Raw genomic sequence first — 64,800 nt, forward strand, 5'->3', positions numbered from 1 at the left:
AAAATAAGAGACAAGGATTCCAGCAGGTCTGAAAACCTAGCTGCCTTCACAGAATCTTTAGAACCCACTTTACATTCATAGACTTAGTATTCAGCTCTTAACACTTACCAACAATACATCCCCAGAGCCCAGTGAAGAATCTCATAGCAACTGCAAGGCCCTCTTTTCATTTAAGTAAGTATTTGAACATTATGCAAAGAATCAAAATTATTTTACTGGACTCCACAATATGTAGCTACAGAGTCATAAATAAGAGGCTCTTTGCAACGACAAACTACATTTTGTGATGGTGTGTGTGTGTGCTCAGTTATGGCTGGCTCTCTGCGACCCCATGGCCGGTAGCCCCCCAGACCCCTCTGTCCGTGGGGTTCTCCAGGCAGAACACCAGAGACGGTTGCCATGTCCTCCTCCAGTGGATCTTCCCAACCCAGGGATCGAACCTGCATCTCTTGCATCTCCTGCATTGGCAGGCAGATTCTTTAGCACTGTGGCATCTGGAAAGAACTGTGATAGTACTAGAAACCAAAAATACTCATTGCTTAAGAATTCATGCTGACATCAACCAAAAGACTCCAGCACAAAGAGGTACACACTTTCCTGGAATCGTAGGACAATAACAAGTAAATCTAACTGTGAATCATATTTATTTGTGTGGAATTGACTGAAATAAATAGCAAATAATGATTTTTGAGATCAATATTGCAAAAGTCACCGCAAAACAGTCCTGACTTACGCATTAGGTACTAGGAAACAGTGCTTCAGGCCCACAGTACTTTTAGATATCCATGAAAATGTTTTCTTTTAAAACCAGAAGAAAAAAATGAACATTTATATCAAAAAATGTTTACATACATAATATTAAAATATCAATCTTTATGTCAATACAGCAACTAATACATGTATGTGTATGTGTGCCTGTGTGTGTGTGTGTGTGTGTGTGTATGAAGAAGGGATCCATAAAGGCAAACTGCCTAAGGCCCAGAAAAGCCATAATGTTGTCTTGCCTCAAAAAATATCCTCTTAAATTTCTTTGAATTGATTCTTAGGTATGCCAGATGCCAAGTTTTCTTTGGCAGCCAAGTTCTGAGTTTTCACCTTTTTGCAAGTTCTCATCTTTTTGCAAGAAATTCTTTCACCCAATTCCTGTTAGAAGAGTGATTCTTTAGAAGTCTCGATTGCTTTAAATCAGTATTTACTCGCCGAGGTAATCTCTCCCCCCAAGTTAATTTTTTAAAAAGAAAGGAGGTAGGAAGAGACGTCAGGGTATCCATATGATACCTTGTCAGTTCGCAAGGAAATGGCCCTCTCCCACGCCTGCTCCCAAAGGAAATCAGTCCTGAATATTCATTGGAAGGACTGATGCTGAAGCTGAAACTCCAGTACTTCAGCCACCTGATGCGAAGAGCTGACTCATTTGAAAAGACCCTGATGCTGGGAAAGATTGAAGGCAGGAGGAGAAGGGGACGACAGAGCATGAGATGGCTGGATGGCATCACCGACTCGATGGACATGAGTTTGGGTAGACTCCGGGATTTGGTGCTGGACAGGGAGGCCTGGCGTGCTGCGGTCCATGGGGTCGCAGAGAGTCGGACACGACTGGGGGACTGACGGAGAAGCACGCTCGCGTGGTTCGGACTCTGCTCGGGAGACCGTCCCCTCCTCGGTGCGCGCACGGCCGTCCGGCAGGGGGCGCGCGGCGCCCGGCCCTCCGCGCCCCTCCGGGACCGCAGCCCCGTCCGCCCCAAGGTCACGCTCCCCGGCCCGCTTGCGGGCGCAGGGCCGGGACCCCGCGCGGCGAGCCCCCGGGGCTGGAGGCCGCGGCGCGGGTGGGGCCGATGGGGCGGGGCGGCAGGGCACGGGGGCCGGGGGTGCGCTCACAAAGGCGGGCGCGGGCGGAGAGGCGCCGGGGCCCGAGCGGTCCGCGCCCCGCGGGGGGACACGGCGCGCGCAAACGCTCCGCAGCCCAGTCCGCGCGGGGATCGCGGAGCCTCGCGGCCGCCCCGCGCCCGCGCCGAGGGGAGTCGGGCGGCCGGAGCGGAGCCCCGGAGCCTGGCGCAGCGCCCCGCCGGCAGGGCGCTCTCCCCGCCCCCGGAGCCTCGCCCGCCTCGCCCGCCCAGCCCGCCCCGAGCGCACCTCCGCCCGCGCCCTCCTCCCCGCTCCGCCCGGGGCCGCCCGGGGCCCCCACCCCGGGGCCGCCCCCACGCGCGAAGGTGGCGGGCGCCTATAAGAGCCGGCGACGGCGCGGCCCGCAGACACACGGCGCGGGCGCCTGAGCAGCAGCCTCCGGACCCCGGCGCGACCATGTCCCATCACTGGGGATACGGCCAGCACAACGGTGAGTGCGGGGCCCCCGGGCGCGCCCCCCGGCTCGGCGCGGGGCCCCAGGCCGCTGTCGAGGAAGCCCTGCGCCCCGCGCCGGGCCGGGCAGGGGGGCGCGCATCGCCGCGGGACCCGCGTGCAGCCCCTCTCGGGTCAATCACCACCCTGTCTCGACCCAAGAGGACGCTAGGAAGAGGTGCAGCGAAACACTTTGGTCATTGATCGCAGAGAAATTAGGAGGACCGCCTCCTCGCCTTCATCCCCCCCACCCCAACCTCCCCACTTCATCCTCAGCACCACCTGTGGCTAAGATTCTCCGCACGAACTGTTCCCGGGCGTTTTCTTGGGCTGGTGGTTTGAATCCTTTGCGCTGACGTCTGAGTTTTCCTGATTTCTTGACTTCTGAGGTCAGGAGGTCCCCAGGAACCCGGCATTTTCGGAGCCACAGGTCTGGGTTCCCCCAGGCCAGCGCACGTTCGAGCAAGATGTGTCTGGCGCATCTCTGAGCGTCTTGAGGGGTCTGGGGCTTCTCAGGTGATGGAGATTCTGACCCTTCAAGGCATGAGGGCTGGCTGGGCAGGGAGTCAGTCCTTGCCTCTGGCAGAACTGAGGAAGGAATCTCCATCTGCAGGAGTGTCTTTAGGAAGCTTGCTCATTCAAATCCTAATCACAAACCCAAGGTCAGCTGCTCAGTTTCAGTAAAAGAAACATAAAAATAGCTAATATGTATATGACTCTCACTGCTTGTTCTAAAAGTGTTACATGGATTGATGTTAGTTTTCACACCAACCTCTATAAGCCAGATGCTATTGGTACCCCTAATACAGAGGGAAAAACTAAGGCACAGATTAAATATTTTCCCAAAGGTTGCTTGCTAAATAGCTTCAGTCCTGTCTGACTCTTGCGACCCCATGAACTGTAGCCCATCAGGCTCATCTGTCCATGGGATTCTCCAGGCAAGAATCCTGGAGTGGGTTTCGGTGCCCTTTTCCAGGGGATCTTCCTGACCGAGGGATCGAACTGGCATCCCTTGCATCTCCCTGCATTGGTGTGGCAAGAATTGGAGCCAAGCAGGTCCAAGAATCATTGCCCTTTTCCCAGAGTTGGGGTGTGCCCTTCCCTACATTGTGGGGATTCACACGTCTTTGCTCAACCTCAGGCCCCGAGCACTGGTATAAGGACTTCCCCGTTGCCAATGGAGAGCGCCAGTCGCCGGTTGACATAGACACCAAGGCCGTCGTTCACGATCCTGCTCTGAAGCCTCTGGCCCTTCTGTATGGGCAAGCGACTTCTCGGAGAATGGTCAACAACGGTCACTCTTTCAACGTGGAGTTTGATGACTCCCAGGACAAAGCAGGTCAGTGTTTACAAAATAACTTGTGTGTCAGTAGTAGCTCTTTTCCCAGCTTAACAGGCGCAGGACACCCCCACCCCACCCCCCACCCCCGACCCCGCCTTAATACTACACTCTGATCATCTTCCTTGGATTTCAGCCTCTGGGAAGCAGGCTGATTTCTTTGAAGTGTCAGGGGCTGTTTCTCCCTGACGAATTCCCCCGATTTCTATGTAGGGCATTGAATAACTGTGCTATGCCTGAGAAAAGTGAAAAAAAGGCAAGGCCCCTTGGCGATAGAGATCAGCAATGATGAGACTTGCAAAAACTGAACTTTTTAGGGCTGGTCTTCAAGGTAGCATGGAGAAGAGTGTTGAAAACCTGCTACTTTAAAATCCTGAAATTCTCGGAAACACTGGTTGTGAATATTTTCTCAGCCTCGGGCCAGTGTGATAAAGGTGGCTGTGTATATCGGTATCCACCCAGAAGCTCATTCCATAAATGAGGATGTTTTGGAGTTGGCGGACACAGCTGGACCCTTGCTGACGAAACCAATTAGCGTAATTTATTTGTAGTAGTGCTGTTTACGGAACACTCTTTGACTGCTGCTACTTTATATTTTCTTCTTGGTTAGAAATAGGAGAACAATCCCCTTCAGAAGCAGTAGCAGCCTTCTTTGCCTACTGGTTGATTTCCTGGCCAGTGTCCTAGTTTCCCAAGCGTTTTCCTCTGATGGGCATCGAGTAAATGGTGCTACAAACACGTTATGTGTGGTGGTGGTGTGGGACTGGGGGTGTGTGGAGCATTGTGCAAAGGGAGAAAAGACAGATCCAGCATTCAGTAACGCTGTCAAAATGTTTGAGTAATGGCCTACGGTACTAATATATGAATGTAATTATAATCATTACAATCGAGTTGCCTTGCCTTTTTTGGTAGCCATCTGATGTATTCAGTACAGTTTTGAAAAAATTCTTCTTGCTTCCTCCTCTCCTGGCAATGATAGTCACTTAACTTCTCTAAGTTTTTGTTTTCTTAACTGTAAAATTGGAGTATCTATTACAGCAGAAGGATTAAATGGGACAGATATATAAAGCCCAGTGCCTGGCACCTAAAGATTCCTCCGTAAATGGCCATTGCTCTTGTCAGCTCTTCACACCACTTGACTGCCTTTGTTAGGCAATTGTTGTCGCTATTGCACCTCTGATGAAATTTTTTTTTTTTTTAACGTGGTAGCAAGTGAATAGGATTTATTAAAGAGGAAGAAAGTTTTGAAATTGCTTTAAAATTACTTCTTATCACTTGATGATATTTTAAAATCTTATAACACTTCTGTATTTTTCCAAAATGCCGTTTATTATGTTAAACGATGGACTGATTTTACATATGACATGATTACGTAGTAATACGCTTTACCGTGAATGTCCCGTTCTGATGGATTTCTCCATGAGCAGTAACTGATGGGACCTAGCTACCTTTTCTAACTTCTCCTGGTGAATAACACACACATTCCTAAAGCAACTGGCTGTGTTTGATTGTGGAACAGATGAAAACCACGAGGTTCGGATAGAGGCTCAAATCCATGTCTTTAGAGCAGATGTATTATTCACTGAATTTTATAAAAGGAAAAAAAAAATCGCACCAGCACCACCCTTATGTAAGATAAGCCAGGCATCCGGAGGTCAGGATGGAGTCTGGTCCCTCGCGCGCCTCCCCTGAGCCCATGCTGGGGAGGCCTAAGAGCAATAGATGCTGACAGTCACTTTGGTGGGTGCAACAAGGAGGTGCTCCAAGGAAACATAGAAAGCAGGTTTGGAGTTGGCCCGAGCAAGTCAGAAAAGACTTTTCAGGGTGAATAAAGTTTGAGCTTAAAGGATGAGGCTTGAAGGATGTCAGCGTCTTGGAGGAGACTCCCAGCAGAAGGAAGCAGGAAACGCGAGGACTTGAGAGGGCCGGGCGGGAGGTAGGGTGAAAACAAGAGGAACGAACGCTAGAGAGGCTTGTTCTCCTTGACAGGTGAAAGAAGCCTTTGTAAGTTTGCTCGATACCTCTTCAGCATTTGCAGGTGTTTTGACTAAACAAGGAAGCATTTTTTTCTAGAATATGAATATACTAAATGTTGATGTTAGGGAACACACATCTGCAGGAGAGAAAAAATAAAACAAACCAAGGATAGCATGCAGAGAAACACGCTTTGGACTTTTTCTTTCTAAGATCCTAGACTCTCAAGTTAGAACACACGGTGGAGGCACTCTAGTCAAACCCACTTAAAATAAACATGAAGAAACGCAATGCTCAAGAGCTTAGGTTGCTTGCTAGTTGTCTCCTTCCTAGTTTGTTGGAATGAGACTAAGTGGCAACCACTTAAAAATGGAAATTGAATAAGAATCTTTAAATGACAGTTATAGTTAATGTTTAGTGTGCTCATACCCATGCCACACTTTTAAACGCTGACATACTTTTCTGTTCACTTAAGTCTGAAAATAATTTTTCATTTTGGTCCTTCAGTTTTTTAAAATCTGTAGTTTATCATCTCTTTTTATTAGGAATTATTTTCACTGTGTTAATATTTTAAGATATCCTTTATTTTCTATATTTAAATGCTTCAGTTCATTTACTCCCCTCCCCCGCAACCCAGTGAGATGTCAGTCTTCAAGAGCTTTTCATAGACTCAGATTTTCGGTATATCCTAAATTCTTATACCCCAACTTAAGTACTTGGGTATAAGGAACTGAACTGGTAGAATTTACTGTTATGTTTAAGCTTGCGAGAATTCTTTTTAAATATGGAATTAATAGGCTTTAACTAGGAAATTGGGTTAAAGCTCTCATCAATCTTCTAAATGCCTTTAAAAAGAAACCACCAGAAATTAATGAAAAAATGTTAATCCTGTTAGGTTTTTTAAATTATTAAAAAATAACTCTCCCTTTTGAGATCTTTTATTACATTCTTTATCTGAGAAAAAAAGAGTAGTCAAATTATTAACTCCTGCTAACTTATTAACTTTTACTGATGAGTTTAAAACTCTCTTGCTTTACTGCAAAGTTAGAGGCCAATATTGAAAACCAGTGCTTGAATTATTGGGCCGACCCATGGACAGTTGTTGTGAGCAGAACCCTAAGCTTCTGTAAGATAGACTAAAGCATTCTAGACCCTGTATTTAATTATATTAATGTCAAAGGGTTACTTTTTTAAAAAAAAAAAACAAAAACAAAAGCTGTCAAATAATTGCCATAAACCTGAAACTAAAAACTGCTCTTCCCTTCTGTCTTAATTGTGCTTATGCTAGTGAAAGTGACAGCTAAACATTTCACTACTGAAAAAGAAACGGAATGTGGGCATCTTTCCCTCAGATTTGTCTCTACCAACACTTGCTTTTTTAACCTTAGCAGGTAGCCCTAGAATTGCTGACCACTGCCAAAAAATCAAAAAAGATTAAGATTGAGATTCTTCATAGAAATGATTATTCACCTGCTAGAAATTGGTTTTTTAGTAGACTATTTACTTTATTAATAGGAATCCCTTAAATTTTAGTTTTAAACTAAGGATTATTGGGACTAGTTTATTTATATTTTGAATTTAAGAGGGATTATTGACATTCACTAAGGTCTTCAGTTTATTTGGATGCATCTTATACCATGTGTATGCGTGTTAGTAGCTGAGTCGTGCCTGACTCTTTGTGACCCCGTGGACTGTAGCCCTCCAGGCTCCCCTGTGCATGGGATTCTCTAGGCCAGAATACTGGAGGGGTTGCCATTTCCTCCTCCAGGGGGTCTTCCCAACCCAAGGATTGAAACTGGGTCTCCCACATCACAGGCAGATTCTTTACAGTATGAGCCACCAGAGAAGCCCTCACATCTTACATCAAGTAATATTAAAGTGATGAAGAAGGAAAAACTGTTAATGTCACATTTATAGTTTTTAATTTGCATTAGTAGCTAATTTATTTCAATGTTACTAAAATGAATCTTTCACAAGTAACATAATTTACATAAGTAATATGTATAAGAGGACAGATGATAATATTACATGTAATGCTTATGTTGTGTTTTATATATAGTATGTATAACTGATGGAAGATCATGAAAGTTAAAATCTTCTGATTTTGAGGTTTGGATTTAAATTAAGTTTGGAGGAGTCTGGAACAGGACGTTGAGTCTTGGAGTATAAAACCCCATTCATGTAGCTCCATCTCTTGTGGAACACATTTCTGTGGTACAACAGATGATGGATTCTACACACAAAAATGGCTGGATTTTTCCAGAGGAAAAAAATGCAGTCAGCAATTTCTGCTACTCTTTAAAATTATTTTTTCTTAGAAAAACGAGTTTTTAAACTGGAGTAGTTTAGAAAACGGCATGGAACAATCAAATTAAGTAAAAGAGTAAGTGGACCCAGAATATTGTGTTAAGTTCCGTGTCCTGAATCTTATCTTTCCTCTTTCTCAAGTAAAAAGATGCGCACTACCTTGATGAGGGTGTGCGTGTTGCTCAGTCGTGTCTGACTCTTTGCAACCCCATAGACCGGATGGAGTTGAAAATGGCATTCCTTCCCCTGGAGAAGGAAATAAGAACCCATCCCAGTATTCTTGCCTGGAGAATCCCATCGACAGGGGAGCCTGGTGGGCTACAGTCCGTGGGGTCGCAAAGAGTTGGACATGACTGAGCAACTGAGTGTACACTATCTACAGTGGACTTTTCAGCTACATAGTAACATAGTTTTATTTTAACAGAAGCTCAAACAGGTATCTGGTAATAATAGTAGATTAGTCCTGAAAGTGTTTCATCATTGAACACTGAGACATTTCTTTCTTTTTTTTTTTTTTAGCATTAGAAAGCCTTATTTAATAAAAGTTCATATTACTCTTGCCTAATTCTAAATCTTTATAAATTTTATAAACATTATTTTGTTTTAAGGGTATATATAGTTATGAATTATATTTTCATCTTGGAAAAAGTCTATTTGGGGGGTATAAGGATAATTCTTGAATTCTTTATTATAAGATTAAAAAAAGGCACTTTTACAGTAAGTTTTTTAAAGTTTTAAGAGATGTGATTTTATCTGAATACATCCAAATTATGTTTCTTAATAGATCAGTAATATAACACCATTTTAATTTGCTCTCTTTTTAAAACAAATTCTTTTCTTCTCCTGGCCTATTGTAAGGCAGAGCTGTCAGCCAGAGGTTGTATCAGGAGCCACAGAAAGGCCCAGCCGCCTAGATATATTCCAGCCAGCTTTATCTTTTCTTTGAATAGATGAACATGTACTGCTACCAGTTAAGCATATTTATGTGAAGTTGTCCAAACAAACTTTATCATGAAGACCTTGTCCCTTGGTTTTGCAAAGCTGAAGTTATCTTGGGCTCATTACTCTGCAGAATTATAACCCAAAACTAATAAAATTCACTTATAGCAAAAGGGATTCTATTTCCAGTTCTAGAGAAATAGAATTGAAGTAGTAGAACTACCCTAATTTTAACAGCTTTTAAATGTATCAGTTGGTTGTTGTTCAGTTGCTAAATCGTGTCCGACTCTTTATGACCCCATGGACTACAGCACACCAGGCTCCCCTGTCTTTCACCATCTCCCAGAGTTTGCTCAGATTCATGTCCATTGAGTTGGTGATACCATCCAACCATCTCATCCTCTGTTGTCCTCTACTTTGGTCTTCAGTCTCTCCCAGCATCAAGGTCTTTTCCAATGAGTTGGCTCTTCGAATCAGGTGGCCAGAGTATTGGAGTTTCAGCTTCAGCATCAGTCCTTCCAATGAATATTCCGGGTTGATTTCCTTTCAGTTCAGTTCAGTCACTCAGTCGTGTCCGACTCTTTGCGACCCCATGAATTGCAGCACGCCAGGCCTCTCTGTCCATCACCAACTCCCAGAGTTTACCTAAACCCATGTCCATCGAGTCGGTGATGCCATCCAACCATCTCATCCTCTGTCGTCCCCTTCTCCTCCTGCCCCCAATCCTACCCAGCATTAGGGTCTTTTCCAATGAGTCAACTCTTCGCATCAGGTGCCCAAAGTATTGGAGTTTCAGCTTCAACATCAGTCCTTCCAATGAACAACCAGGACTGATCTCCTTTAGGATGGACTGGTTGGATCTCCTTGCAGTCCAAGGGGCCCTCAAGAGTCTTCTCCAACACCACAGTTCAAAAGCATCAATTCTTCGGCGCCCAGATTTCTTTATAGTCCAACTCTCACATCCATACATGACCACTGGAAAAACCATGGCCTTGACTAGATGGACCTTTGTTGGCATGCTTATTGTTTCACAGATTCTAGTGAGAATGACATTGGAGGTTGGCGAAGCGAGCTGATGGTCGCTCACTGGGCCGAGGCAGAGCAGAGCTCCTGACTTTGCAGGTGTGAGGCGGCCCGGCGCCTCCTCACTGATTCACAGAGGAATTCATCGTGCCTGAAAATCTCCTCTCTCTGAAACCTGAGCCTCGGACTCCAAAACACTGGAAGGAAAGTGTCCTGTGCTCAGAAAACAGATGGAAACCATCCATCCTTTCAGTCAGTACAAGTAAAGGAAAAAAAAACAACAGTTGAAATGATTCTATTCACCTCCGCAAACTAAGCTCGAGGCTAGATCTGACTTTCACAGAGTGAAAATGTTGCTTCAGGCATAAATTTAGTGCTATAAAAGAAGATTGAGGATTGTGATATTCAGAAGTGTGTGGGTTCCATGTGCGTATGGAAGCATTTGTGTGTGTATAAGTGTGTGTGCACCACCAGGCTCCTCTGTCCATGGGATTCTCCAGGCAAAAATACCACATCTCTTATGTCTCCTGCATTGGCAGTTGGGTTCTTTACCACTAGCGTCACCTGGCAAGCCCACGTAAATATTATATATATATATTTTAATTTCAGTGGTGAAAGACGGACCTCTTACTGGCACTTACAGATTGGTTCAGTTTCACTTTCACTGGGGTTCATCTGACGACCAAGGTTCTGAGCATACTGTGGATAGGAAGAAATATGCTGCAGAGGTAAGATACACTTCTTTTTCTTTCAAAAGCTTAATTTGTAAATTCAGCTCAAACCATTTTCTTTACAAAGGATCTTCATATTTGCTTCTTATAACCTTTATTTGTGGTATTACGGTTAATGCTGCAAAGCTTTCTCTAAGACCTCCAAGAACACCACTTGCCTAAAAATGAATTCAACTCAGAGGATCCTGTTTTAATGTAAAATCTAGAAATAAACGTTCCTCAAAGGTATGCAACACTTTGTCTTGGAGTTGTTGAAGGAATCACTTGCTATTATGACAAGTAGTGGACAAGTAGAATTAAAATGCAAGTTGAGATTTATAATTACCCACATTTTCACTTTCTTGCATAAGCTCTGGCTGTGAAGATAACGGTGGAGGCTTTTGTCACGTCTGACTGTTTGTTGTTTGTGGTTGTGTCTCCTGCTTCAGCTGCACTTCGTTCACTGGAACACCAAGTACGGGGACTTTGGGACAGCATCACAACACCCGGATGGACTGGCTGTTGTGGGTGTTTTTTTGAAGGTTAGTTGATGGCCCAATTCTTCCCCCCACCCCCAACCCATTTCCAAAAATGATGAACTGGACAGAACATTCATAACAAATAGTACATTCTACGAAAAGCCTAGGAAATGCCTTTGGCTCTGAAGTATTTTGGGGCTTATTTTCCTGCATATCTGCTAATTGCAGTGGAGATAGAGACAAAAAGACAGTCCCGGAGGTATTTCTTAGGTACTGTTTGGATGTAAATGTGAAGGATGTTTACACATGAAATGAGAAATGAGAAAAAGCAATAGTTGGGATAAATACTAGTACTTTTTTTTTTCATTCAGCCTTAAGCTAGGTAGTACTATTCCATGATAGAGAATGCTAAATTAAGACCAGGTTTTGGAGGAGTGAAGGACAGTGACTCCATGTTACAGAATCTAGGCAGCAAGAGTGGGACATACCGGTTGAGCTGCCCTCTGGATAGTTATAAACCCAGTGGAGAAAGGTCTGGGCTACAGATTCATGGTTCTAGAAATCCTGTGTCAAGGTGACAGCTACACACACAAGTGACAAGTGAAGTGAAAGTGGCTCAGTCGTGTCTGACTCTTTGTGACCCCATGGACTACAGTCCATGAGATTCTCCAGGTCAGAACACTGGAGTGGGCAACCTTTCCCTTCTCCAGGGGATCTTCCCAACCCAGGGATTGAACCCAGGTCTCCTGCATTGCAGGTGCATTCTTTACCAGCTGAGCCACCAGGGAAGCCCAAGATACTGGAGTGGGTAGCCTATCCCTTCTCCAGCGGATCTTCCCGACCCAGGGATGGCACCAGGGTCTCCTGCATTGCAGGCAGATTCTTTACTAGCTGAGCTACTACGAGTGTCTATGAAATCATGCAAGGAAAACCTCACAAAGAGGGATAACACTGGTCAGCAAGCAACCCTGAGAAACTGCAGAGGGGGAGGAAAGACACTGATTAACTGATCAACAGGGAATACAGGAGTCAAGGGAGATTTGGGAAGCTGGAGGGCAGAAGAAGTCAAAAGGGGGGGATTTTGCAAAGGAGGGAAGACAATAGTGCAAAATTCTGTGTGAAGCTTGAAGCAAGCATTTGAACAGTGCTGTTTACTTAGGCAGTTGGAGGTCACTGGTGACATCTGAGAGGGTAATTTCAGGTGAACCACAGGGCCAGAAGCAGGTTGTCAGTGAAAACAGGGAAATCAGACTAAAACTGATGGGTGGCGTGTAGCTAGTGGTGGTTTTTGCTTCACTCTTTGGAGAAATTATACCTTAGAGCTGCCTGAATCAAAAAACGGTGTAGTGCCAAGTGTATATACTGTCTTGTCCTTTGTGTCTTTCTATAGGTTGGTGACGCTAACCCAGCTCTCCAGAAAGTCCTTGATGTGCTGGATTCTATTAAAACAAAGGTACAGTTCAGTTTTTTGACACCCGCATAGGGTACCTATTTTCCATACCCCACTCATTTTTTAAGATTCTTTTGCTCAAGCTGAGTAGTCTCAGTTTGATGGGCTCAGTTTGAGCCCTTAATAAGGGTAAACTGTTGCTCATATGTTTATTTAACTTATCTTTATCCCAAAGTTGTGTAATTTTCGGACTTGTATTTATTTAATCTTGCTTCATTTGAACATCCATATGCAAGAATCAGAGAAAACCATGATTGCAAGGAGGCTGAAAGATCACCTGATCCATTTATTCACTCTTCATACGGCAGATATTTGTTGAGTCCTTACTGTACGCTGGTCACTTTGTTAGTCTGAAAGGGAAAAGTGAAGTCGCTCCGTCGTGTCTGACTCTTTGCGACTCCATGGACTGTTGGCTACCAGGCTCCTCAGGCGGCAGCCCATGGGGTTTTCAGGCAAGAGGACTGGAGTGGGTTGCCATTTCCTTCTCCAGTAGAGAACACGATGAATAAGGTCCTGCTTTGTGACCTCCTTGAATTCATGTTTAAATCTACTGCACAGCACGGCTGTGCTGAGGTCACGGGGCATCTGCTCATAAATATTACTTCCAGCAGCAGCAACCTGGCTTTATCAAACTCATCCTCAAATTAAAGCAGCATGTCTTCTGAAATGCTTACCTGTTACCCTGAGCCTGACTCCCTTGATTCATATAGACTAAACCTGATCCTACAACACTAATTCAGAAGGATATACGCACCCCCCATGTTCAGTGCAGTCGCTCAGTCGTGTCCGACTCTTTGCGACCACATGAATCGCAGCATCCCAGGCCTCCCTGTCCATCCCCAGCTCCTGGGGTTTACTCAAACTCATGTCCATTGAGTTGGTGATGCCATCTAACCATCTCATCCTCTGTCGTCCCCTTCTCCTCCTGCCCTCAATCTTTCCCAGCATCAGGGTCTTTTCAAATGAGTCAGCTCTTCGCATCAGGTGGCCAAAGTATTGGAGTTTCAGCTTCAACATCAGTCCTCCCAATGAATATTCAGGACAGATTTCCTTTAGGATGGACTGGTTGGATCTCCTTGCAGTCCAAGAGACTCTCAAGAGTCTTCTCCAACACCACAGTTCAAAAGCATCAATTCTTCTGTGCTCAGCTTTCTTTATAGTCCAACTCTCACATCCATACATGACTACTGGAAAAACCATAGCCTTGACTAGACGGACCTTTGTTGGCAAAGTAATGTCTCTGCTTTTAAATTAAATGCTGTCTAGGTTGGCCATAACTTTCCTTCGAAGGAGTAAGCGTCTTTTAATTTCATGTCTACAGTCACCATATGCAGTGATTTTGGAGCCCAGAAAAATAAAGCCAGCCACTGTTTCCACTGTTTGCCCATCTATCTGCCATGAAGTGATGGGACTGGATGCCATGATCTTAGTTTTCTGAATGTTGAGCTTTAAGCCAAGTTTTTCTCTCTCCTCTTTCACTTTCATCAAGAGGCTCTTTAGTTCTTCTTCATTTTCTGCCATAGGGTGGTGTCATCTGCATATCTGAGGTTATTGATATTTCTCCTGGCAGTCTTGATTCCAGCTTCTGCTTCCTCCAGCCCAGCGTTTCTCATGATGTACTCTACATATAAGTTAAATAAGCAGGGTGACAATATACAGCCTTGACGTACTCCTTTTCCTATTTGGAACCAGTCTGTTGTTCCATGTCCAGTTCTAACAGTTGCTTCCTGACCTGCATACAGGTTTCTCAAGAGGTAGGTCAGGTGGTCTGGTATTCCCATCTCTTGAAGAATTTCCCACAGTTTATTGTGATCTATACAGTCAAAGGCTTTGGCATAGTCAACAAAGCAGAAATAGATGTTTTTCTGGAATTCTCTTGCTAATGACTTCATGAAAAAGGTAAGGGATTGTTTGAGAGGACAGATGAGCAAATGGACAGGTGAAATTGATAGTCAGGTTCTCTTGCTTATATCTGCTAATCTAAGTTTCCATGTCGAATGCCTCCTGTTAATTTCTTTTATTCTGTTTTCTGATGAATATGGAACTTCTCTTTAAAAAAAAAAAAAGGAAGGTTTTTGACTCTCCAAGTTGAATATTTCTGTTTCCTCTTGTCCTGCGTCCCCCCACCCCCCACTCCAACTCTGATCACGTGATGTTTTTTAACCTGTGTCTTTGCCTTGTGTTCCAGGGTAAGAGCGTCGACTTCCCTAACTTTGATCCTTCCAGTCTCCTTCCTAAGGGCTTGGACTACTGGACCTACCCCGGCTCACTGACCACCCCCCCTCTCCTCGAAAGCGTGACCTGGGTCGTGCTCAAAGAACCTGTCTCCGTTAGCAGTCAGCAGGTCCGTTTGCTTAAGTCGGGGGGAGGACTTAGTCCAGGCGGAAGGAGTGGACCTTTGGAGTCAGGCAGATCTGGGCTGCTTCTGGTGCCAGCAATAGTGCTTAGCAGATCTAATTAGCTCTCAACAAGAACTTGTTGTTCTTAACCTTAAGCTTAGGCAATTGTTTCTTTTTACTCTGAAGTTGGATAACATTGAAGATTACCTAAGAGAGATGTCTGTCACCCAGTACATGCTTTTTTGTACATTAGGAGGAATCTGAAGCCTGGAACAAAGAGACTTTATATTCAAGGGTGCATAGCTATGGGTGATAATTTCCAGCCCACGGCTCACTCACCTAAGAGCTTACTGTCATTTATTTACATCAGAATACATTCTGGCTTCTAACAAAGTTGAGAGTCATCCCTTGGATAAAAGCATCTATTAAAAGTCACTCCAAGTTGCTTTAGCCGCTTAGACCAGACACGCGTTCCTGCAGAGCGTCGTTTGTGCTGCTCGGGGCCCTGCAGTGACAGTGGTTGCATGTGTCACAGTAGCTGACTTGCATGGAAATTGACTTCCTCGGAGGTGACCGAGGGAATTTTATTTGGCAAAGAGATCAGGGTCAAGGCTATTGATTCACGGGCAGCTGCCTTACCTCCCAAACCACCATTCTTCGTTGAGATGAAGTCATGCTCAGTGAAAGGCAAGTGTCACTTTCAGAAACAGCCTCAGAGAAGGAGGAACCTCGTGGAGGGCTGCCTGGGTCACGTCGCTCTGCTGGGAACTCACACGAATTCAAAAGGAAATCAGAATTACCTAGGGATAAGGATTTGAAACCCCAGTTGGGCAGATTTAATCCTGTGTTTCTGTAAATTTAAGCAGAGATGTCAGCCATCATTCCACTCCGGAGCCTACAAACCTGGGGTCACTTTATCTATTTGTACCCATGCTGTTGTTTGTCTTCCCTGGGGCAGAAAACAAAACCTTAATTTGAATCTAGAATTGTTACTTTACATCTCTGAAATATTTTATAGGTTTTTGATGTTTGATTATGTAATTAAAAGAGGAAAAAACAAGCTCATCGAAAATTCCCTTCAGATAACAGCAAGATTTTGTATTTATTTTGTAGAAATTAATTTGCTACATAAAAGTATGTATATGTAATCTATATGTGATTATATATCTGTTGAGAATCAAATTAAATTTTGAACATTGCCATCTGAGACTGTGAATACTGGGAAATATATTTCAAGGTTTAACACAAGCACAATAATTGAATGCTCTAGTGAAACTTGTATTTTTAGTGTTTTCATCTTTAATTTTGTCTTTTAGATGTTGAAATTCCGTGCTCTTAAGTGCAACGCGGAGGGCGAGCCTGAACTCCTGATGCTGAACAACTGGCGTCCGGCTCAGCCACTGAAAAACAGACAAGTCAGAGGTTTCCCCAAATAAGGCGGCCCCGGGGTAGTGTCCGGGGGAGAGTCTTTGGGCCCCCCCTTAGCTTAGCACAGATCCCCCTTGGTGAACTGGGCCCTCGCTGCTTTGCGTCTGGTTTTCTAGACCCTTCATCTCTCACCTGACGTGCTTACTACCAAAATGTGAAAACCTAGACCAATTGTTATGATTGACAGATTTGCTGTGACTGGTGCTTTGCTTATGATAGTAGCCTTTCTGTGACAGAGAATATAAGAACCTTGATTTTGCTCACAGAATGTGGGGTAATGAGCACCCACAATCGTTCACTAAAATGCTATTTTTAAAATATAAGAAGGTAGGATGATTGAGTGCAAATCTATATATGAGGATAAATTAAACTGTGTAATGTAAATCAGGTAAAAGAGTCTTGATCCTATGTAATGTAAATCAGATAAATGTTTGTGATTCCAAGATGGTATAATAAAGAAAAACTTTAAATTCTTATATATTTGTAGCAATGATACCTTAGTTATGCTATGATTTACTGACTTTTGAACTATAGAGATGTAAATGAATTATGTATAAAAATTGTTATAGTTGTGATACAGAGTATATTTCCATTCAAATAATATATCATAACAATAAACATTGTATTTTAGATACATTCTCTAATAAAATCTGGAATTCTATCTTGGATTATTTTATTTTATGCTGGGCAGTAGATAATGGTGAAGGAGCAAATGTATACTTTTTTAATTCATACTAATTCACTGTAAATAATAAGCCATCATAATTGACTTACTCATAATCAAGAGTCTCCACAGAAGGAAACACCCTGAAGATTATCTGTATTTGCCCTGCACTCTTGTGAGCTTTCTGAGCACTGGCTCCTGTGATCTCCATGAGGGTAGATCCTGAAAAGGAGAGGAACTGGTGATGACAACAGCAGGAGCAGGGAGGGGAGACTTCCCGAATCAACACAGGCTCCTGGGAAATACAGAAAATAAAAATAAAATCCATTTTATTCAAAAGAGGAATCCAAGTGGTCCCCAGAAGTGACAGAGGCATCTGAATCTTCGGAAGGTGAATCATACCTGCTCCGGGTGGGAAGCAGGGTGAACAGATGAGATGCCAGTCTCCTGCTCCCATGGCTGTCTTGGATTTAGCTACATGCCCAGACCCTGGGATGTTTGGCTAATGAGTTACTCTGGGAAGCCACGTTTAACACATGACTCAGGTTCCACACTTTGAGGCGGGGGAAAAAAACGACCTCTTTGTTACCAGAGATAGAAAAGTCACTAACTCACTCTCACCTGCTTTGCTAAAGAACTGAGCTGAGTTTTCTGTAAAAGAAAGATCACAAACTTTGGAGTTTGATGGTCTGCTTTGAGTCCCAGCTCTTCTCAACGTCTATGATCCTGGGTGTAAAAAGATGGTAACACCCAGGATATTCATATTATATGAGGTAATGTCTGGTGTGTAAGAGGTGGTCGAAAATAATACATTTTAAGCCCGTGTGTGTGTGTGTCTGTGAATCTGTTAACTTAGTTTCCTGGAACAGTTCAGTCCAGTTCAGTTCAGTCGCTCAGTCATGTCCGACTCTGCGACCCCATGAATCGCAGCACGCCAGGCCTCCCTGTCCATCATCAACTCCCTGAGTCCATCCAAACTCATATCCATCAAGTTGGTGATGCCATCCAGCCATCTCATCCTCTGTCATCCCCTTCTCCTCCTGCCACCAATCCTTCCCAGCATCAGGGTCTTTTCCAGTGAGTCAACTCTTCACATCAGGTGCCCAAAGTATTGGAGTTCTAGCTCCAACATCAGTCTTTCCAATAAACACCCAGGACTGATTTCCTTTAGGAGGACTGGTTGGATCTCCTTGCAGTCCAAGGGACTCTCAAGAGTCTTCTCCAACACCACAGTTCAAAAGCATCAATTCTTCAGTGCTCAGCTTTCTTCACCGTCCAACTCTCACATCCATACATGACCATTGGAAAAACCATAGCCTTGACTAGACGGACCTTTGTTGGCAAAGTAATGTCTCTGCTTTTAAATATGCTATCTAAGTTGGTCATAACGTTCCTTCCAAGGAGTAAGTGTCTTTTAATTTCATGGCTGTAATCACCATCTGCAGTGATTTTGGAGCCCAAAATAATAAAGTCTGACACTGTTTCCACTGTTTCCCCGTCTATTTCCCATGAAGTGATGGGACCAGATGCCATGATCTTAGTTTTCTGAATGTTAAGCTTTAAGCCAACCTTTTCACTCTCCTCTTTCACTTTCATCAAGAGGCTCTTTAGTTCTTCACTTTCTACCATAAGGGTGGTGTCATCTGCATCTCTGAGGTTATTGATATTTCTCCCGGCAATCTTGATTCCAGCTTGTGTTTCTTCCAGCCCAGCGTTTCTCATGATGTACTCTGCATATAAGTTAAATAAGCAGGGTGACAATATACAGCCTTGATGTACTCCTTTTCCTATTTGGAACCAGTCTGTTGTTCCATGTCCAGTTCTAACAGTTGCTTCCTGACCTGCATACAGGTTTCTCAAGAGGCAGGTCAGATGGTCTGGTATTCCCATCTCTTTCAGAATTTTCCACAGTTTATTGTGATCCACACAGTCAAAGGCTTTGGCATAGTCAATAAAGCAGAAAGAGATGTTTTTCTGGAACTCTCTTGCTTTTTCGATGATCCAGCAGATGTTGGCAATTTGATCTCTGGTTCCTCTGCCTTTTCTAAAACCAGCTTGAACATCTGGAAGTTCACAGTTCATGTATTGCTGAAGCCTGGCTTGGAGAATTTTGAGCATTACTTTCCTGGAACAAGGCTTCTCTAATTTATTGTTTATTTCTTTGGGTAGGGGACCCACAGGCCAACCTTAAACAGAATTGCATGTGAACTAAAACTAAATTTACTCCAAGTGAACTGCACAGGGCCTCTTCTAAATATGAAAAATTTAACTTGTGTATATTTTTACATATTGGTTTTCAGTTATATGCTGAAGCAGAACCTTGTCGACACTGAGTTCTATATATAGGTGAGTTATGATATTCTTGGTGCGTAATAAATGATCTCTAAATTTTGTAATAAAAATCTTTTATACCACTCATAACCAGAATTACATGTAATCAAGGGATACTATTTTCTTGATCTTTTTTTCCTGAAGACTTTCACAAATATTCTAATTTATGCCAGTGCTTTGCAGATGTTTCATCAAAATATTCCTTCAAAGCAGAGAAGAAATTCACAGTTCAGAGCAGATCATTATTTCTTTAGAGTTTCATGTTTTACAAAATTTATTCAAAATGTCCATCCTACTCTGTATTATAGCCATGTTCATTTTTAATATAAAATGTTACAACTGGCTTATTGCAGTTAATAAAATTGGCACTGGGGTATTGTTTATCCTGCAGCTTATTGTCACCTCTGGTTATCAGGTGTACTTGCTGGGACCTGGGTAGCCCCAGTTTGAGAAGCACTGATAAAGTAATGTTGAGAGGCAGAAAAGAATAATTTAAAGCTAAATATTGAGGATTTGGATTATATTTATTTCTCCAAGGACAACTGTTAGTTTTAAATGGCTCCTTACTTTAACGGATATCATAATTGGTATTAGAATGTTTACATTTTTAAGCTATATTTGAATCTCTCTTTTGCATCTCACAAATAGGATCCTAACTCAGTTATTCACACTGCATGAGAAGAAGGGAGGTAACACTAATGATACTCGTGCAGGCAGAACAGCGGCCTCCAAACGTGCCTGCATCCTGACGCTGTGAATGGTACCTTACCTGGTAAAAGAGACTACACGTTTAGTTACAGTAAGGGTTGTGAGATGAGGAATTATCCTGAATTATCCTCACGGGCCCATTGCAATCACTGGGCTTCTGATAAGCGGGAGACAAGAAGGTCGGGAGCAGAAGGAGGAGATGGGACAGCGGAAGCAGAGAGGAGGGATGAGACCTCAAGCAGGGGAGTGGGCAGCCTCCAGACTCGGGCAGAGGCAGGGAAGAGGCGCCTCTCGGGAGCCTCGAGAAAGAACCAGCCTGGCTGTCAGCTGGATCTTTGCCCTGTAAGACCACTTTGGACTTGCAGCCTCTGGACAGGTCAAATAATACCCCTGTTGTGTTAAGCCACTAAGTTTGTGGGGTGATTTGTTACAGCAGCAATGAGAATATAATACAGATGCAGGAATTACGTGACCCTTTGTATGAAAATAAACAAGGTCAGCTACTTCCCTTGTCCAGCCTGTGAGCCCAGGGGAAAACCATTCCTCAGGCTGGAATGTTCCTCCTCTCCGGCCCTAACTGTGAACTTGCCTGCTCGTGGGTGCCAGCCTCTCAAATCAGGTCTTGACACTGACGCTCAGTCTCTCACTCAAGAGAGTGTGCGGTTCTGGGGCTTCTGATGCCGAGGACCTCCTCCCCTCCTCCCCTCGGTCGGGACCCTTCCCGCCTCAAAAGCCCCTGGAGGGCAGCTTTCATTCAATGCTGAGCGCTGTGTGCACAGCTGGGGCTTGGCGAAGGTTTGTGGGATGGAGTTAGTTAGGGAGAGCCTTCGCAGGGGAGTGAACTTTGTCCTAGATCTGAAACGCCTGGAGTGGGTGGGTGTTGGGAGAGCCCCTGCTGAGGGACGTGTGTTCTGCCCTTTGTGTGCAAAGAAGATGCAGTTCTTTATTTACTGAGTTCACCTCCCCCTCCCCCAGGCCCACCCTCATCCACAGTCCTCCCCAGCAGCAGTGGCAGGGTGGCTGAAAACTCAAAGTTGCCACTAAAGAGCATCTCAATCTATCCTGGTTGAAGCAGTTTATTTTTGTAGGGTTTCCTATCTCTAGCTCCACAGCAGCCCACTCAGAGGTCATGCCTGGTGACTGGCTCTGTGTCTGCAGGAACCTGTCTCATCTGGTCCTTGGAGGTGTCCACAGCCGACCTTACCCCCCGCCATGACCCGACAGCAAAGTCCTGTTGTCCGCTACAGCCTTGGGGTGCCCAGGTGGATGGCGTTTCCAAAGCGAGCAGAGGGCCTTCCTGGTGCCCCAGGGGGTGGGAATCTACCCGTCCCTGCAGGGGACACGGGTTGGATCCTTGGTCTAGGAGGATCCCACATGCCGCGGGGCAGCTGAGCCGGGAGCTGCCCCTCCTGAAGGCTGTGCGCCTAGAGTGTGTGGCGTGCAAACGAAGACCCCGCAGCCGCAAATAGACAAGCACATGCATAAAAGGCCACAGAATAGAAGGGAACCCCCTTGCGCACGGGAAGAACCACAGGATCGGCTTCTCTCCTCTGACCCAGTGCCTAGGGTCCTTGCTTTCCCCTCCTCACCCAGATTTGATCCTGCAGGAAGGTGGGGGAGATGAAGACATGGGTACCTGACCTCTTTTCTAACTTTCCCTCCCTTTCCCCTCTTTCCACTGGCCAGAGAGATAGGCTGGCCCTTCTTCCTGTACGACAGGATTCTGTCTTATACTCTGTTTGCTTCTGGAACCGACATTTACCAGGACCCTTCCCCAGAGTCATAGTAGCAGATAAAATGCGCATGAAGAAAGTTGGTTTCATAGAGGAAGTTCCATCACAAAGTATTTCCACATTTCTATCCACATTTCCCCTAGCAATATGTTGTTACTGAAGACTTCAAGAGACTCCTTCAGGCCACTTGGTAAAAATCTAAGATATTTAACCTGTGTTTCTCCCCCTTTCCTCTCCATTCTTTCTCAGTTCTGGACCCCTATTTTCATTGTGAGATAAATAGCGCTTAAATATGTCAACAAAGGTGGCAGCGTTACTTCTCATCTAGGATTTCTAACAACCTGTTGATGGCATGAGACGAGAGAATGCTGAAGGCTCTGACACTGGAAGGTTCACGTTCCAAAATAGAGAATCACACAACTTCCTTTACATGTGTGACATCCTGAGGTCTGATGGTCCTTCTGTGGGAGTGTGTGGCGGGGGGAGGTGGGGAGGAAATTGCATCATGAGGATGCCTGATGGAGCCACTTTCTGCAGAGAAACATAGTGGTTTTACTATTGAGGACTTACTTCCCTGGTGGCTCAGCTGGTAAAGAATCTGCCTGCAGTGCAGGAGACCGGTTTTGATCCCTGGGACGGGAAGATCCCCTGGAGAAGGAAATGGCAACCCACTCCAGTATTCTTGCCTGGAGAATCCCGTGGACAGAGGAGCCTGATGGGCTACCATCCATGGGGTCGCCAAGAGTCAGACACGACTGAGCGCATAACATCCAACACACTTACAAGGAGCGACGCCTGAAAGGAGGCTTAGAAGACGTCCCCAGCCCTCAGCCGACAGGGTCCTGCCGCCTCACGTGGAGAGGCTGAGCCCAGCACAGCCTCTGCCCACTGTACACGGGCCCCCATGGGAGCTGCGGCCACCACCCTCTGCCACCCAAGTCGCCAGCCCCAGGATCTGAAGGTCTTGGCCACACACCTTTGGGCTTTGGACATCTCCAAGGTTTTTAGAGACAGTATTGCTTCTGGACCTCCTCTTAGAAGAGTGAGCCTGGCTTGCTTGGCCGAGGCCAGCACGCCCTCCTGCAGCAGGGCTCGCCAACCCTCGGTCACTAGTCTTTCTCTCCATCCGTTCACTCCACCTGAGTTTCTACTTTGCAAAAGTTTTCAAGTCTGCAAAAGCTTTCAACGCTTTGTTGTCTGAAGCCTGTTCTCAAAAAGTTCTGGCAGGAGGAATGATGCCTTCCATCTCTGAGACCTGTGTATAAACATAGAATTTCAAAACAGTTTTTTGTTAAGTACACCCCCCACACCAAATGGTTGGCAAGGTGTATTTCTCGTGTACAAGTTATTTTATTTATGGCTCTATTGGTTAAGCCACCTGGTTCTTTTAGGAACCAATAAAGAAGCCGAGTTTTGCACTATATCTCTTCCCATGTCACTCCTGATGTATGTTGTTCAGTCACTAATTTGTGTCTGACTCTTCGAGACCCCATGGACTGCAGCACGCCAGGCTTCCCTGTCCCCCACCATCCCCCAAAGTCTGCCCAAGTTCATGTCCATTGAGTCGGTGATGCCATCCAACCATCTCATCCTCTGTCACCCCCTTCTCCTCCCACCCTCAATCCTTCCCAGCATCAGGGTCTTTTCAAAAGAGTCAGCTCTTTGCATCAGGCGGCCAAAGTATTGGAGTTTCAGCTTCAACATCAGTCCTTCCAATGAACACCCAGGACTGATCTCCTTTAGGATGGACTGGTTGGATCTCCTTGCAGTCCAAGGGACTCTCAAGAGTCTTCTCCAACACCAGAGTTCAAAAGCATCAATTCTCCTCATGTATACATCTTTGAAAATAGAAAATCCAGCTATTGCAGACCAATGCAAGCTGATTTTACAGAGAGAACAGAAGTGAGGTTTTCGCATCACACAGTGTGTAGGATTTCATGGCCCAGATCCCCGCTGCCCGCCCCTTCCTCCAGGACCCCACACCCCCTGGACTGCAGTCCCCTGTCCCTGCGGCCTCCCTAGGGCCTCACTTCCTCCCCTATTTCTAATAGAGAACAGTTTAGTGCCCATCTGCCCTCCTCCTCCTCATAATACATACACGTGCATGCCCGTATGTGCATGCACACACAATGCATGTGTGAACCTGTGTGCACATCTGCACAGACTCAAATGCCCATCTCTCGATGCTGCACTACACTTAAGCACGCGAAAGGTCTGCAGAGGACAGTTCCTCCAGTTCAAGAGCCACACTCCATAAAAGTGACAGTGAAAGTGAACAAGTCGCTCAGTCACGTCCGACTCTTTGTGACCCCGTGGACTGTAGCTACCAGGCTCTTCCATCCATGGGATTCTCCAGGCAAGAATACTGCAGTGAGTTGCCATTTCCTTCTCCAGGGTATCTTCCCGACGCAGGGACTGAACCTGGATCTCCCACATTGTAGGCAGACACTTTAATGTCTAAAAGTGGCAGAAGAATCGCAAATATTTATTTTTCTTATAACTAATTACTTTCAATTATTTTATGTATATGTATTAATTATTTTACTGTATATGTATTATCTCTCATGCTCTCAGTGCAATCAAGTAAAAAGAATTCCTCTTTTCCAAATGGAGGCTGGGGGGCTCAGGGACTAGAAATATTCAGTACATCCAATTTCCCACAGCAACTGTGGCGAAAAAGAATGTAAATACAAGCTTTGTGTTCATGCCTCCACAGCACTATTTGAAGGATGATATATATGTTCATTCATACCTGTGTGAAGGATGATGGCCTGGGGCTGTTCTGTGATGCCGTCAACCCCTAGCCCCAACCCTGCCTTTTCTCCAAGCTGCTGAGGTTTGGGGACCAAACGCAAGAACAGGACTTGCTGGGGCGGGCTGCCAGCCTCCAGGGCAGGGGAGGTGGTGTAGAATGTGAGAACGTGGTCGTTGCAGAGCCTGGCTCAGAGCAGAGATGCAACCAGAGCTCACATAGATATTGCTGAATAAATGACTGAATAAATGTATTTTAAAGTCAAATGCAATGAAACAAGTTCTAGGGAGAGACGTGGGTGACATTACACAACCGTGTGAATGGGCCTGATACCACTGAACTGTCAACAATGATTAAAATGATACATTTCATGTAGATTTTATCACATCTTTTAAAAAAAAATGTCAGATGTGCACTGCTTTTCCATTTCCCACTGTTGCATTATTCCCCTTTCCCTTCTCAGTTGAGAACAGACACAAGATAGAACAGATACGGATGATCTCACCTGAAAGGTGGTTAGGGCCTTAAACAGGACTGGGTCACCAGCACGAGTGAAATGTAAGGGCCGCAAATGTTGTGGTTAATTGTAATGGGTTCTGGAATTAGACTGTCTCGATTCAGAGCCTGGCTTTTGAACTCTTAGCAGCATGAACTAGGGCAAGTTATTTAATCTCTTTAAATCTCCTTTCCTTCATCTGTAAACTGAGGATTGTAATACTAGCTCTCACATGAGATTTTTGGAAGATAATCTGTGTAAAAGAAATATTATCATGCCTAGAAAACAATAAAAGCTATCAGTAACAACTAGTGAAATGTTACAGACCCCAAAGATGACTAAAAGTGAACTGTTTCCAGAATTAGTCCAGCTCAGACCAGGCTGCGGCTTACCAACAGCCGTGAATGATTCGGTTTATCATCTTCCCTTTCTTTCCCCCAGGGATCAGGACACCATCTGTGCTGCCTTCTTGGACAATCCCCCCAAGAATTGACGTGTGCCGTGATCATTCTGTGAAGTAATACTAGACAAATGAAGAACACGCTTTTTCCCCCTTTGTTTCCAAGTCTAGAGAGCCCTTGCCTGCACGCTAAGTCACTTCAGTTGTGTTCAACTCTTTTCGACCCTGTGGACTGTAGCCTGCCAGGCTCCTCTGTCCATGGGCTTCTCCAGGAAAGAATACTAGAGTGGGTTGCCATGCCCTCCTCCAGGGGATCTTCCTGACCCAGGGATCAAACCTGGGTCTTCTGCTTGGCAGGCGGATTCTTTACTGCTGAGCCACCAGGGAAGCCCATTATCAACCAGAAAAGGAAATAATGAATCCATTTCAGATGGACTTTTTTAGTTGTTTGACTTACCGACCACTCTGGAGCAGATTAACTGCTACCAAGAGCACTTTCTTAGCTTATTTTAGCCTGCTGTGACAGAAAAATAGAAATACCAGCTTTGAGGTAAGAGGTATTTCCTATGCATCACTATGATTCATAGGGTTTTATAGGTACGGTGTCAGAAACAAATGAACAATAAAGAAGTTTAGAGCAGGACGTATAGCCTTTAGAGTCCAACGGAGAGATGGTTTTCAGACTCTGTGACCTTGAACAAGTTGCTCAGTGACTCAAACCTGTTCCTTCAAGTGTAGAATGATGATCATACGTATCAGGGAGTTGCTGTCGGAAGTAAATGGAGTTTGCAGGAAGAGCAGGAGCGTAGCCTGGCGTGTGGGGAGTGCTCAGGAGAGAGCCACTCTTACACATGTGCTCAATATGAGATCTGTTTCCTGGCAGACAAGACGAAGGCCACCCCTTTATTGAGGGTCCCGTCAGCCCCCGTGGCTTGAGGTTAACACAGAGGGGAGAGCACGCGGGCCCGGCTGCTCAAGTTTGAACACAGGCTCCGCCATCGCTCACCAAGAGATGCAAGGGCGGGTACTTAACCCCTCAGAGCTCCAGTCTCCTCATCTGTCCATGCAGAGAGCAAGCCTACCTACTTGTCATTTAGAGAGAATCTGGGTAAAACTCTAATCACCATCCCTTGCTGATGGCAAGTGCTCTACAAATGTTAGCCATTGTTAGTAAAAATTCATTGACTCAACCGCACAGGTATCCATTGGATTTTTTTCCAGGCTTCTGGAAATGCATCACCATAGAGGTGACTATGTACTGCTCCAACAACCACGTTGCGGCTTTTCATTCCAGAACACACGCGGATTGTGCTGTGAGCTCCGTGCAGGGTCTGAGTCTTCTGGTGCTGGTGTGTGAAACACCCACTGCAACATCTCCAGTGATGGTGGCCAGCAGATAAATGGTTCTTTAACTGTGGAATAAAAGAACATACATATTCTATAAAGAAAGCTGAGGGCCAAAGAATTGATGCTTTTGAACTGTGGTATTGGAGAAGACTCTTGAGAGTCCCTTGGACTGCAGGGAGATCCAACCAGTCCATCCTAAAGGAGATCAGTCCTGAGTGTTCATTGGAAGGACTGATGTTGAAGCTGAAACTCCAATACTTTGGCCACCTGATGCAAAGAGCCAACTCATTTGAAAAGACCCTGATGCTGGGAAAGATTGAAGGCGGGAGGAGAAGGGGATGACAGAGGATGAGATGGTTGGATGGCATCACCGACTCAATGGACATGAGTTTGAGTAAACTCCGGGAGTTGGCGATGGACAGGGAGGCCTGGCATGCTGCAGTCCATGGGGTCACAGAGTCTGACACGACTGAGCGACTGAACTGAGCTGAACTGTGGCATGGAATGAGGGTGTGAAGACACAGGATCTGGCACCTCCCTTGGTGCAGACATAGAGCTGACAGGCTCTTCCGTTTATTTTTTCAGCTGATCTTGTGATGTTTAAGAAACAATTCTTCAGGCCACCCTCAAGCATTTTCACAGACTTTTCCACTGTGCCAGTGAGCAAACCTTCAGTGTTTTTTGCCAAGTTTTCATTTACCTGTTATTCACATAAATTTACTGATAGTTGTTATAACCATGAGGTTACAACAGTGTTTTTTAAAACATGCCATTGTCCTTGAAATAATTTTGTATATTATAAAAGATAATAAATTGACTTCAAATGTGTGCCAATAAGATTGATATATCCAGATTTGCATTTAAGTCAGGAAACATTTATAATAATGTTTAAATCTTAGATGCTCCAATCTTACCTGATAGACTTGCAGAAAGTTTGATCTGTGTTGATAGATTCTTTCTTTCCAGATATTTCTTCAGATCATCTGTATTCTTCAGATGCCTACATTGATTCAAAAATTACTCCTTGGGCTTAGCTTGCTGACAGAGCAGAAAATCAGACATTCCTTGTGGGCAAATTCCAAAGGTGACGCACCTCTGAGGTTTCTGCTTCTGCGTCTTTCCATCGCTCCGGCTCCCAGAGAGCAAAGGGGAGACCGGCCTGGTAGACAGGGTTGGGGACCCCATGTCCCTGGTGGGACTGTCAGCTGGCCAGGCTTTCAGCTTGAGCCCTGACAGTCCCCGCTTCTTAGTGCAGACCTCCTTCAACTCACACGGATTGTGATGCTCTTGGGAAAAAAGAGGCGTTAAACTTGCTCGGGGCTGCCCCCCTACTACAGAACTCTCTGCCCCACCCCCCAACACTCTTCACATCACCGTCTCCAAGAGGCTTCCGCAGCATCGGGCTGTTTGACCTTCGTGCACTGGGCAGCCCAGGGCCCAGACTTCATCTGCCCTGCCCTGGTAGCGTTATCACTTCCATGACCCATTGTGGCTTTAGTCATGTGTACACAGTTGGCTCAGACGGTAAAGCGTCTGCCTGCAATGCGGGAGACCTGGGTTCGATCCCTGGGTCGGGAAGATCCTCCGGAGAAGGAAATGGCAACCCACTCCAGTACCCTTGCCTGGAAAATCCCACGGACGGAGGAGCCTGGTAAGCTGCAGTCCGTGGGGTCTCAAAGAGTCGGACACGACTGAGCGACTTCACCTTATCTTACGCAGTTTGCAGGTTTCTATAAACTTCAATCCCAAAGAGGTCAGTGTTCCCATGTCTTTTTCAAGGGCAGATTTTCAGCTCTTATGTACATGAACTCATCCCAGTAGGCATGGGGGGTGCTGTCCAGCTCTGCTGCTCCAGAGCTGCAAGGCCACCTTTCTGACACATCCCTTGAATGAAGGGGATTCCTAAAGCAGTTTTCCAGCTCTTAGTTTGCTGGGGCTTCTGTTAACACAGTCCCTGTAAACTGAGTGGCTTCAGTAGCACTGTATTGTCTCACAGTCTTAGAGGCTGAAGTCCCAAGACCAAGGTCAGGGCCTCTGAAAGCACTAGGGAAAGATCTGTTCCGGGGCCTCTTGCAGCTGCTGGTAGTTCTTTGACTCATGGCAGCTTAACTCTACCCCTCTTGGTGTTCCCCTGTGTGCCTGTATCCAAATTCCCCCTTTAAATAAGAGCATCCCTCATATTGGATTAGGGGCCCACCCTTCTCCAGTATAGGCTTCCCTGGTGGCTCAGCGGTAAAGACTCTGCTTGCAATGCAGGAGATGCAGGTTGAATCCCTAGGTCAGAAAGATCCCCTGGAGGAGGGAACAGCAACCCACCCCGGTATTCTTGCCTGGAGACTCCCATGCACAGAGGAGCCTGGCGGGCTGCAGTCCAGGGGTTCAGAGAGTGTGGGACACAACTCAAGCGACTGAGCAGGCACACGCTACCCCCGTATGGTCTCACCTTAACTAATCATGTCTGTAAACCACCTGATTTCCAAACAAGGTCACATTCTGAGGTACTAGGGTTAGGACTCCAATATTTCTTTTTGAGGTGGGGAGAGACACAATTTAACCCATAAAACTACTAAATGTCCTTTTAAATAATATCTGTGTCGAATGACAAAGTGAGACTATATTCTTCAGAAATTCCTAAATATCTCTTATTAGGATGTACACTTATTTATATCACTTCTTTCTAAAGGATTTAATGGAATGTACATGACAAGTTTTAATCCCTGCAACGGAAATTTTCAAAAAATTAAAAAGAAGAGAGGAAAAAAGAAAGCACAATTTAGAGTTTCCATGTGTTTATGTTGTATGTAAACTTTCATCTTTCACAAGAGGCAGACCTTTTTAGAGAATATTTACATATGTGCCAAAGTGAAAAAAAATAAACACTTTTCAAGCTACACTCACATCCCTAATGCCTTCAAATGCACGTTGTTAGAAATCTTCATTTTCTCAGGAAGCAGTGAATCTCTTGCCATATTATATGTTTGTTATTCTAGAGTTTTAGTTATAAAACATGTTCTTTTACAATTGGGGCAAAGCTCTTTCTATATATATCAGAATACCACCTACTGTGACCAGTGTATTAAATTTCTACACTCTTAGGTAAAATAAAGCTCTAATAGCTTTGTTAGCTGAAAAGGTGCTTTTTGTATAAAGTAAGTAGTGCATGAATTTGATTTTGTGTCAACTCATTGAATCTTTAAGGAGAAACAATTCATTTTCGAACTTCTTTGTTAAGTGTCAAAACTTCTGGCACTTCTAGATTTCAGATAAGACCCTTTTCAAAAAGAATTCTGAATCAATACTTCATATAATTTCCTTTGCTCTCCCAGGACAGGAAGCAAACCTTAGGCTTAGGTGTTGAAATGACGTGCACAGAGAATTAGCCAAACTCCATCTTGTTCTCACAAATTAAATTAGATTATTAGGTGAAAGATCACAGGAACATCACTCCTATGTTGTTTTTTTTTTTAACACTGCAGTTAACTTCAAGGATGCCACACTCAGTTTTCCTCTAAGAGTACTTCCTATCCTGTGTTAGCCTCACTTGCTGGCTCCTTTCTTTCCCAGGCCTTCTAAGGATGGAGTTCCCCTACAAACATACTCTTGGTCCATTTTCCCTCTAGCTACACTTTCTAGTTTATTTCATCCAGGATGTCAGCTTTAACGGCCACCTACATATTGAAGACACTCATTTTTTATTCCCCACTTGAGGCCTGTCCCCAGGACTACAGCCTTTCTTGCCCAACCATCTTTTCAGCTTTGCTACGTGGATATCTAGTAGGCTCCTTAAACTTGAGTGTGATCAGAACAACCAGCTGAGCCCTGCAGGCCTCTCTATCCTTGGCTTTGTCTAGTTCAGCAGACAGCATCACCTCCCACCCAATCGCTCACACCAAGGACTTAGACATCTGATTCGCTTTCCCTAACACACTCTCCATGCAACCCTGTCTATGGCATCAGCATGTCTCCCTTGAACTACCGCAATAACATCTCAACATGCCTTTCTGCCTCCATTCTGGCCACTCTGCTCTTTGATGTTCACACAGACATGAGCCTTGTAGATCTAAAGCATAAATCACATCATATCGCTCTCCTCCATGAAGCCCTCCGAGGGGTTCCCCCGGCGTCAACAAGCAAACCCAGACCTGCCTTCAAGGCCCCAGGCTCTGGCTTCAGCCCTCGCCTTTGAACTTGCTACTCTATTTTCCTGTTTCACTGAATTCTGGTTTACTCCTATTTTTTGTAACTCAAAGGCTTTACACATTTTGCTTCTTCTTCTTGGAATGCTTTTCTCTGAGGTTTTCAAATGACCCTTTCCTCTCATTTGCAGTCTCAACTGAAACGATGCCACCTTAAAAAGTCCTCACCTTGCTCTTCCAGTCCAAACAGCCCCCCAGGGCTATATCTCTGTCACTGCACAGCGTATCACTTTGTTTTATTCTCTGCAAAGCACCTCTTACTATTTGAAAAAAATCGTATATATTTTTTTTATTTATTTTTTTCCCTTTTAATGGGTATTTTTTTTTTAATTTATTTATTTTAATTGGAGGCTGATTACTTTACAATATTGTAGTGGTTTACACGTTTTGGCTTCTGGCAGTTCTCTGCTCTAGAAGGTAAGATCTTTTTGTGTCAGTAGCACCCAGCACATTGCCCAGCACACAGCGGGGGCTTCTTCAATTAATAGCTGTCAGTTTGGGGACTAGATACTTTAATTTCTCTGTTAGGTTGGGACAGAAACAAGGCATATTTTAGGATTGTTTATAAAGTGCTCAGCTGGACTTGCAGAAAAGTGTTCAGTAAATGTTAGCCTTCTTGTTTTTAAAATATAATTTTTGGGGGTGCTGTGCTGCATGGCTTGTGGGATCTTAGCTCCTTGACCAAGGGTTGAATCTTGGCCCTTGGCAGTGAAGACACAGAGTCCTAACCACTGGACATCCATGGAATTCCTTAAAATATCATTTTTGGTCTAGAAAATTTGCTATCTGTTAGCTATTAGTGATGCTGAATAGATGTGTTGAAACAGACATTCTCAGACATTGCTCACGGAAACAGAAACCTCTTTTAGACCTACTGGAGCAGGACCTCCAATAGTTATGTTCATACCCTTTGATTCATAAATATCCAAAGAAAATTATATCTATATTTTCATAAAGTAAATTTAATTTAAAAATGTATCTACCATTATTCGTAATAGTATGAATCTAGAAGCAACCTCAATAAGGTAATACTTAAACACAATGTGGTTATAAAACTTATACAACGAAATGGGAATTTTAATTTTACATGTTCTTAAATTAAAAACTTACTTGAACTTGTACTATGGTGAGCCTCCCCCTCAAATAAAAATCCATTGAAAAATGGAAATGAAAATACATAAGCAGTGATTTTTCTCTAATTTCCAACTTTATTTCAATTTTTATTATGAGCATCTGATAAGTAAACAAAAGCACATGTTCATAATAATTCTGATTAAAGATGCATTTTTAGCACAACCTTATGTATTTAGTAATCTAGCCTTCGTTTGTCAATTACTTTTTAAATAGTGAAAAAAATATAGAATACCAACAATAGTAAATGTCCATATTCTAATCATTCTCTAACAACTGTTAATATTTCATTGGTTTTGCTTTGTCTTTTCTTCTCAGTAACTAATTTAAAGCATTATATGACAAATGTTTGCAAATACACAAGTCATATTTCTTTGTTGATATTGGAGAAAAGCAGAGAAATAGCTCCAGAAGGAATGAAGAGGCTGAGCCAAAGTGGAAACAACACCCAATTGTGGATGTGTCTGGTGATGAAAGTAAAGTCTGATGCTGTAAAGAACAATATTGCATAGGAACCTGGAATGTTAGGTCCATGAATCAAGGCAAATTGGAAGTGGTCAAACAGGAGATGGCAAGAGTGAACATCAACATTTTAGGAATCAGTGAACTAAAATGGATTGGAATTGGCAAATTCAATTCAGATGACCAATATATCTACTACTATGGGCAAGAATCCTTTAGAAGAAATGGAATTGCTCTCATAGTCAACAAAAGAGTCTGAAACGCAGTACTTGGGTGCAATCTCAAAAGTGACAGAATGATCTGTGTTCGTTTCCAAGGCAAGCCATTCAATATCACAGTAATCCAAGTCTATGCCCCAAACACTAATGCTGAAGAAGCTGAAGTTGAACGGTTCTATGAGGACCTACAAGACCTTCTAGAACTAACACCCAAAAAAGATGTCCTTTTCATTATAGGGGACTGGAATGCAAAAGCAGGAAGTCAAGAGATACCTGGAGTAACAGACAAGTTTGATCTTGGAGTACAGAATGAAGCAGGGCAAAGGCTAATGGAGTTTTGCCAAGAGAAGGCATTGGTCATAGAAAACACCTTCTTCCAACAACACAAGACTCTACACATGGACATCACCAGATAGTCAATACTGAAATCTGATTATAATGTTTGCAGCCAAAGATGGAGAAGCTCTATACAGTCAGGAAAAACAAGACTGGGAGCTGTCAGGCTCAGATCATGAACTCCTTATTGCCAAATTGAGACTTAAATTGAAGAAAGTAGGGAAAACCACTAGGCAATTCAGGTATGACCTAAATAAAATCCCTTACAACTCATACAGTGGAAGTGAGAAATAGATTCAAGGAATTAGTTCTGATAGAGTGCCTGAAGAACTATGGATGGAGGTTCATGACATTGTACAGGAGGCAGGGATCAAAACCATCTCCAAGATAAAGGAATGCAAAAAGTCAAAATGGTTGTCTGAGGAGGCCTTACAAATTGCTGAGAAAAGAAGAAAAGTGAAAGGCAAAGGAGAAAAGGAAAGATATACCCATCTGATGGCAGAGTTCCAAAGAATAGCAAGGAGAGATAAGAAAGGCAGTGCCAAAGAACGTTCAAACTATTGCAAATACAAGGTGCACGCTTAGTAGCTCAGCCATGTCCAACTCTTTGTGACCCCATGGACTGTAGCCCACCAAGCTCCTCTTTCCATGGGGATTCCTTGGGCAAGAATACTGGAGTGGATTGCCATGCACTCCTTCAGGGGATCTTCCCAACCCAGGGATTGAACCCAGGTCTCCTGCATTGCAGGCAGACTCTTTATCATCTGAGCCAACAGGGAAGCCCAGTAATACTGAAGTGGGTAGCCTGTCCATTCTCCAGGGAATCTTCCTGGCCCAGGAATCGAACCAGGGTCTCCTGCATTGCAGGGATTCTTTACCAGCTAAGCTACCAAGGAAGTCCTAACTACTGCACAATTGCACTCATTTCACACACTAGCAAAGTAATGCTCAAAATTCTCCAAGCCAGGCTTCAACAGTACATGAACCAAGAACTTCTGGATGTTCAAATTGGATTTAGAAAAGGCAGAGGAACCAGAGAGATCAAATTGCCAACATCCACGGGATCAGAGAACATGCAAGAGAATTCCAGAAAAACTTCTGCTTCATTGACTACACTAAAGCCTTTGACTGTGTGGATCACAATAAACTGGAAAATTCTTAAAGAGATGGGAATACCAGATCATCTCACCGGCCTGCTGAGAAACCTGTATGTAGGTCAAGAAACAACAGTTAGAACCAGACATGGAACAATGGACAGGTTCCAAATCTGGAAAGGAGTACATCAAGGCTGTATATTGTCACCCTGCTTGTTTAACTTATATGCAGAGTACATCATGTGAAATGCAGGACTAGATGAAGCACAAGCTGGAATCAAGATTGCCAGGAAAAATGTCAATAACCTCAGATATGCAGATGACAGCACCCTTATGGCAGAAAGCAAAGAGGAATCAAGAGTCTCTTGACAAAGGTGAAAGAGGAGAGTGAAAACCTGGCTTAAAAGTAAACATTCAAAAAGCTAAGATCACGTTGTCTGGTCCCATCACTTCATGGCAAATAGATGGGAAACAATGGAAACAGTGACAGACTTTATTTTCTTGGGCTCCAGAATCACTGTGGAAGGTGACTGCAGCCATGAAATTAAAAAATGCTTGCTCTTGGAAGAAAAGCTATGACCAACCTAGACAGCATATTAAAAAGCAGAGACATTACTTTGCCAACAAAGATCCATATATCCATATAGTCAAAGCTGTGGTTTTTCCAGTGGTCATGTATGAATGTGAGAGTTGGACCATAAAGTAGGCTGAGCACCGAAGAATTGATGCTTTAGAACTGAGTGTTGGAAAAGACTCTTGAGAGTCCCTTGGACTGCAAGGAGATCCAACTAGTCCATCCTAAAGGAGATCAGTCCTGAATATTCATTGGAAAGACTGATGCTGAAGCTGAAACTCCAATACTTTGGCCACCTGATGCAAAGAACTGACAATGGAAAAGACCCTGATGCTGGGAAAGATTGAGGGCAGGAGGAGAAAGGGATGAAAGAGGATGAGATGGTTGGATGGTGTCACTGACTCAAAGGACATGAGTTTGAGAAAGTTCCAGGAGTTGGTGATGGATAGGGAGGCCTGGCATGCTGCAGTCCATGGGGTCTCAAAGAGTCGGACACTATTGAGCAACTGAAGTGATTTATACAGGAAAAATACATATTTTAGTGAAGAATGTGGTGATTAAACAACATATCTTGGATTTGTCATAAAATAATTCAGAAAAAAGAAAGAAAAATTATAATAACTATAACAATATAATTACTGATAATTGTTTACTTAGAATTTTGATGATTTTACTTCTTCCTACTTCTGTGTATGTTTGAAATTTTTTCTTGAAAAAGTGTTTTAAAAAACTACATGAACAACAGCAAAAAAGACTTCTTTAACCTCTTTCCCTTTCAAAGTTTATTCTCATCTCTCTTCTTTTCTCTTGACATTTTTAGAAATAGCTGTTTGACTAACCACCCCCACTTCCTTATTTACCTACCGCAGTTTGATTTTTAACCCACACAATCTTCTTGAAGCTGCTCTATCAAAAGATTGTTTGTATCTGTCATCTGCTAATTCATTCTCCGCTGCACTGCGGAACAGGGGAGATAGCTTCACTGCAAAGGGAAGGAGACAGGATGTACAGTGTGGGGACAGGGGAGCGTTACCCCCAAAACTGTTACAGGATATCCTAACTTATGGTGATCTGTTCATAGACATAAGGTCACCAGGCAGGATGTCATAGTAATAATCCTTCTGAAGAAGTAACTGTCAACTCTGAAAACCACAAGATCCTTGACAGAGCAGAGGATAAATTCCTTCTCTGCTTGCCAAGTGATCATCAGCAGAAGAATATGGGTGTGTTTAGATGTTGTCATCTGCCTCATGAGGATGGTTTGAGGATTCTTGTCATGGGAACAAAACATGCCCTTAAATAAAGAACAAGTCCTTGCAGAGACCTCCCAGGCTTGACTCCAGCGGCTCACTCCATGGCCCACTTCCGCTGGGTCTTTGCCTCCCCTAACATCACTGCCACCTGCCTTTGCCCCAAATCCTCTCTCTCCCCAGAGCTTCTGAGCTCAGCACAATCATCCTGATCATCATCTCCAACATTCCAGTTCTGATTTTTGCCAAGATGTGGGTATTACCTTCAACTTTCTTCTTTCCTGACCACTTTGTAGTGTTTGACCATGTTGCCCAATTAGTTCTTATGGAAGCTCTTAACTGTCATGAAAATCATCTCTCTTGGTTCTTCTAGAGTAGACCAGCTCTCCTGTGACCTGTTCTCCCAACTTTACAGGGCTCCTTCCTAGCTCTTATCAGAAGCATAATTTTACGTTTATTTGAGTCTTTGATGCCGTCTGTCTTCATTACACGACAGATTCCACAAAGGCAGGGATGGGACTTGCTCTCAATAATCCTTGGTGTCTTACAAGTCATAGATAGGTTCTTGATTGGCTCTTGATCAGTCTCCCAGTCCGTAAGCCTCAAGAGTCGTTTGACTCCTCTCTCATCTCAACCCATCCTGGTCCATGCCTCCTATTCGTGACCCATCTTTGTTTCTCTGTTCCTTTTCAGGCCAATCCTAAAGTGATAGATTAGCAGGGCTTTATGAACTTTGCAGTTGAAAAATGCAGTCAGTGTTTTCCTAAACCCCAGTTGCTACATCTAAACCCAATTGCTTTTTTGTCTTTAGTATTTGTTCCCTATTAGTATACTGTATCACTTCCCAATAATAAAAGATTTTGAAATTTACTTTTCTGTATATCTCATGTCCTGCTAACACATCAGTGACTGCCATGGTTATGTGAATGAGTCATGTGAAATCGAGTCTTGTGGTCAGTGCCTGGATTTCTTTATCTCCAAAGACCGTGATCTGCCTCCCACCTTGGTTACACAGAGTCAGACTCACATTCTGGGCTTTGTCACTAACCTAGACTAATTCCTATCTCATCCTGATCATAATCTCCAATATTCCAGTTCTGATTTTTTCCAAGATGTGGGTGTTATTTTTAACTCTCTTCTTTCCTGACCACTTTGTAGGGTTTGACCATGTTGCCCAAGTAGTTCTCATGAAAATCTTGTCTGTCATGAAAATCATCTCTCTCGGTCATCCTTCTTTTCTCATTCCTTCTTGCATGAGCTTTTCTTTCCTGCTTCTCAAACTATTGCTTCTCCAATATCTGTCCTTGCCCATTGCTCTTTTCAATCAGTTATGTCTTTCTGGGTGATTCACACTGTTTATGTAATTCCCAATTTAAATGGATTGAAAAAAGATGAGCAGGCATGTCCTTTGACGTTCACTAGCTGTGCTATAAGTCCAAATACCTACTAGCATTTTTTCACAGCTGTAATATACAAACTAGAAAGGACACACTATTGCCCTCTCATTTTGCAGAGTTATCATAATTGCTTCCTCTTCTCACAATTTGTGGGCTTTTCTGGTAGCTCAACTGGTAAAGAATCTGCCTGCAGTGCAGGAGACCTGGGTTTGACCCCTGCGTTGGGAAGATGCCCTGCAGAAGGAAATGACAACCCCCTCCAATCTTCTTGCCTGGAGAATCCCCATGCACAGAGGAGCCTGGCAGGCTACAGTCTATGAGGTCGCAGAGTCATACATGACGAAGCGACTAAGTATGCATGCATGCTCACAAGTTATGAAACAAGTTATGTATTATAAGATATGCCGTGATGTCCCATCATCATTTTTTCTACCGATTTTATGATCTATGAAAAGAACCTATGTGTGTGCTCAGTCACTCAGATGTGTCTGACTCTGTGGGATCCCATGGCCTAGAGCCCACCAGGCTCCTCTGTCAGTGGGATTTCCCAGGCAAGAATACTGACTGAGTTGCCATTTCCTCCTCCAAGTGATCTGACTGACCCAGGGACTGAACTTGTGTCTTCTGCGTTTCCTGCATTGACAGGCAGATTCTTTATCACTGCACCACCTGGGAAGCCTAAATTGTTTCCTAAAGTTCAATCTATTTCAACAGCCTGCAAATCTATGACTCTATGAGTAGATGTATTAAGAGCACATAGCATCTAATACAGTAGACTTTTCCCTAATCCAGAAGGATATGAATTCTAAATACCTATTCTGAAACAGTAGCCTTGCACAAAAGCACTACTTGTTATCACATAATTATTTTCCAATTTCCAGAAGGTAACATAGTTCCAGGTTAAAAAATAAAATTAAAAATACGTTGGCTGTATTGGAACACTCTTTTACTTTTTATCAACGCACCCCAGGATCACACTTTATATTCTAACTTTTTTTTGCCACATCTTCTGGCTTGTGGGATTGTTGTTTCCAACCAGGGATCAGACCTGGGCATGAAAGTTCGGAAAGTTCAGAGTCCTAACCACTGCACTACCAGGGAGTTTCTTCCAGTGATTTGTGAGTCTAGTTGGTCACCTTAGAGAGAGGTGAGTTACATTTGTGCAGGATTCTGCAAAGTTCTTTTCCAGTGGTATCTAGACATCTTCAATCCAGGGGGAAATAAATCAGTAGACTACTATGGAAATGTTTTCACCTGCAGAGTTTAAAACTGTTTCCCCCTCAGTCAGTAAGGTATTCCCTGAAAAGCCCAAAAAAACTCCAACTGCAGCATTTAGGAAGTCTTCATTGTTTTTGCTTGAGTATATTTAGCACACAACTTCTGGGAAGGTAGCCAGGTTAGGAGTTGCCATAACTAACCACATATTTCCTTTAAATGTAAAAGTGGAAGTGATTACAAGATTATTACTTGTGAGGCTCCAAAGAGACAGTGGATAGTGCTGCATAATAAAGCTGTCCCGTGAAATTTTCAGTTTCCTGACATGATCTTGTGAGGCAGCAGCTGATTATTTTGTTCATGAATTAAATAAAGTTTTAGAACTACAAGTTGTTCTACTTCAAAGTGTGCTACTTTGTACTGATTCACTCTTGGTAAACAGGAGGACAGCAGCTATAAAACACATCAGTCATGTACTGGCTCTTACAGGAGTTTTCTCATCAGGTTGATGTTCTGAAGTCATCAGCGGCAAGTTTTCTCTCAATTAAAGAGAAAACCTTAGCGATCTGTGGACACCTAGGAAAACTGGAAATCTACAGAACTGCAGGCAGTGATTGGTTCAGTGGCTTCAAAAATTCCTAAGCTTTCTACTGTGTTAAGTTCCTGGGGAAACTGAGTTTAAATTGCAAAAATGCAAAGACATTTCTTTGAGTTAGAGCAATGGAAAAAATGCAAAATGCTACTCTGAATTCGACTTTCAAGTACGAGGTCTAGAAAATGGTCTACCTGCTGGATCTCTAGCTTGCAGGGGAAATACCAGCACCAGGGATTAAGCTTGCAAAGACTGACTGATAGGGAATAAATACCAACAGAGATACTACCGTGCCTATGTGTCTACTAGGATTGTTAACTTATTAGTGCTTTGCTTGAAAAAGTTCCCGAGCTTTTGAACGATCTTCCCCAATCCTACTCTTTCTGTAAGTTCTCTTATTTTTAGTGTGCTATTTTGCAGAAAGTGAACATGCATTGTCATAGATACATGTAAATCTATTCCATTTTATGAACAGGAGAAAGCTAAATGTATGAGAGATTAAAACCAAGTCAAAGACAGAGTTAAAATTAGAATTTATGATAAGTAATTCTTGTAAAGCTGTTTTAAGTGGTACTTGTTCATCTATACATTACCACTGGAGATGCGTCAGTTCAATCAGTCAGTTCAGTTGGTCCATCATGTCTGACTCTTTGTGACCCCACGGACTGTGAAATGCCAGGCCTCCCTGTCCATCACCAACTCCCAGAGTTTACTCAAACTCATGTCCATTGAATCGGTGATGCCATCCAGCCATCTCATCCTCTGTCGTCCCCTTCTCCTCTCGCCCTCAATCTTTCCCAGCATCAGGGTCTTTTCAAATGAGTCAGTTCTTCACATCAGGGGGCCAGAGTATTGGAGTTTCAGCTTCAACATCAGTCCTTCCAATCAATATTCAGGAGTGATTACCTTTAGAATGGACTGGTTGGATCTCCTTGCAGTCCAAGAGACTCTCAAGAGTCTTCTCCAACACCACAGTCCAAAAGCATCAATTCTTCGGCACTCAGCTTTCTTTATAATCCAACTCTCACATCCATACATGACTACTGGAAAAACCATAGCCTTGACTAGACGGACCTTTGTTGGTAATGTCTCTGCCTTTTAATATGCTGTCTAGGTTGGTCATAACTTTTCTTCCAAGGAACAAGTGTCTTTTCATTTCATGGTTGCAATCACCATCTGCAGTGATTTTGGAGCCCCCCAAAATAAAGTCTGTCACTGTTTCCACTGTTTCCCCATCTATTTGCCATGAAGTGATGGGATCAGATGCCATGATCTTACTTTTCTGAATGTTGAATTTTAAGCCAAATTTTTCACTCCCCTCTTTCACTTTCATCAAGAGGCTCTTTAGTTCCTCTTTACTTTCTGCCATAAGGGTAGTGTCATCTGTGTATCTGAGGTTCTTGATATTTCTCTCAGCAATCTTGGTTCTAGCTTGTGCTTCATCCAGCCTGGTATTTTGCATGATATACTCTGCATGTAAGTTAAATAAGCAGGGTGACAATATACAGCCTTGACGTACTCCTTTCCTGATTTGGAACCAGCCTGTTGTTCCATGGAGATGTGTGGCCGCCTGAATATTGAAACTTTTCTAATTCTTTAATTTTCCTTTTATTTTTACATATTTATTTCCAAAGACACTTATTTATCACTCAATGCTTTATGGCTTTTTCAGATCACACACGTTACACGTTTTAAGACACGGTTAAAATAAAACGTGTGTCATTGAAAAATATCACACAACTTTAGGATTGTGCTACACACCTTTTTGAGAGATAAAGGCAACTTTCCAAAGACTCTTCTACTGAGTGGTGAAAGACAGAGACATCGATTTGGCTTCTGATGGTAAGCTGGCTGGCAGAGGGTGGTGCCTTCATGATGGATGAGGATGTGAAGGGCGGAGGTGGAAGCTATTGTCCTGCAGGGAAGAGTGATGCATGGCCAGACCACAGATGGATGTGATCCCAAAAATCAGCCTCGGGGCTATTTTGTTGTGCGTTGCCAAGGATCTTTGCATATGACATTTCTCTACATTAATTAATTCTGCATTTGGCCCAAGAAACATGTATCATCCATCTACGGTATTCTAAGAGCTGTGTCAGCATGAGGAGGGGAAAGAGATTAAAGACAGAGTTTCTGCTCTCAAGCAAGTCCACAGCCAAACACAGTCTGGAGTGATGAGGAGTATTTGGGTCTATGAGAGCAGAAGAGGCACTTCTCACTTGGACCATGGTCAGGAAAGGCTAAAGAATGTGAAGATAATGCTTGAGTTTAGTCTCCAGGAAAACTTGGGGGTCTACTAAGTAAATAAAAGGGAATAGGAGACTTTCACACACAGAGAATGGCACGTGTAAAGTCATCAAATAAAAAACAACATGGGCATCTGTGGAAAATGCAAGTGGGTGTGAGCGAAGCCTAGCCTCTGTGTGTGTGTGTGTGTGTGTGTGTGTGTGTGTGTATGATATGTGGGCAGTGGGAGTGGTGGGGAAGGAATAAGAGGTTGATGTTGAAGTCAAAGAGGCAGGTAAAATCCAAATCGTAAAAGAGCCTTTATCTTTTATCTTTTTTATCAAGAGATTGAGCGCTCTGCTTCTGGACAACCAGCTCATCCATCCAAAGTTGCCTCCAGCACCTGTTTTCCCTCCGCCACATCTCCAGACCTTTACTAGCCATTCAGCTGCATGAAGGTGGTGGGGGTGAAGGCCTTACCCATGACTGTACCTCTGGTGATAAGAAGCACAGCTGGAACATGGGGGGAGTTTGATCATCACGGGTGGAATGGAGAAATCGTCTCTCTTCTCAAGCTCTCAGCTCTATGCCAGCTCCTCCATCCCAGAAGATGACTCACATAGGACCTCACCACAGCCAGACACTGTTATTAGTTTCCTATGGTTGTCATAACAGAATATCACAAACTGACTGGTTTAAACGGACAAAAATTTATTGCCTCATATTTCTGGAGGCTGGAAGTCCAAAATGAAGGTATCGGCAGAGTTGATTTCTTATCCGGACTGTGGGGAAGAATCTGTCCTCCTTCCTGGCTTCCGGGGGTCTTGCTGGCCATTTTTGCTGCTCTTTTACTGTGTAGGAGCATCGATTCAACCTCTGCTTTTACGTGGCCATCTCAGGGTGTGGGTGTGTGTTTAAATTTCCCCGTTTTAGCAGGACATCTGTCATATTGGATTTGGGCCCATGGTGATAACCTTATTTTACCTGGATTACCTCTGTAAGGGTATCTATCTTACCTTCCAGTAAGATAAGATTTTGAGGCAGTGGGGCTTAGGCCTTGAACACATGACTATTTGGGGGTAGAAGGGTGTGATTCAAACCATAACATGTATAACCTTCAAGAACTACCTTTGTCACTTCCTAATTTACAGAGAATAGAATTCACTGTTGTCATTTTTAAAAGAACACTGAGACTTAATGACTTATATGAACAGATCAAATTCCCACAGTAAGCAAATAATAGAGTTTGAACATGGTCCTAACTAGCCTTATTGAATCCAACCCAAAGGAACATTACAGGGAAGAATTACTTGTTCAATATGTGTGTGGATTCAATGTTGAAACTGTTCATCATTTCATTTATCTGATATTTACTGAATGTCTATGATATATTAGGTACTGTGCTAGGAGCTTAGGGGAAAATATTAGTAAGATACGAAGACGGACCTTAAAGCAATTTACCATTTGCAATTCCAGACTTCAGTATTAGGACAGGTAAGCATTGATTAAACATAGGAGATGCTTTTCTAGACTGACTGAGTCTCTAACTACCCTGGCTGAAACAATTTCTCTTAGATACCCTGATAAAACAATAAAGGAAAGAGATGCATTGGGCTAATAATAAATAAACTTGTTAAGATTGGCTTCAAACGTGTTTAAAGAGTTTTTAAAAATGGTGGACAGTTTAATATCTTGTTCAGATAAAATGACAGATTACTTACAAAATTACATGCATAAAGAGTCAGAACGCTTGCTAAGCCTCATGTTTACTCATTTAGGGTGGTGGGATTTGAGGGTGATGAAAAGAAACAGAATTTGTCTTAAAAGGCAGTGTATTTTCTGATTTGGCGAGTATTTACTGAATGCCTACCATGTGTCAGGCTGATTCACAGGGATTTTCCATTTTGTTTGTATAACTGTGCAATTTACTCAGTCCCCATGAGTCCCAGTTCCTCACCACTGTTATAAAGATCACATGAGATGTTATGAGGAAGCACTTGGAATATGTAGCTTTTCAATAGATGTTCAGTGTGAATCATATAATCCTCACTATTGTTCTTAGAATAAGATTGGAGGACTTTTATCAAATCTTAAGTGCTTTAAAGCTGAAAGTTCTTCTATAACTTTATTAAAAGTACATATTATCAGAGATATGCAAGCTTCATTTTTGGCAGTAGAGCAAAAATTAATATAATAAAGAAAATGATAGCAATGGTCTGAAAGGGAAACTAAAGTGTAGTCTAAATTATAATATTTTAGACAAATTATTTGTAAATGTATTTAAAAGGAGCTTTAAAAAGTGGCATTCTTTTCATATCTTTACTGTGCATTGCATTAAGATCAAAGCTAGTTATTTAGTTACTTTTCTGTTTTGTACACAGCTTGTGGGATCTTACTTCCCCGACTAAGGATCGAACCTGGGCCCTCAGGCCCAAGTAAAATCAGAGTCCTAACCACTGGACCACCAGGGGATTCCTGAGATCAGAGCTATTTAAATGAAGCAGTCAGTCACATTCTCTATGTAGGGTAAAGAGGTCTAAATATCTTATAAATAAAGCAGTGGGTTCATCCTATATGAAACAAAATTGATCAATTTAGTCTCACAAATATGAAACAAATACACCAACATATTATGTGAATAAGTGTGGACAACTCTGTAGCAATTCTACACAGATGAAACTGTACCTTAATTTATTTTAGATTTATGTCCAATTTGTTTCTGAAAGAGTGTGAAGCAGTGAACGGAATTCAAATGGTTTAAAGTTGCAAAAGGCATTGAAACATAACACAAACAAATCAATAAATTCCATCAAAACCTAAATAGCCTGTGCTTTTCAGTTTCTGGGGCAAGTTTGCTTGGTTTCTTAGGGAAAATAGACTCTGCTTCCTCTTATCCACTCTCATAGGAATCTCATAGGGAAGTGAGCGCTATTTGGGTTGTTGTTAATAAGTACACTAAGTCACGTGGGCTGGACTTCTATCCCGCTCACAGCAACGACGTGCTAGTGAGCCTGCACTGGGCCACGTTGTTGCTGTGGACGTGATACGATGAGTAATAATATTTGTAAGATTTTAGATCTGGAATATATCTATCTTAAAAAGTAGATAGGAAGGTATTAAGAATATTACTATACATTAAGAAAATAGCTCTAGAACCTTATACTTGACTAGAAAGAACTGTCTACCATAACTTGTATTATAGTAAGTTCAGTTCAGTTCAGTCGCTCAGTTGTGTCTGACTCTTTGCGACCCCATGAACCGCAGCACGCCAGGCCTCCCTGTCCCATCACGAACTCCCAGAGTCCACCCAAACTCATGTCGGTGATGCCATCCGTCCATCTCATCCTCTGTCATCCCATTCTCCTCCTGCCCTCAATCTTTCCCAGCATCAGGGTCTTTTCAAATGAGTCAGCTCTTTGTATGAGGTGGCCAAAATACTGAAGTTTCAGCTTTAACAGCAGTCCTTCCAATGAATACCCAGGACTGATCTCCTTGCAGTCCAAGGGACTCTCAAGAGTCTTCTCCAACACCACAGTTCAAAACGATCAATTCTTTGGCACTCAGCTTTCTTTATAGTCCAACTCTCGCATCCATACATGACCACTGGAAAAACCATAGCCTTGACTTGACGGACCTTTGTTGGCAAAGTAATGTCTCTGCTTTTTTATATGCTGTGTAGGTTGGTCATAACTTTCCTTCCAAGGAGTAAGTGTCTTTTAATTTCATGGCTGCAATCACTATCCGCAGTCATTTTGGAGCCCAGAAAAATAGTCTGTCACTGTTTCCACTGTTTCCCCATCTATCTGCAATGAAGTGATGGGACCAGATGCCATGATCTTAGTTTTCTGAACGTTGAGCTTTAAGCCAACTTTTTCACTCTCCTCTCTCACTTTCATCAAGAGGTTCTTTAGTTCTTCTTCATTTTCTGCCATAAGGGTGGTGTCATCTGCATATCTGAGGTTATTGATATTTCTCCCGGCAATCTTGATTCCAGCTTGTGCTTCTTCCAGCCCAGCGTTTCTCATGATGTACTCTGCATATAAGTTAAACAAGCAGGGTGACAGTATACAGCCTTGACGTACTCCTTTTCCTATTTGGAACCAGTCTGTTGTTCCATGTCCAGTTCTAACTGTTGCTTCCTGACCTGCATACAGGTTTCCCAAGAGACAGGTCAGATGGTCTGGTATTCCCATCTCTTTCAGAATTTTAGTAAATGACACTCCAAATGATGATTATCTCCTTTTGTAAAATTTGTAAAATTTTAATTTAAAAAATTAAATGAATTTTAAAAAATATACTTTCCTTCTAGGGGGCAGAATTATTTTACTGAAAAAAGAAAAAACCAGAATCGTGCATTTTTCCTTCATTCCTTTGGCCATTTCTGCCACAAACTTTTATTGAGCACGCACTATGCACTGAGCAACAGAGCACCTGCGGAGGATGCAGTGATGTGTACAGCGTGGTCCCTGCCTCAGAGCATCTTCCTCCAGGTGGGAAGTGAGGATGCCAACAGGCTTTACAACAGAACCAGGCTGGTGTCCGGGGAGCAGAGGGGGGGCCCTGCACAGAGAGGAGGCTCCAGGGCCCTGGGAGAGGGGATGATCTGAAGAACAGTAGAGGGCATGGAGCCAGTGTTCACCTGGAAGGGACACCGTGGGGAGTCTTCCCAGTTCATGCAACGCCTTCAACGTGACATGGCGGCACAGAGGTAGGCGGGGGTCAGGTGTCACATGTCCACTCGAGTCACACTGCAGAGACAGCCCCACCCTGAAGCCCGTGGAGAACCGCTGGAGAATGTCCACGTGCTCAGCACTGAGCTTCAGAGACAGTTCCCAGGCTGGGGGGGTTGTGTGGGCAATGTGCTGGGCTTGGCAGAGGCAGGAAGGGACCGTCACAGAATATGTGGGGTGGAGGGGGGACAGAAACCTTCAGTAAGACGGCCGTAGGGATGAGAGTTTAAGACTGGCTGTTACTGAAGGGGAAAGAAGTCCAAGATGATTAAAACATACATTCCATCGGAGCTCATTGAGTATCATCAAACAATAAAATGGTTCTGTTTTGTCCCTTACAGCTACCGGAAGTGAAAGTGTGAGGCGTTCAGTCGTGTCTGACTCTGTGTGACCCCATGGAGTGTAGCCGAACAGGCTCCTCTATCCATGAAATGCTCCAGGCAAGAATACTGGAGTGGGTAACCATTCACTTCTCCAAGGGATCCTCCAGACCCAGGGATCGAACCCAAGTCTCCCACAGCAGGCAGACTTTACTTCTGGGCCACTCTCACTCCTTTGCTCACTTACCAAGCTCTGCTCTTACAGCTAAGGTTCTGAAACAGAAAAGCTGGAACATCAACACAGTTAGTACTGTGTTGAGATAACTCTTTTTGATAACTCTCAAAAGAGATAACTCTTTTTGATTTCCCTAAAAGCACTGAGAGATGCAAAAAAAAGAAAAAGAAATATGATGAGTCACTCACTATATCCTAAGAAATCTAGACTAATACTTGTGATTAAAAGTAAGAAAATTATAAAAAAAATAAATAGTGTTAGGAAAACTAGAGACCTTGCAGCTAACTTCAAAATAACTGTGAGTTTATTGCACACATATATTTTCAGCTCTTAGATTTCTCATCAGAAATTGGGTGGAATAATAAACCAAAATGGACAAAATACTGAAAATTATTGAAGCTAGATGATATGTATACTATTTTCTCTATATGTTTGTTATATGAAGTTTTTCCATAATATAAAGTTGTTTGGAAAGCATTGTGGCAATATTATGTGTGATGAATATCCAAAATTGGAAAGTGCTGTAATAATTGTATTAAATTACTCGGTCAATTTATTTGGCATCTGAATTTCTGGGTCTATTGATTCACATGGTAAGCTTACATTACATTGCTCTGTCTAGTGAAAATGGTCCCCCAATTCCTTTCCCTAGAAAATAATTTACAATAAGGATTCAATCAAATTCAACAAAGATTATGATAAAAATATTATCATTTTCTATCTGAATAATTTGAATGAAAAATAAATCTCCCGTGCACCAATAGGAATTCTTGAAGAACAGCAATTTACATTTATTTACATCCCAGCTTGTTTCAGATTACCTGATGTGGCCTATGACATATACTAGAGTGATTTCTTATCCTAGAAAATGGGATATATGTCTCAAAATAATTGAATCTTGGAAAATAACTTTCACAAATAATATATAATTGTATTTCTTGTTTTGCTTACTAATGTAGTTTTCAAAGTGGTAATGATTTATTACTATTGCTTTTTAAATCAAAAAGGTTTATGAAAAAATTCAAGGTGAAAGTTGTCTTAATTAAAACTGAGGAGAAGATAGTGTGAATTAATTTTTCCTTCTTTGTCAAAAAACATTTTGAAATAAATTAAACAAGACTTAAGAATTACAGACCTGGCACTATAGATGACTCTCCAGTGGTAAGGTTTCATATATATTGCTAAAATGAGAAATGAGAATCTCCTTGAAGCCTAGAGATTCAAATAGTCTGCAATTATTCATTTTCCAAATTTGACTCAAGAATAAAGATAAACAGCGATGCCATATTGAGACAATATCCAAGGCATGTTAGAGGAAGATTCCCACCCAGGTTGCAAATCAATCAGGTCTGAAGAGATCGTGCTCGTATCTTGTCTGGATTTCACAGAACATTTTCTCATGGAAGTAATCTTTCTTATCATGGTTTGGATCCCAGAAGAGTCCACAGATTTCTTTAACATGTAATGGGTTTGCAATATGTACTGAGGAGGCTGGCAGTGATGAATGCTGCAAACACTGGTAAATGCGAGTCCTCTAACTCATGACTTCCCTGCACCCCAGGAGTTTCCCACAATGCCTTTCGTGCCTCTCCTTCACTCCTCTCGGTCCTCATCTCACACCGCTCTCCCCTCCCTCTCTGTGCTCCGGTCACACACGGGTCTTCTTAAGACCCTTGAATACGTCATCTCTGGACACGGGCACAACCTATTTTCTCACTTAAATGCTATTCTCTCCAATTTTCGCCAAGGCTGGCTCCTTCTTGTCCTTCAACCATCCAGAAAAATGGCCCTGGGTACACCTGCCTAGTAGACTAAGCTTAACTATTAGATCTTCTCTGATACCTGGTATAAATTAGCCACCTGTACTGTTTTCCTGTTTTCATTCTTTGTACATTATGTATGTGCTCTGCTGCTACGTAAGCTCTATAAGAAAATGTTGTTCATCATCACCTCCCGTCGCCTAGACTATTCATGGACAGTAGCAGAGCCTCAGTGCCTGAGGGAGGGAATTCCATAAACGACTCTGTAGAACTACCCTACGTAGTAATTGAGACCCTAACTGCCGCCAGACAATGTAGTCTGAGTCACATGTTAGGGAATCAGGAACGCATCTTCCCTTTCATCCCTGATGGTATCGAGGCATTAGAGTTGTCTTCCAACACCCTGGGATGAGGGAAACAGCGCTAGAGATGAGCCGCTGAACACAGGCGTGGGGTGGCTGGTGTGAGGGTGAAGAATGGCCCTGAGACTGAAGAAGGGGAGGTGGTGGAGGTCTCTGGGGCAGAGCGTTCTCTCCTTCTCATTTGGTCTCTGCCTTCCCCTGCCTTCCCTCCCTTCCATGCTCACTAAGCGAGACCAGGGCCAGGACAGAAGCCAGCAGCAGCACTGATTGGACAGCAATAGAGAAATATTGGGAGAAGGCAATGGCACCCCACTCCAGTACTCTTGCCTGGAAAATCCCATGGATGGAGGAGCCTGGTAGGCTGCGGTCCATGGGGTGGAGAAGAGTCGGACACGACTGAGCGACTTCACTTTCACTTTTCACTTTCATGTATTGGAGAAGGAAATGGCAACCCACTCCAGTGTTCTTGCCTGGAGAATTCCAGGGATGGCGGAGCCTGGTGGGCTGCCGTCTATGGGGGTCGCACAGAGTCGGACACGACTGAAGCGACTTAGCAGCAGCAGCAGCAGACAAATATATCTTCCTTTTCTCCCGTCTTTCCTTTCTTCTGTTCTTTGCTTCCTTCTTCCCTCTCTAATTTTTCTAGTTCCTCCCATTCCTCACCCTCTTCTCTTGCAACATTCAGTTGGTACTGCTGGGAGTGAAGTTGGAAATGCGGACAGTGATAAGCACTGTGCCCGGCATGCAGTACATGCAAAAGGAATGCTTGCCAAGTAGGGCAGAGTCTACAGCTGTGCCTAAGTCAACACAGATTACTTCTCTGACCAGCTCTCGGCACTAACAGACTTGTCACTTGGCTACTTAAAGAATTTTGATTAGTGGGGTATGATGGTCTTCTGTGAAGCTAACAGGATTTATTAGACTCTCAACTTTAAAATGAAAACATTCAAATAGAAAACACTGTAAATTGTATCCTTTTAAAACAATAACTTATACTGAATAGATAACAAGCACTCGTATTCCTAAATTCCTAAAGGTACTATTTCGGTTAGTTTAAGAAATCTTTTTCCTCTCAGGAGAGATACTCGAGTACCTTTCATAGGTACTGTTATGGTCTTTTCTAATAGTTATGGGCTTCCCTGGTGGCTCAGACAGTACAGAATCTGCCTGAAATGAAGGAGAACACGGTTTGATCCCTAGGTGGGGAAGATCCCCTGGTGAAGGGCATGACAACCCACTCCAGTATTCTCGCCTGGAGAATTCCATGGGCAGAGGAGCCTGACGGGCTACGGTTCACGGGGTCGCAAAGAGTTGGACATGACCGAGCAGCTAACAATGAAAAGATGGACAGTTCAGTAATACAGCTAGCGGTACAATCAGCTCTGCTCCAGCGTCAGAAATAAGCCTCATGGACTCAGAGGCTGGACTTACTGACTCGCTTGGCTGCCTTCTTCAGTGTATCTGTTTCTTACTTGGCAGGACCGAGGAAGATGAACAGCTGCTGCTTTAGTAGGTCTCTCTGTCTCCATGCTGGTGAGAACGAACCTGACCGTCCCAGACAGAAGCCTCCAGCCCGCTGAGCTGCTTCTTTGCCCTTGGATTCTTGCACAATGACACCGCGGAGAGGCAGCTGCCTCACGGGGCTCTGCAAAGGAGGCGGGGACCCTCGAGTCTGCTGACTTTTCTGGAATGATAGGCAGCCTAAGAGCCAGAGGCCGGTAAACTCTTGAAAGCAAAGTTGTTTATAAACAGCGAAACAGCAAAATTCTGTAAAGCAATTACTCTTCAATAAAAAACAAGTTAATTAAAAAAAAAGAGAGCGAGAACATACTCTAAAAAGCCACATTTATTTTTTGATCTATAATTCAAACAGATTTCAGTGTTTTGAGTCTCCGGCAAAACTTCAGAAATGGGAAGTTGGAACTCACTATAAGTTTTAGGCTTTTAGCCACAACAATTATTTATAACTGCTGTAGAGTATGTTTGGGTTTCACGTTATGGTCCCCCCCTTCCCCGTGAATATAGTTCAACAGCAGCAACAACAAAGCCAGAAAAAAGTTGAGTAACTGAAGAGCTCACGCAGCAGCCTCCCTGGCTTTGATTCCTCTTCTATCCGGTGTGGCCGCATGCGGTCCGGGTGAGATCTGCCCCGCTACCAGGTCCGGAGGGGCGCTGTGATTGGTCATGAATAGTCAGGCATCCAGTCCTCTGGCCATGGTGATTGGCTAAGGCACTCGGGCACCAGCCATTCAGGGCATTGTTCTCACCACAAGCATTGGTTCTGCACGTGGCGGGAGTCAAACCAATTCAGTGAGAGTTTCTGTTGAAAAGAAATTTGCTTGCTTTTCAGAGAGCCTTCCTAGGTGACTCAGTGACAAAGAATCTACCTTCCAGTGTAGGAGCCGCAGGAGACTTGGGTTGGATCCCTGGGTTGGGAAGATCCCTTGGAGGAGGAAATGGCAACCCATTTCATGGACAGAGGGGCCTGGTGGGCTACAGTCCATTGGGTCGCGCAGAGTGAGACATGACTGAGCGCTCTCACGAAGAGAGAGAGTAACTCATATCAGTGATCTTTTCCCAGACATTTTGGTGTACCAATGTGACATCTGGAATATAAGAGCCTCCTTGAGAAGAAAAGCTATGACCAACCTAGACAGCATATTAAAAAGCAAAGACGTTACTTTGCCAACGAAAGTCCGTCTAGTCAAGGCTATGGTTTTTCCAGTGGTCATGTATGTATGTGAGAGTTGAACCATAAAGAAGGCTGAGAGCCTTCAATGGATTCAATCCCTGAGTCGGGAAGATTCCTCTGGAGAAGCGAAAGGGTACGCACTCCCTTATTCTTGCCTGGAGAATTCAGTGGACAGAGGAGCCTAGTGGGCTACGGTCCGTGGGGTCACAGAGTCAGACATGACTGAGCAATTAACACATACACAGGCCTTTAATAAACAAATCAAAATGTCTTTCCATTTATTTGTTTTTTAATTTTTTTTCTTTTCTTTAAGCTTTTTTCTTTAATCTTTCATCAGTGTTTCATAGTTTCCTGTCTATAAGACTTTCCCCTCTTTTTGATGCTATTGTGAATAGAATTTTTTTTTTCTATACAGTCATTTGTTAATGAGAGAAATACAATTGATTTCTGCATATTGATTTTGTGTTCTGGAGCATTTCTGAATTCACTTATTAGTTCTAACAGATTTTTGTTTGATGGCTTCAGGATTTTCTACATATAATGCTATACCACTTGCAAAGAACTGACAGTTCAGATGCCTAAGATGCTGGGGGAGATGACACTTCCCTGCAGGCAGTTTGGCTTTTGGAGGCTTGGAGAAGGTGTAGCCTTAGTATAAAATAATTAAGAGTAGGAGGGGCTCAGTAACTTGACTAAGTAAGAAAGGTGCAGATGCAATGAATTTAGCTGAACTCTCTCTCTGTTTGGACTCATCTCACCTGTAAACTAGGCTGGCCTCACTTTGGTTGGTTGCAAGGATGTAAGCATTCTATAATCTTTATCTAGTTTGTCTCAATGTCTTGATGAAAAGTATATACTTCAAAATTCATCGACAAAACTTTTTAAATCTAGTATGCTGCCCTCCGTCAATGCAGTGTTTCTCTTTTGAGCAACATTACTCAAAATTCTTCCATTGATTTATTGCCTTTCTAAATTTCTTATCCCCCTATAAAAATCTCATTACTGCATCTCCCCCTGCCTTTCCCTCTGACCCTCTTCTTTTGGCAAGCCTCTTTCATTCAGCTGTTAAACCAGTACTTTCCAGTTCAAAAACAGATATATTACAAAAGGTTATCTTAAAGGTTGTTACTTGGAATCATAATGTACAGGGTCTAATAAAATTAATAAAATTGGTGGTTGGTTTTCCAACCTAGCAAGCAAATGTTTACTTAATCTCTAACATAGTTGTAGCACTGTTCATTTGCAATGAAATGGAGAATAAGGCAATGTTATTACAATATTAAACTACAGGAATAACTAAGCAAGAGAAAAAATTAATGATATTGAATAATAAATAATGATATATGCATTAAAATTTAGTTTCATTAAAGAAGCATAAGGGAACATCTTTTGTGGAGATCATAATAAGGCTAAATTTTATTATTATGGATAATTTTATCTAAAAATAGTTTTCTTTTCTTGATATAAATTGACCCAGGTCCCACTTTATATCACTAAGTTCCTTTTATTTTTTGGAGCTCTACATGGGTTTGGAAAAAAATAAGCCTTCTTCCATAATTGCGGATTTTTGTATTATTTTCCCTTTGTATTCCTGCACCCAAATCTGCTGTCTCAGCCCAGCCTTAATCTGGTTTCCATGAAAAAGATAAAGTAAAAAAGACACTCTTGGCAAGCATCTCTTGGGGTTCGTAAGTTTCCTGAAGATCTAGAGGCATCACTGGAGGGACAAATCACACGCTCTCACCTCCCCAGCTCACTCTTCACAGTCTGCTCCCTCTGCAGAGCTTTTGCTCTGCATACACAGATCCCAGGAAGTACCACGACCAGTCAGGTGCTCAGGTGAAACAGACCTGCCAGCACGTTAACTTCCAGAACAACTCTCTCCTCCCATCCTGCTCCTGCCAGGTGGTCCTCTCCATGCAGCTCCCCCACCTCTCTCTGGGATCTCATCACTGCTTGGGCTCCGTGCCCTGCGAGCCAGGCTTGGTAAGAGCCCGTTGCTCCCACTGGCTCTGGGATGTTGCTCTCCCCATGGACAGTCCACAGCTCACCCTGTTTCTGGAGAGTCCCTTTGTTAAACTCTCATCAGATTACTCAATTGGTACCTGACTGTTTTCAGTGGTGACTCTGGCAGAAGCGGGATTACACTTACCGAGTGGCCTTTGGGTCATAACGCAGAATTAGAGCAAATCACATCGGGCTAATGTGAAAAGACTTTTTTTCTGTGATAAATATCTAACAAATATTGAGGCTATTGAGCTTGATCTTCTCAGTTTAGCAACTTGGCAATAAGGAGGGAAGAGGTAATGATACTGAGAATAAAGCACCGTACGAGTGAACCTTGAAAACATGATGCTAAGTGAGAGAAGCCAGTCACAAAAGACTCGTGTATGTATGACGGCATTTATATGGAAAGTCCAGAAGAGGCGAATCTATAGAGACAGAAAGTAGGTAAGTGGTTGCCAGGGTCTTGGGGGATGGAAGAATGGGGAGTAATTGCTGAAGAGTATAGGGGATTTTTGAGCTTTCCTGGTGGCTCAGCTGGTGAAGACTCTGCCTGCGATGCAAAAGACCTGGGCTTGATCCCTGGGTTTGGAAGATCCCCTGGAGAAGGGAATGGCAACCCGCTCCAGTATTCCTGCCCGGAGAATTCCATGGATAAAGGAGTCTGGCGGGCTACAGTCCCTGGGGTCTCAAAGAGTCACACATGACCAAAGAAACTTAGCACACACACCCCCACACACAGAGCTGGACACGGGTTAGCGACTAACACTTTCACCTTCACAGGGTTTTCCTCAGGGCTAGTAAAAATGTTCTAAAACCAGATAATGTTGATAGTGACACAATCCTTTGAATATACTAAAACCCACTGAATTGTACACTTTTAAAGAGTGAATTTTATAGTACCTGAATTATATCTAAATAGAGCTGTTATTTAGAACTTTGTCTCAGGAGAGTTCAAAAATCCGTTTATTTCACTTCTGTCATAATACAGCAGGACAATTTTTGGTTCTCTTAAGTTGCATTGTAACACAGGCTGGGTAAAGATCAGTATTCATTTGTTGGATATTTTTTGTGCTTATGGCCAGGCTATAAAGGGCTTGAAGGTAGAGGCACTTATAAAGGGAGAAAAAGTGGCAAAAATATTTTATTCCAGTTTTCATTCGACTCTACCCTCATGTCTGGGCAATTGTTGGAATAAAACTTTAGGCCCCTGGAGAAGATCTTTGACTTTCCTCCTGGCACTCACCGTTCCCAGCCCTCTGCCTAATTTGTGCAGTCTTTCCGAGCCCATGCATCCAAGGTCTGCTTCTGGGGAAAACCAACAGTTTGAACTGTGACAGGAGTATCAGACTCCAGCTCTAATCCTCACTTGGGGAGATGCATTTTAACACGTGTTACACACAGCCTCATGCCAGGGACGGAGCAGGCAATGCTTTCAGAGCAAAGTTTCTGAAAATCAGGTGAAAGAAAACTCGTTGAGTCCAAAATGTTGGTTTCAGCAGGAACAGAGCAAGTATTCATCTAACCCAGAGGGAGACTCAATTTTACTGAACGTGTAAACAGTCTCGGGGGCTTCCCTGATAGCTCAGTTGGTAAAGAATTCTCCTGCAATTCGGGAGACCTGGGTATGATCCCTGGGATCCTCCCAACCCAAACAGTCTTGGAATGAAACATATCTGAGTTACCTGCCATTAACTGACTTTAAAAGTCATGAAAATGAAAGCCCATCCGATGGCCTTTAAAAATTCGTCACTGACTTTGAAAGTGTTCTCTATATTTTTATGGCACAGGTAACCCAGTTCTCAAATTGGGGGTGGGAGGGGGGGGTCTCTCAGGGAGATTTTTTTCATCTTTTGAGAAACAGCTGAAAATTAACAAGCTGATTTCATCTGAGATTCAAGCCTGTGCACAGCTCTTGCAATATTCATTGAAAGGTATTTAGCACAGAAGGACAACCTGTAGACTAACTGATAAGAAGGAAGCAAAAGCCATCACAGCCCGTTCATCTGCATCACTGTCGTATTTAGTAAAGCTGGAAGAGACACAGGCAGAGCGGCAGAGCGAAGCCTGAGTCACTAAACAAGAGCTGTGAAGATGAGCTTTTTGGGAGTAAGAGGGCAGTTTTGGATCAAGAAGACTTCAACCGTGCCTGTTAAAATATTATGGAATATTTTGTTCCCTTTGAGCCACGTCTAAGACTCCTAGGTGACTTTCATGTCATGAGGGATTTTCGGAGCAAAGGCAAATATGTTAATGGAGAAAAGATTTGGGGTCAAAGGTAATAGTGACAAAAAAAAGTACTGGAGAGTTTGTAGGCAAAAATAAAACAGAGAATGAAAGCTCTCATTTCCCGAATAGTGAATAGTGACAAGTCCGAGGAGAATCAAAAGGGCTCTCTGGGTAGAGAAGGTCATAGCCTGCAACTTCTTGTTTTGTTCAGGATGAAAATGCAAACTAAGTTTTGTTTAGCATTTTATTAAATCCCTTAGAGACTTATTCCTTACAATGTTTTTGGTTCACTCAAAAAAGTCAAATAATGTTTTATTTTTAAAAGAGGATTAAAAAACAGAGGCTTTATTCCATGTAACACTAAAATAAATTTCTACTTTAAAATTTCAGCTGGTAAATAAAGTCTCCCCTTAGGGTACTTTTCAGGAAGTCTGATCAAATTGTCATCTTAACAAACATTTGAATGATAATATTTCCTTTAAAAGAAGAAACTGGTGCTCAGTTCATCCTTGGTATATTATGAAGAGGTGAGTGTGTGAATCAACAGATCATGATACATATACTGGGAAAATTGGTTAAGGTGAAATGTCACATTTTGAGTAGGTTTTAAGTTATACAAAGCTTGACTGTGATTTGCAACAATATGTCTCAGATTTTGTGTTTTTTTGGAGGATCAAAATGTTTAATGAGTTCTGAGTTGATTTTGGAGACTTTAACAGTGTTTGAGAGTTAGGGTACAAACACCTTAAAAAGAAAACCATCAGTGTTAGATGCTGGGTATTTTGTTTTGTCCACAAGCTTTTCAATTCACAAACTATTTTAGTTCCAGTGGGTCAAGAGGTGGCCACATTCAGGATTCGGGAACATCGGAACTTCCTACATGATTACAATCTTTTCTTTGCCTGTAACAATTATGTAAATTTGAAACAATCCCTAACCATTGCAGTACTTATCGACTTTCTCCCTCGGAAAAGTGGGACTAGCCCTTGAGATCCTGTATTATTTTTGTGTGATCACATTACAGTGGGAAACAGACACTTAGCCAAACTTACATCAGCATTTCCTATGGTGGTTACTAGGAATCAACTACAGGAAAAAATGTTGCTATCTATTGCATTTTTGTGGCTCTGTTAAAAAAAAAAAAGATATATTTGACTCTTCCTTTTCACGCTTTCCCCCTGATTGCAAATATTTTGAGCAAATAAGGACATGTTGGCATCTGATCATTCTTAAGAATCTACTAAATAAAAGAAATTGTACCATGCTGCATTTGTCTCTTAGGGCGGCCGTAGCAAAGCACCACAAACTGGGAGGCTTGACACAACAGACGTATGTTGTCTCAAGGTTCTGGACTGCACTCTTTCTGACACCCAGAAGGGGGAATCCTTCTTGCCCCTTCCTAGCTTCCGGGGGTGGCTGACCACCTCTAGCGTTCCTTGGTTGTAGGTGTATCACTCAGGCCCTTATGGTCAGGTGACATTCTCATTGTATGTCTTATCATCATCCTTCTGTGTATCTAATTCTGTGTCCAGATTTCCCCCTTTTAGACTGACACTAGTCAAGTTTGATCAGAGCCCACCCTAATGACCTCATTTAACTTAAATCTTCTGTGGAAAGATCCTACTTCCAGATAAGGCCACACCGTAGGGTAAAATGTCAACATTTCTTTTTGATGGGACACAATTTAACCCATAACACATGTCATCTGTACAAATGTATGAATAACCACAACCCACAAGGTATTATGCTCAGATTTAGGGAATACGAACTTTGGTTTATAGCATCAAAATGTTCTATACATATGGAAGCAGGATGTGAGTCTTGAGACAGGCGAAGACAAATCTGATCTCGTATCTGGTGCCCTCTGGCTGATGGCATCATTAATGGTTCACCAGTCAGCTCTCCATCCCTCGAGAGAGTTAAGCAATTGGCCTCAGCATGAGATGGTTGGATGGCATCACTGACTCAATGGACATGGGTTTGGGTAGACTCCAGGAGTTGGTGATGGACAGAGAGGCCTGGAGTGCTGCAATTCATGGTGTCACAAAGAGTTGGACACGACTGAGCCACTGAACCGAACTGACTGGAGCTGGCAATTGGAGTCAGGATTCCAATTCGGACAGTCAATCTGAGTCTTGGTGCTTGGTCACTCCAGAGTCCTAGCTTTTCATTTCACAACTTAAGAAACTAGAGCTCAAAGAAGAAGCCTTTGGAAAAGAGTTAGCAAGCCCTCTGAGGAGCATTGGTCTTTATTTTCCGGCTGTAGGTATTGATAGATCTCTGTGCATCTCAGGATTTCTGATCAGTGGAAGTAAACAGTAGCTGTGAATGTGTTTCTTCATTCTATATTTTTCTGTTCTGCCCCCAATGACACAATGAACTGGCTTCAGTAACTATTTCACACACACATCCCCACACACCCACATACACTCATATGCACACTTTCACCGCTGCACTTACACACACTTACATACAGATGCGCACACATGTACACACACTTTTCCTTCTTCAAAGCCTCTGCTCGTAACATCTGCATCATCAAGAATGTGCCTCACTGAGTCCTGTTCCACTGCTGTCTCACCTCAGTCCAATTCCTCAGAAACATTTTACCAGGATGAACTAAGGGGTGACCTCTGCCTGAATCTTCACCCTGCAGCCCTCTGCTGGGCCCCGGGCTGGGAGAGGGGCACCTCCTCTGTGCATGTCCCCCACCCCCAAGGGCCCTGCACAGGCTCTCTTACTAGATCCATCAGTCTGCTTCTGTGAATCATGTCTTGGTCAGCTTCTTGAGGGCAGACAGTAGGTACTAAATCACTCCTAGTGCTTAACAGAGTACTTGGTGCACAGTGCCCCTTAGACAGCAAATACTGAATAAGTGATGAGTGAATAAATAAAGGAAGGAAATGGAAAATGGGATGAAGCTGGGAACTGACTGCAACCACTCAGCCACCTTATCACACATAGATTTTATTAGATGGGTCAGAAGTAATTGGCCATATATTTTAAGGGTATTTTTCCATCTGCTCAGCCAACAGACTCCATGGATGAGCAGAGACAGAGGGACTAGAGTGAGGACGGGGAGCAGGGGCTCTCAGGAGAGAAGCTCCCTGGTCAGAGACTACGTGCAAACGTTCCCCTTTTTGGCAAGAGTGTCCTGAGTCGGTTGAGGTAAGGGTTAAATGGACCCCTGAGCCAGACAACTGGCATTTGTCAAGTGGAGTTAAATTAAAGCTTGCTTTCCTCCATTCTCAGGGAAAAGCTAGTGGCAGAAGCTAAGCCCTGCTGAAGTAAAGAGGTAAGATGATCACTGCTGGGGTCAAGGAAAGGTTCCTTGTCTACTTGCACAGGAAGGCTCCTTGGGGGTCAAAAAGGGAGGAGGTACCACCCTAGACTAAGTGTGGACATAGCCCCACAGGGCTTCCCTGGAGGCTCAGGCAGTAAAGAGTCCACCTGCAGTGCAGGAGACCTGGGTTCGATCCCTGGGTCGGAAAGATCCCCCTGGAGAAGGGAATGGCAACCCACTCCAGTATTCTTGCCTGGAGAGTCCCATGGACAGAGGAGCCTGGTAGGCTACAGTCCATGGGGTCACATGGAGTCAGATATGACTGAGCCACTAACTAACCCCACAGGATTCTGCAGTGGAATCCATCTGAGCAAAAAGCTGCACACTCATGTTGGGGAGGGTCCTAGGACCAGCTAGGTGTGGAAAAAGAAGACTATAATGGGTCAAAGGTAAACAAAGGCCCGGGAGGATTGTCCTGTATAAATGATTTATTTATGGAGGATATTTTAAAAATTGGAGTATGGGCTTCCCCAGTGGTTCAGCAGGAAAGAATCTGCCTGCGATGCAGGAGATGTAAGAGATACGAGTTCTATCCCTGAGCTGGGAAGATCCCCTGGAGGAGGGCATGGCGACCCACTCCAGGATTCTTGCCTGGAGAATCCCACGGACAGAGGAGCCTGGCAGCTGCAGTCCATGAGGTCAGAAAGAGTCGGACACGACTGAAGCGCTTGGCATGCACGCACGGCAGGCAGTTACTTGCTTTACAATGTCGTGTTCGTTTCTGCTGTACTGCATCGCGAACCAGCTATGTGTATACATATATCCCTTCCTTCGTGGGCATCCCACTGGCCTCCTACACCCCTCGTTGAAACCTCAGGTGTACCGCACTCCTCATTCAGGATGCCCACAGTCTTCTCCAAGTGTGTATTTCTACCTTATTCTGACTTAAATAAACAGTTTCTCCGTGTGTTCTCCCATAAGTTGTGCTGTGTCTCTACTAATGAACTTTGTACCTGTTTCTGCAGCTTTTGCCTCCTTGAGACATTTTTGCTTTCAAGCGGGGGCAGAAGCCAGGGCCGTTTGCTTCAGCCCCTGGTGGACGAGCAGCTAGATTCAACTCCTCGGCAGGAAAAGAAGAGCCTGCTTCAAGACCGCTGTCCCTCTGAGAGCAAGGCAAGAAGACATCTAACCCAAAACGCAGGGTCGCACGCAGCTGAGGAATACCTGGAGGGCTGCCTGACAGTTTTCCTGTCTTATGGGGAAAATTTCCTCTCCACGTTTATGAAAATAAATCAAACGAGAGAAAAAAACACATTATGTAGTGACGTTTGAAGCTGTGAAGTAGAACGTTCTGAACTGTGGGAAGAAAGCTCATCTAACCTTCAAACCAACCTCCTCTCCACTGCTTGGCAGAGTGTTAAAGACAGTGTTTTTTTTCTTTTCCAGGGACTTTTACAAGTGGATTGATGTTTGACTAAATCAGACTCTGGACTGTGCTGCCAATTTTCACTGCCTACTCATTGTGGGGGGTGTGCAGTAATTCTAACAAAAAAAAGACTGTCTATTGAGAAGTAAGGTTACAAAAAACATTTTGAAAAATTGATCATGCATTAGAAAAAAGTCTAGTTTAATGTATTTTTCACCACAGAGAGAGAAATGAGCCCCTTTTAGTCTAGTGAGGAGGAAACAGCTCTGAACATGGACTCAGAAGTCTGGACATGAACTTGAGTTCTGCCTTTACTGGCCCAGACCTTGAATAAGTTATAAATGTCAGCTTCCTAATCAACAAAATTGTGAAATAATGCCTATCTCACAGGATTCTTATGAAAGAAAATAATTAACATAAGGAAAAAAGTAAGCTAGAGTAGTATCTTCATTATTTATTAGAAATGAAAATTACCTGCTTTAATTGCTTAAAAACTACAATGTTTACCAAAAACATTTCTCTTTTATTTTGTTGGTAATCTCAACCACAGTTTTAATCACCAATAAAATTAAATATTAATTTCCTAATATGTTTCTAATGGAATATTTAAAAAAAAAAATGTCCCAGCAGAAGGGGCTGAGGTTGGTGAGAAATCCATGAACAGAAGAGCAAAGACATCAGTAAAACCCAAGACAGAGTCAGTAGTGGGATCATCGCTCAACTGCGGCCTGATTTTCCCTGGCATTTCTCAAAATATAGGGGAGGAACAGGAGCAAAACACAGTTAAGGGGTGTCCAATGCTCTTAAATCAGTGACTTTCAGATTAAAAAAAAAAAAAAAGGCGACACAACCAAACACCAAGTGCAAATACCTTGGCGGTCCCCTTCAGTTCTGAAGAATCAGAGCCTGTGGGATAAAGGCCAGGATATATGTGGTTTACCAAAAGCTCCCAGGTGATTTAACCAATCTGAGAAGCTAACGTTAGAGGCAATACTTTGATATTTATAGGTAGCTTTTTCTGACATCATTAATCATGACTCCAAAGTGCAAGGTGTAGTGCATGCTAAGTCGTTTGTCATATCCGACTCTTTGCAAACCTATGGACTGTAGCCTGCCAGGCTCCTCTGTCCATGGGATTCTCCAGGCAAGAATACTGGAGTGGATTGCCATTTGCTCTGCCAGGGGATCTTCCCGACCCAGGGATTGAACCCACATCTCTTATGTCTCCTGCATTGGCAGCCGGGTTCTTCACCACTAGACCACCTGGGAAGCCCTAAGGTGTAGTAGAGGATAATATTTATCAAATACATAAAATTATACTATACCTAAATTGTGAAGAATATTCATCTGTTATATAAGATGCCCTTCTTTTCTTCCATCGATAACATGTGATCTTCCTTTAAATCTGAATAGACCTTTAGTAATCTTGTAAACATTTTTTAATGTTGATGTACTGCCTTTTTCATTCAAGAAATACAGCTGTGAGTTGCCTCCTCATTAAACTGTTTGCAAACACCAGCCCTGTTGAAGCTCTCCTCTTCTAGCATTTCGTCTGTACAACACAGTGAAGCAGGTCTAATGTTATTCCTGAGCCAGCAGATACTAAGAGCTTCATGACTTGCCTGCAGTTACACAGTAAGTATCAGTGCCAAGATGTGAGTCAAGGTAGTCTTGATTTTACAGCCCTTCAGTATCACTGTCTTAGAGGAATTAATTGTACCGTGATTAGGCATAAGCCTTACAGCCAGGCCAGCTGTACTCTCATCCACAGGACACACAGCACATCGTGCCTCAGTTTCCTCCATTCTAAAATGGGGTTAAGTCATAACATTGTTATGAGAATGGAATGTGATAGCTCACGTAAATTTCAACGCATAGTGTGAGCGCTCAACACACACTGACATCCAATCACCATTGCTGCTGCTACTGCTGCTAAGTCGCTTCAGTCGTGTCCGACTCTGCGACCCCATAGATGGCAGCCCACCAGGCTCCTCTGTCCCTAGAATTCTCCAGGCAAGAACACTGGAGTGGGTTGCCATTTCCTTCTCCAATGCATGAGAGTGAAAAGTGAAAGTGAAGTCTCTCAGTCGTGTCTGACTCTTCACGACCCCATGGACTGTAGCCTACCAGGCTCCTCCATCCTTACTCCTCTAGATGTCAATTAAAATGGATCGTGTTTGTTCCTGCCAATCGTCATTTAAATTATCAGTCACAATTACCTAAATTTAGTTGTGGTGATGGGTAGAGAAGGCAGCTATGTTACCTACTGAGAGCATTTACTAAAAATCCAAACCTCTCCAACACTCCCAGCAAATATGCTGTAAAAATTACAGTTGCATTGGTGATCAAAGTGATATTCTTCAACAGGAATCCCTGCCCCCTTCCCACTCAAATTCCTACTCAAACTGCCTTAGTTGGTGTACCGTCTGCTTCTGGCATTAGTTTTATTCAGAAAATAGGAAACTATCTTGAAAAAAAAGTGGCTCACGAGATTATCTCAAAGAAAAACATTTTGAAAAGAGAGCACAGAGTTATTTGATAGAAAAACAAATTGTTTGTTCAACAAATATTTATTGTGCAAATAACATGAAACAAGCAAAATCCCTGCCTTTAAGAAACTCATTCCAGTAACTCGATAAAGGTTGTTTGGGGTAAATGGTTGGGTGGGACAGCTCCTAGCAGAAAAACACAAAGAATTATTTGAATTTTTGCTTCTAGGCACCCTTTCCAGAGGGCTTCCCTGGTGGCTCAGTGGTAAAGAATCTGCCTGCAATGCAGGAGACACGAGTTCGATCCCTGGGTCAGGAAGTTCCCATGGAGAAGGGTATGGCCACCCATTCCAGTGTTCTTGCCTGGAGAATCCCACGGACAGAGGAGCCTGGTGGGCTGTAGTCCATGGGGTCTCCCTCCGACTCTGAGCAGCAGGAGGTCTAACAGGCTGTTTTAGGGCCCTGCCCTTCCTGGAACTACCCTGGTCACCTTCCACCAACTGCTCCTGCCTTTGCTGTGATAGGGGAGAGAGCCCTGAGAGGCCTACCGCCCGTCAGGGAATGAGTCGTCTCCACGCTCTGAGGACACAAAGCTTATCTGACCGTCTGCACGTCGACTGTTCCTCTCTGAGGCAGACTGTCTTTGCAGAAGATAGCCACAGGCCTGCCTCCCAATGCGCTTGCTTTTCTTACGGTGAGACTTTGACATTCTGCTCACTGAGAGGCCTGGTGAGCCCGTATCGTCTCCCCTTGAACTTGGAAAGGTCGTCATGACAGCCTCAGCCAGTGGAGTGTGGGAGAGACGGCACCGCGCCACCTCCCAGCAAGGTGGTGAAAACGTCACACACTTCGCCTCCTTCTCTGAGACACTTGCCCTTGGAGCTCAGAGCTGGAATGTCAGGGGTCTGACTGAGGCCACTCTGCTGTGAGGAAGCCCAAACCAGCAGGAGTGTGGCAGAGACCATGGGGTGGCCCCGAGGCTTCCTGAAGAGATCCAGATGCCCGCCCGCCCCAGCTGCTGCCACTCTGTACCCCTCAAGACACTGTCCACCAGCCACTGGACGGGAGGGTCCTGGGCCAGGACCAGCCAGCCAGGCCTCTGCAAAATTTCTGACTTGCAGAAACTGTGAGAGATAATAAAAGAGCTGATTTTGTTTGAAGCCACTGAAGTTTTGCAGTAACTTGTTATGAGATAACAGATAATTGGAAGGAAATGGCAACCCACTCCAGGACGGTTGCCTGGAAAATCTCATGGACGGAGGAGCCTGGTAGGCTAGGCTACAGTCCATGGGGTCGCAAAGAGTTGGACAGGACTGAGCGACTTCACTTTCAACTTTCTTTTCCTGAATTAATTGACTAGCACCTTGTCAGTGTTCCGTCCCCTACAACTCTCAAGGGTGCTTGACCTTTCAGCCCCTTCCACTCCCAGCGCTGACAACGTTAACAGCTGTGCTGACGGGGCTGAGGATGGAGAATTATTCTGCCTCTTCAGCTGCTCTCTTTACAACCTATTGTTTATGCGTTTTTATTCTCTTAGCTCTGCCCAAATTTTATGTTTGAGTATCACGTGAACGTGAAAGTGTTAGTCGCTGAGTCCTGTCTGATTGTTTGTGACCTCACGGACTGTAGCCCGCCAGGCTCCTCTGTCCATGGAATTTTCCAGGTGAGAATGCTGGAGTCATTCCCTTCTCCAGGGGATCTTCCTGACCCAGGGATGGAACTTGGGTCTCCTGCATCACAGGTGGACTCTTTAGCATCTGAGCCACCAGGGAAGCCTTGAGTATCAAAACTAAACACAAAAGCCAAAGCCAACATTTTGTCAA

General features: G+C 43.5%; 1 protein-coding gene across 1 annotated transcript; it reads left to right on the forward strand.

Annotated features, from left to right (window-relative positions):
- The first annotated feature begins 1,923 nt into the window (after positions 1-1,923).
- Positions 1,924-16,511, forward strand: CA2 (carbonic anhydrase 2). Its single transcript, XM_081496788.1, has 7 exons — positions 1,924-2,335; positions 3,479-3,676; positions 10,529-10,647; positions 11,079-11,171; positions 12,499-12,561; positions 14,747-14,902; positions 16,214-16,511. The coding sequence occupies exons 1-7, from the start codon at positions 2,302-2,304 to the stop codon at positions 16,331-16,333; spliced, it is 783 nt and encodes a 260-aa protein (XP_081352914.1). The 5' UTR covers positions 1,924-2,301; the 3' UTR covers positions 16,334-16,511.
- Positions 16,512-64,800: the final 48,289 nt, after the last annotated feature.

The sequence above is a fragment of the Giraffa tippelskirchi genome, chromosome 6 (assembly GCF_054371585.1).
Source record: "Giraffa tippelskirchi isolate mGirTip1 chromosome 6, T2T-mGirTip1v1.2.pri, whole genome shotgun sequence".
Taxonomy (NCBI): Eukaryota; Metazoa; Chordata; class Mammalia; order Artiodactyla; family Giraffidae; genus Giraffa; species Giraffa tippelskirchi.

Coding starts and splice junctions, on each gene's coding strand:
- CA2 (XM_081496788.1), top strand. CDS start 2,302: ATGTCCCATCACTGGGGATACGGCCAGCACAACG. Junction 3,677..10,528: donor TGACTCCCAGGACAAAGCAG/GTCAGTGTTTAC, acceptor TTTTAATTTCAG/TGGTGAAAGACGGACCTCTT. Junction 10,648..11,078: donor GGAAGAAATATGCTGCAGAG/GTAAGATACACT, acceptor CTCCTGCTTCAG/CTGCACTTCGTTCACTGGAA.